The following is a 72,089-nucleotide window of genomic DNA, read 5'->3' as shown; positions in this document are numbered from 1 at the left end:
ACAAGGGAAAAATTAATTGGTCAACAATAGTACTCTCGTTAACATACATGGTGTAAAATGTTTTCATGTGACAATATTATAATTATCATATTTAAATTATATTTAGAACATTATTCAACATATGATAATTGTTTTCCTTATATTTCAAGTTCATTCATATATTCTTTATTTTTATTCTCGTATTTTTCTCCAGTCATGTATCAATAAATGGTAAGGAAATATTATAATTAAAAACGCTTACGACCTACCCTTTTTGATGTAAGGTGAAGCGGGGTAAGTTCTGGGGATACCTCAATAGAAAATTACAATCTCCTGTATTGATTAAAATTTGTACTAATATACTCCTATTTTCCCATGCGCTGTCGTTACTTATAAGAAGCTAACTAAGATAAATATAAAATTAATTTCTAATTGTATCAAATCCACATAAACTTCTCAAATAATTCCGATGCAGATAAATCGCAGTTACATTAGCGCCCCCTTCATAAAGCACAGTATTTACAATCACCCGTAAATTATCCTTACGAAAATAATAAAAAACTCTGCAATATCAGTATATATTTTCACAAGAATTCCCAGACTAATAATCGTTAAAATGCGCCGAAATTGTCCGTATTCCTGGAAATAAACTAATTGCACGGCACGTAACAATTTTCCTATTATTCGTCCCCGGAATTGGCATAATAGACGCGGTATGGCCATCATAAAAACAACGATTGCTCGTTAGCTTAATAAAACAGATAGCGAATGATTGTTGTCGTGCAATTGGGGCTGCAGAAGGAAATCGAGTTACAAGGTAAACGCAAAAAGGAATCGTCGTAAGTACTGAAAAAGCGAATCATCGTCGATGTCTCGTCGCGTTTATTGGGATTATAAAGCGTGCAGAGGAAGGAGGGCAGGAAGGAGAGATTTGTTTGAATTATTCAAATTAGATACGAAATTGAATGCGTGCTCTGCTCGTGTGCAGGTAATGACGGCACTTGCATATAAATGGTAATTATTGTGATTATTCTGCCCCGGTCGTTGTGTCCTCTCCTCTTTCCCCTGTGTCCTCCCCCTGTTTGTAAACCGCCTCTCTTTCTCCGTTGCTCCTCTCTCTTTCCGTTTCTGTACTCGTGCCCGCTATAATGTCGTGTGTTCCCATACACTAGTTGAGATAATTATCAAAATTGTTTTATTGTTGCTATAATTACGGGGGACATGCCATGCTCTCCCTTCCTTCGGCTATCCTCCCGTGTCCCCGAACTAGCGAACACACCCGTACACCGACCTCCTCGCCACTTGCCTATATTTTGGTCCTTCTGTTTACCTCTTACCCTTATTTCGCGTAAAACTACTACGCCGACAGCTGACGTTTCGCCTTTTCGAATCGTTTCCGAGAAAATCGTTCGTACCTCGCACCAGCACTATAATTACTGCGTTTTACAAAGTTGCAATCACGCGAATAAGCCCGACTCAGACAGTTTCGTGTGAATTTCTTCCGTTCGATGAATGTTTCGGGAATTCTTTCTTTTTATGTTTTTATATGCTGCTAGTCACTTCTAATCGAGTACTGGGGTTGATTAGTTGAGTATGGGATTTAGTTTTTACAATCTTGTAAAGGGATGCGTGATTTGGATCAAAAGAGTGCGCGTTGAACGCGGGGAGAATTCTAAGGAAAATGAAGAAGGATTACACTTTTTAACGATAAAAGTTTTAAATGTACAAATTTTTCAATTTCAAAATTTCTTGCTGTGTAGGTCTCAAATTTTTAAGATTGCTCTTTTCTTCTAAATTTTTAACTTAACAAATCTATAAATTTCAATGTTTCTAGTTCATAAATTTAAACATTTTTTAATTTTTGCATTTCTAAATTCCCTATTTTTTTAATTTCTTAATTTCTGAATTTTATCATCGCCAAACCTTCGAGTCCTTCGAATTCTTCAACTTCCATCTTTAATATGACATACTATATGTAGATTAGTGACACGACATTGAGTAAAACAGTCGATAAAACTGATTAATAAAATGTTATTTTACAATGCTCCAGTTGGTTGATCAAGATTATTATTGTTCAGAACAATTGTGGTAGTTCTATTTCTCAATTATTTCGTTAAATTCATAGTATAAATCAACGGCAGCCATTATGGCGGCCAACGCAGGGTAAACTATACACTAATTGGCATCTTAACCTAAAACTGAGCTTCAATCAGATTTATTCGTCAAGTTTATACCTTATGTTAACAGATCCTGCAAATTGAGTTATAATTGATTGATGATAATAATAATACATTTATAATAAAATAGAACAGTTATTTTAATTAAAGATTTTTAATTATGAAGTTTCTGTAGTGCGAGAGTAACAAAACATGGCAGCGAAGTTAATCATTGACACATTTGATAAAGTGATGGTAAGTGCATGTACCAATTAATGCAATTGTATAATGATGTAAACAATGGAACCTAAAATCTTTAACAAATGTTACAAAAAAATAGGTCTTATTACATTTATGTTGATCTTGACAATTAGAAAAATTAAATAATCTGAATTTGTATCTATACGTTAAATACATTGAAAAGAATAATAATAAACATGTAATTCTCATAAATTTTTTCTAAAATTAGAAGTGTTAATCATTGCAGCGCTAGAATTAGAATTCTAGAATTAATAGCACCATGATTAGTTGTACTTTACCTTGATTAGTTTATACTTGTCAAAAAAAAGAATTTGGAATTAGTAAAATTATTTTATCCTTGTTGTGTTAAAAAAAATTGTATTGCGTTTGTAACATAATTAGGCTAGAATAAATTACGTTGTGAAATTTTCTACAAATAAGATGCAATGTTATTTTACTCCTTTTTCATTCTAATACGAAATATTGCATAATTTTTTATCAAAATTTATATATAGAAGATAAAAAATTTTAAAAATATTGTTGCCTTTTGCACAGTTCTATTTTTCTTGAAAATTTGCAGGATGTTAAAGAAAACGTTTGCCCAGTTTATTTGAAAGAAACAAGTCTAACAATTGCCTTAAAATATCGATATAAAAATCGTTGTAGCCATTTTTTGAAACACATAATATCTGATTATATAAATATTAATTTTTCGCTCGATATATAAATCGTAAACAAAGTGTTGAAAGAATTGATTTAACCACTACCGAAATATTTTTGGCACGCGTTTTAAAAACACGATTTTAACAAAAACACAGTTTAAAAGAAATGTGTCTATTTTTACTGACGTGTTTAGCAAATGTTGGAACGTGAAACTTTATTTATACTAATGTCACCTTCAATTTACAATAAATCGTCGAAGAAACCAGGCATGTCATTTTCAAATTCTGTAAAAATCCGGTAATATCATTAAAGATCTTGAATACGTTAAATACTTTATGGTCAATACTAGTTTATTAAATATAAAATGCAATAAATTTATCTTTCTATTATGAAATTTTATTTTTGTGTATAAAAGTACTAATAATAAAAATAATAAAATTCCTTTGAAAATGAGGATTTTATGAGTGGCGTTATTACACAAAAGAATATTTTTATTTCATTATTTTTACCTACCAAATTCACTTTCAAACACGTCACATAATTTTCGTTCAAATCATTCTCAGCCATATTTTTTGTAATAAAATAGACCACTATTCGTAATTAATTTTTAATTAACAATAAGGGGTTACAATAACAATTTGTTAAGGGGTTGCACCGATACTAAAATAAGAACCGTGTCGACTATGTTGAGTATAGAAACTGAAGTAAAACTTACAATCTGTTAATGGAAACAATACCTACACAGCTACCTCGCGCATTTTGAGGTTATGCCACCTGTAATTTGTAGTTTTTTACAGCACTGATAATTTCAACTTGAGATTTACTTGCTCCACATTCAAAATAAGCATCTTCCAAACATTAAGAAATTTGAATTATTTTCATTTTAGATTTCTTCAAGATAAAAATAAATTAACTGTTTAACCTATAATATCGTGTACTCGACGCACACAACAGTTCGAATGTGATAAATCAGACTTTTATTTTTACTGCAACTAAATTTTGATTCCGATTATAATCTGTGTAATCAAGAATAGCTGTATGCATGAGATACCTCATTCTTTCTTCAGTTGTTTCCAAGGAGTACGAATAATTAGCTGTGTGTGACAACTGTCCAGAAAATTGTAGGTTAAGTTGTATCTATTGTAATCATTTTCAGTTTTTTCAGAAACGAACTTGCATCTGTCATTTATTACCCCTTACCCCTCTACACAGCTCAATTATTAAGTATTGAGCATAGTTACCATAATGCTAACATACATATTTTCCTCACATTAAAAACACAATTAACAAAATATCATGTGCACTCTTAACGATCACAATGAAACGGCAGCATCTAATGATCGAAATTCTTTTAGCGACTTCAATACCCTTTTCATTCGCTACCCTTCATATGTTTCTAAAGCACTATGGGAGGGTTAATCGGCACGCGTGACCTTGGCAGAGCAAAGCCAGAGTGTCGATGGTCGTTGTCGAGCCCCTCGAAATTAATAATGAAGTCGCTTGCTCGCTCAAAGTCCTTTCTCATCTTCGTTCTAATAAGCGTAAGAAGAAAAAAGAGAGAGAAGAACGAAGCGTATTGTCATCAAGACTGCACCTTTCTCTCGATTTTGCCTCTCCTCTTTTATCGTTCACTTTTCCTTCTCTATCTCATTCTATATTTTTCTCTAGCGACAGAGATGATGACTGCAGGAGCAAGCTTTCGGCGAGAAGGACAATATCATAATAATAATAAAGCCAATAATTAAGGTACAATATGTGTGTGTGTACGTCTGTATAGATATAGAAGGTGGAAAAAGAACAGAATGGCCGCTCTTCTTATTGTTCGGGTCGGTTGAAAAGAACGATGAAAGCAGGATACAAGGAGAGTCCTCGGTGCGAGTACGAAGCCCCGCAGGGAAACAATAACGTTGGTAATGATCGCACAATACTGGAATTATTAGCTTTCCACCGAATTAAAACCGTCTATCCCATTGCTGGATCTTTACTCTCTTCGACACAGAATCCTCTGTTCTTCCTTTTCTTCCACCTTTCAATGCCATTCTTACTCGAGTACCTCTTTGACGATATTTATTACTATAACTTTTCAGGAAGCTTACATTTACGGAACTATAGATTCTTGCTGATATTAACTTCAAATTTATGCGTTAGACATTTCAATTTCGCGAATCTGGAACTTTAGAATTTTTGGAGTGGCTTCAATACCTTAAAACTTGGGATTTTTAAGTTTTGGACGTTTGGACTTTTGGAATTTGAAAAATTTGGATAATTTGATACTTTAAAAAATTCGAATCGTAATTTTTCTACGTCTTGTGACCTCGGTTTTTTCTGGAGTATGGAATTTTGGAATTTTGTAACTTTAAGGCCTTAAAGCTGTTGAATTTTGGTACACTTAAATTTTTGACTTTTTGAATTTTTTAATTTCAAGGTTTTGAATTTGTAGAATTTTGAGGCACTTGAATTTTTCACTTTTTGTATTTTTTAATTTTAAGATTTTAAATTTGTAGAATTTTGGTACACTTGAATATAGGACTGAAATTTTTTTAACTCTAAGGCTTTTATAGAATTTTGACACAGAATTTGAAACTTTTAGGACTTTTAGGTCTTGAATTTTTAGAATTTTTGTACATGTGCGTGATAGTCCCATTCCGAATGAATTCATGTCATTTATTCGCACAATCATCTACCAGAATGGAGACCCGCAACCACACCGAGTATAATCTACCACTCCAACACGTTCATTCTAATTATGCAATCTTGTGGTTAACTGGGATATGATAATAGGTGTGGCGCGAAGAAGAAGAAACAGCAAAAGATATCGAAGCATTGACGCGTTAAAATGCGTCCTTCTTTCTTTTCCGGATAAATGCACCTCGCTTTCCTCTGAACGGGGAAGTATACTCGACAGTAAAGCTTCCTCTGAACAGCTTTAGCAACATTGACATTCTCGAAATTACAAAATCTATTTGGGACTGTGAAATTTGAAAATTTTGTAGTGTGGGTTTGCAAATGTGTTGGTCTGGTTTTGTTAGAATTTGTGAATACATGGTTTTGCGAATTTAGATTTTTAGGAATTTGAAAATCTGGAACGATGAGGATTTGCAAATGTAGAGGTCTGATATTAGAATCTGGGACTATAAAGATTTGTGATTGTAGAAAAGAAATGTGAAAATTTCGCAAAGTAAATATTTCGAACTATGGGCATTTATAAATGTAAATATCTGAGAAGTTAGATATTTGCAAATTTAAAAAATCAAATACCTTCAAACTTAGGAATATAGGTATTTGCAAATAAAAACATAGAAATGGTATCTGGAAATGTGAGATTTCATACGGTTTTGTAATCGAAGTTCAACTGCAAATTCAACTTGCAAATTAAAGAATAAGAAAATCAATCCAAGGAATCCGTTGCACGATGCGTTGAGAAAACGGAAGGCTTGTGCTAAATCGGAGCGGAGAGATGGCGATAAAAAGTGATCGTTTCTTGTCGAAAAGAAAACGAAAGGACAAGTTGGTCGCAATGTTCGGAAGAGAGCCGTATAGAAGACAAGACGGAGGTATGATTCAGCCTTCTGGTCCCTGAGACAAGGACACAAGGTGGACAGAGCAAAGTTGTTAGAAGGGTGAGAGGATCGTGGAGAAAAGGTGGCAAAAGGAGGAAACAAAAGGCGATCGCGTATGAGCGGCAATTAGCTCCTCTAATGGCGCGCGAAACAAAACAAAAGAGTGGAGCGTCGAGCTCAAACACAATAAAGCCACGGTACGCGAGAACAGAAGAAAAAGAAGAAGTGGCGGAGAAATAAAGAACCAAGGGAACAATAGCGTGCGAGTCACCGCGTCGTGCTGTTGCTGTTGTTGCCGTCTCTCTTTGGCTTACCTTCTTTATTTCCTTCGCTCTTCTTATTCTTCGGTGACAACGCATAGTGGTCGTTTCCGAGTATTCGAAGGAGACTCGCTTTGGAAAATTAAAAGTCACTAATGAGGCACGGCAATGCTCGTTCTGGCGGTTCGTTGCTGCTCGTTAGGTTCTTTCGACGCTTTGCTACAACTTTGAGTAACTTTGTCAAGCGATGAAGAGGACGTCCTTCTTTCTCCGCCTCCTTTCTGTTCAATATTCATTTTCCCTGCGCCTAAGCGAGAAACTGCATTATTTGCGATCCATTTAAATGTACCATGAAATTGAAGTTCTAATTGCGACACAACGCTCGTTAGGGTATCACGTTCGAGCATGTTCGAGAAAATCTACACATACCGCTGACGCGACGAGATTCAAAGAGATCGCAAAATGGTAATCGTATAGAAAAGGGCACACCTCACTGATTTCAATGGCCTTGAAATATGTTGCATGAAGCAACATTCTTAGACTCTTTTCTTTATAAGTATAACCAACGGCCTTAGATTCAGAGATAATTGCAAGAAACTTCAAAGAAATTTGCATTTTGATTTGCACGGTTTACTACTGAGATAAATTTGCTGGGCTTAAACGCGTCTTGGTGATTATAAATTCAGTTGGGATTTTGTTAATAATAATGTTCCTTAATTTGAACGCTGAAACGAATTACAATATATTAGCTTTATATAGATATAACCATAAGTTTCTATAATGCAATTTCTATTATTTTTCAATTTCTATTATGTTACATAAAAAAATATTATTTTACAGTATTCCAAAATTACAATGTTCCAATATTTGTTTCATAATGACTCAAACAAGGGATCTGTTAAAGTTGTAAGTAATTAATTTTATATAAGTTATTAGTAACGTTGTATTATGCCTGTTAAATAATAGAAGATGAATTAACCTTATTTTTTATTAATTTTGTCTAAATATTAGAATTATGTGTTTTCCAAAATGGTACCGATCAAACAACACCATCGACACAGACGTTTTTTCGCAGATCGAAATCAGCCTTAGTGAATTTATTACATTGTTAATATTGATTGTGTTAAAATAAGTATGCTTTTTCTGTAGATTTATATCAATACTAACCATACAAAAATATAATTCTGCTGCTTCTTCAACTCGCTGCAATACATAACCTAAGATAAGTACTCGTAATACGGACCCTGACATAACCTAAAATTTTATCATTTTTCTAAGATTATAAAGTTACATAAGATCAATGCGACGTAAAATCTGAATTAAAAAAAATTCTTCAGAAAAGCAAAGAAAAAAGGAAAGGATGTTTTAACAGCAGTAAAAGTCATCAAAGTAGACATTTCGTTTTAAGTTGTTAGTGAAAAGTTTCCTATACATAAATTAATTCTAAAGATAAAAATCTATTATAATTGATTAAGTAAATGTATTCATTAAAAATATAATATTTTCATTCCATAAAGTATTGCCATCTTAAGTTCTACTACATAATAGAAGTAATTAAAGTAATACGTATTTAACATTTAAATCCTCAGAGTAATAAAGAATTAGTAGGATATGTTTGTATGTGCTTTTAGTTAGATTTTTGACTAAATTAAATTTTTGAACTTGAGAATTAGAAACTTTGAAAATTTGAGAATTTGGGAAATTTAAAATTTGTGACTTTTGGAAATTGGAAATTTGGTAATTTAGGAATTTGTAAAATTAGAAAAAGAGTTTGGAAATTTAGAAATTTAGGAATTGAGAAATGTGTGGAATTTGTAGAATTTGGGAATTAAGAAAATTTGGAAGTTTAAGAATACCGAAACTTAAATGTTTATATATAAAGAATTTGAGGATTAAAAAACTTGAAAATTTGAATACAGAAATTTAACAATTTGAAAATTTTGTTATGGAGGAAATTAAGGATTTGCAAATTTAGTTGTCGATTTGGAAATTTAACAATGTACAAAAATCTATAAACTTGAGCATTTGAAAATTTGCGATGATAAACTTGAAAGTTTAAAAATGCAAGATTTTAAGATTTGATAATTTAGTAACTTCATAACTTACTTTGTAAATTTACACATTTGAAACTACTATTCATTAACAGTAGTTGATTTAAAATTTGATGTGAATACTGCATGTGTAACATAAACTCTATTACAAAATTCTGAAATATTAACAACGCATATTTAACTTCCATAATGTGAAATTATACAACGTGTAGTTATACAACGCGTAGTAATCAAACGCATGGCAATATAATCCGCAGTCATACAACGAATGACTATGCAACACATATGCCGCTCAACAACTGATTGCCATTACTCAGGTAAAAGTCAAAGTATGCTGTTTCCTAGTGGTTTAATTTACAATTTCGCTTTATTTCGGACAAGTTGCACCTGTTACCTCGGATCCGAACGTAATATGTATATGACTTTATAACATATTGCTGAATTGTAAATCACAATATTATATATTTCTACTCATCGAAATCGTTTTTAAGGCAAAAATGATGTAGTACTCTTATTTTTCCAGTGATTTTTAATAATGTAATAATTGTATAATTGTTTATGAATATAATTGAGTATTCATTTTTGTAACTGCTAAGTTAATAAATATGTAAATATGTGTATGTTAACTGATCTATTTAAAATGATATTAAATAGTAAGTCAACGATAAAGTGGTATTTGTAAAATGTTTTATTGCAAGGACAGAGGTTTCAAATTCAATTTGTACATTCTAAAATCGACGAATTTCTAAATTACAAAATTTCGAACTTTACAAATTTCTAAATCATTATGTTCTCAAATTTTCCGATTTCGAAAATTTATAAATTTTCACAATTTCAAAATTCAAAATCTTCGAATTTCCAAATTGCCATATTTTAAAAATTCCAAGTTTTTGAAATTCCTATATTTAAAAAAATCAAAATTTACAGAATTACAAATTTCATACATTTTTAAACTTCCAAATATCTAAATCATAAAATTGTTAAATCTTTAAATGTACTTAATTTATACATTTCCAAATTTTCAAATCTCTAATCCAAAAGTGCTATAATCCCTTAATATACTTAATTCTCAAATTCCCCAATTTCCAAATTTCCAAGTTCCCAAATATCCAAACTCCCAAACTCCCAAATTCCCAAATTACTAAATATCCAAATTGTTAAATTCCCCAAATCCTAAATTCCGCAAATCCCAAATACTCCAAATCCCAAATTCCCCAAATCCCAAATTCCCCAAGTGCCAAATTCCCCAAATCCCAAATTCCCCAAATCCTAAATTCCTCAAATCCCAAATACCCCAAATCCTAAATTCCCCAAATCTCAAATACCCCAAATCTCAAATTGCCCAAATCCCAAATTCCCCAAGTCCCAAATTCGTCAAATCCCAAATTCCCTAAATCCCAAATTCCCCAAATCCCAAATTCCCTAAATCCCAAATTCACCGAATTCCCCAAATCCCAAATTTCCAAATTCCCAAATTCCCAAACTCCCAAACTCCCAAATTCCCAACTTCCCAAATCCCCAAACTCTCACATTCCTAAAATTCCAAATTTCCAAATTTCTCAATTCCTAAATTCCCAAATTTTTAAATTTCGCAAATGTCAAAATACCAACTGTTAATCACTGTGTTGAATAATTAATCTTCTCGGAGTTCACGTTAATAGGGGCTCTAAAGTATCACTAGAACCTTGGTAACTCACTATATGCATATCGCCGTTTCTGAGATTCCATACCATGGCTAAATTTCCCAATTACGCTTTTTCCCATGTAATTTCATGTTTCAATTACTTTCTATCTTAAATTACATATTTTAATATACTGTGAATTATGTATAATTTCTTTACATAACTATTTATTTTATAAACTTGCGATGTAATTAATTTTGTTTGCCATGGTTTACATAAAAATTGTACAATTAAATAGTCCACTTGCAGAATTCATTATGCAATAGATGTTTCTTGTATATGAAAATTCATCAATGTCTTGTCTTGATGAAACTATAATACAATCCTTACACGTTCAACATTCACGAACCAAAATTATCATTTAGGAAATCTCAACCCATACTTCCCTTTTCATTCAATTACAATATACTTTTTTGCGAGTCACTATAGGGAACTTTCACTTGAATTTTTAATACACTTTCTCCTGCTATCAGCCAATAAAACAGTTCGGTATTTTCTGTAATCATAAACTGATTTTCCTTAAGCAGTTAAGTGTGTTTGACGATAATATCCGTCATGGAGATGTGGCAGAATTTTATCATGACGACTATATCCGTCATGTGTAAAATTTCATTACAATTTGATATTTAAATTGTAATTTTGGCGAAAACTAAATTATATTCCTAAATTGTAATATGTTTAAAATGTTTAAAGGTCAACACGAAATGAAATAAACAAATAAAAAGTGTAAATGATTTGAGATGGATTCATAAATTCTGGAGAACTAACTCGTCATCGCTTGATTATTGCGACACACACTGGTACGCGCTTTGCAAAAAGATCGCCACAGTTAACTGGTTAAATAATAAAGTTTAATGAATGTAAAATGTTAAAGTAATCCAAATCTAATTTTTAGCAACATCTTAAACGAGCGACCAGATTCCAAAGAACTGACATTTACGGGGTCTGGTGTATAAATGTGAAAATAATTATTTCTGTTCCTATAAGGTAGTTACACGGTGTATCCATCGTATTCAGCACGTATGTACCTACGTAGCCAGTGCTTAATAAAACTGTCCGTTTACCTCGTCATTACCAAGTCAATTATGTCTACTTTCCTTGCTAGTAGTCTACCATTATTTCGTCAAGTACGGTTCTTTATTGGATCCTATGATGTTTGGTTACTCAGTTACTTCGTGGCTTCGTGTTGTAGGGGATTATATTATCTCTGCAGGAGTCTTAAAGAATTCACCGTTCCTGCCTCATAAGGTCACTGGTACGACCCATAAAATGTTACGTCTATGATGTAGTACAAGCTTTCGTGGAGCACATTCGCTCAAATAATAAAAGCGACATCTTGGATGTACTCCCGATCGCGAACATATGTCCCATTGCAAATGCTTTTCGCATTAACTACAACTCCACGGTTCGCGTAAAACGATATTTCCAATTTTTTTTATTGCACGATTTCTTTGCTGTTAATTATTTCCGCGTAATAACTGTGATAAATTGTGATATTAGAAAATAGAAACGAGATAATTATGGGTATACTCTGACCAGTTATTAAAAGTGGTTATGCTTTTGTGTGTATTGATAATTCGTAACATTCATGTTCTTATGGAATTGTTTATTAAGAGTAATAATTATTTTAAGTAAGCAATAAGAATTTTTAAGGGAAATCAATATGAGTTTATAATTTTAGAAATTTCTGAAATTGCAAACTTCGAAATTCAGATTTTAACAGAATCAGAAATTTAGAAATTAAGAAATTTTCAAAAGTACTTATAAATTTTCATGTTTACAAATTTATATATTTACGATTTTATATCTTTCCAAATTTCTTTACGAAATTTATTAAAAAGTTTCAGAATTGGAAATTTTCAAACTTAAGAATGTAGAAACTTGTAAATGTAAATATTCCACAATTATTAAATTTTTGAATTTTTGCATTACAATTTCTCATATTTAAATTTTTAAACATTTTCAAGCTTTCAAATTTTTAAATTCTGTAATTGACAAGAAACACTTGTTGCCATATTTACAGAATTTGAGCATTTCTAGGTTCAGCAATTTAAATACTTAAAATTTCTAAAATCACATATTCTCAAGTTTTTATAAATTGTGATGCTTTGATAAAGTCACCAAGTTCATTAATGCCGATATTTTTGGAATAACAAATTCGTGAAATTACAAATTTGCACATTCAAATATACGAGTTTCAAATATACGAGAAAATCACAAATTTGGAAAGTCAAAAATTTTTAAATTTTAAATATTAAATATTGAAAATTGTCGAATTCCAAAGTATTCAAACTTGCAAATTTAGAAATGTTTTAATTTATGGATGTACAAAATATTAAATTTGAATGTCTTATTTAATCCCTCAGGAATTAAAGTTTTGAAGTTTACATGCTTTCCAATTCTTTAAATTTAGAAGTACTTCATAAAGCATTTCATGCTTGCAAATTATGAAAATCTGTAGTTTTCAAATTTTTAATTTTAAAGCTTATAATTGAATTTTAGAACTTTGTATGTTACAAATTTAGAAATTTTCAAATTTAGAACTTGAAAGGTTGCAAATTCATAAATTTTCACATTTGAAACGTCGAAACTAAGAAATTTAAAAATTTCCAAACATTTCTTTAATTTATAAATTTAAAAGTCGCCCAATTTATAAATTTAGAAGTTTCCTATTTTACAAATTTGCAAAATTTTGAATCCTCCTATTTTCAAATATTCAACATCACAAATTCTCAAATTAAGTAATACTTAAACTTGCAAATATTCAAGAGAAATATAAATAACCTCTTTCAACAAAGCTTCTTTCAACATCCTCATTAACAGTAATACCAAGAGTCTACTACATATGTATACGCAATAGTGTCTGGCACTAGACCAGCAGTATAAAAGCGCTCCACAAATTTTGGTGGAAACTCTGCAGAAAAGAAATATAACTTATAATAAAGGGTAATATGTAGGAAAGTATAAAAATGAATGAAATAGTTTTTCTAAAATGAAGTGACAAAAAAATTGTAAGGTGAAGTGGGATAAGTGCAGACTGGTTTTTGTAAAGTTGGTATTCAAACGTAAGTATTTTCAGTCTGCTATGTAAATACTTAACGCTGTCGATATCGAACGCTTTGCACAATTACTACTATTTAATTAATATTAACTAGGACCTTAATTTTCCTTGTACATTTTGATTTTGATTGGAAATTATTTAAAATGTCAACTACTCTGCACTTTCCCCGAAAATGGGGTAAGAGCGTAACTTGAAGTTAAATACTTTGGAACTTTATTTCAAAGTATTGATTAATGGGGCAAGAGCAGAATTAATAACAAATCTGCTATAAAATGCTTTTTACTGCATTATGCAAGTACTCTGTACTGCAAACAAGTACTCTTAGCTGAAATATAAAAGGGGATATAGTGAAACAAAACAAGGAAACAAACATACTAATTGGAGAAATTTCGCTCATATTGTAATAAAAATAGCCTGTTTATACAGTTACCCCGTTTACGAACTTACCCCATTTCACCTTATTCTATATTTTCACCTTACTTTTCATGTAAATTTCTTTTCGTTTGTACCATTCCCAAAATACCATTACAAATATTATTTGTGCCGACAACCGTAAGAAAATGAAATATTTAAATATTATTCTAGCACTAAAAAAAGGAGTTGCACTGTAGTTCCCGGATAAAGTTAATTTGTTTCTAAATACGTGCGTAACTTTGAGGAGTCATCGTTTCCTCGTGGTACCAATTTTTTCCCCATTGAAACCGTGAGTTTTACGACATACGTAGGCGATATCGGTCTCAATGCACGGATGGAGGAAAAAAGAAAAGAAGGGAAACCAGCGAGCCGTTGGCATGGAGCAGCTGACGCCCTGAGTTCTTTAATTAAAACTGACCGCCCGCTTTTCTTCCTCGACCAAGCAATAACGAGATTTATTTCATAATACCTCCAAACTCGTTCACCGCGTGGACGGACGTCTGCAATTTCTTAGAAGATAGTTCTTCCTTATTTGCGAAAATTTTATCCGGAATAATGTTTCCTTTACTAATTATATACTGCTAACGACGTTAAGATAAAGTTAATAGAAGTTTCGTAATAGCTTCAGTTTAATGTGTGTATTATGTGCATCATACACGTAATAGTTTTTCCTCATTAAATGACAAATATGTTCTGTATGCAAAAATAAGGAAAAAGTGTTATATAGGAATGTAAGGATTTGATGGTAAGAAATTAGGTAACCAGAATTTTGGGGATCTGAAAATGTAAGATCGTAGGAATACACTTACAATTTGGGAAATTTGGGATTAGGGAATTTACGGATTTGGAAATCTAGGGTTAATCTTAGAATTTGAAGAGCCAGAAATATGGAGACATAGGAATTTGTGAATGCAGGAATTTGAGATGCTTGGGATTCAGGATCATGATACCTACATTCCTAAATGTCCCTAACTGTCTCAGAAATTCGGGACATAGACATTTGTGGAGATTTGGGCATCTAACAGTTTCAGAGATGACAAATTTGGGATATTTAGAAACCGAGGAACATGAAAATTTAGGACATTTTAAAAATTGATAACTTCTAAAGGTATGTAAGTTTAATACGCTAAATATTTTAGACTCTGAAAAGTTAGCTGTTTAACAATTTGAAAAATTTAGGAATTTGGAGATTTGAACATTTGTAAATGTGAAAATTATAAAACTCAAAATTTTGAAACTGTAGATTCTGAATATACGAAAAATTAGAAGTTGAAAGATTTAACAACTAAAGATTTCATGGATATAAGTATTTAAAAATTGAAGATTCTAAGGATTTAAGTATTTAAGAATTGAAAATTCTGTGGATTTAAGTATTTAAGAATTGACAATTGAATAACTCGAAGACTTGAAAATACAAAAATTGGGAATTTAGAAATTTAGAAATTTTCATATGTGTTGTAATCCAGAAAAAATCACTGACTTTCATTTTATTTTATATAGGACTAATGACAGTTAAGGATAGTCGCTTTTATTTGAAGAACAAGGAATAACGTATCTACCAAATTCAATCAAGGTACGTTCCGAGCAAACAATCGTAAAAACAAGGCATGGACGTGTTGAATGCTGCGGGTTGTACAAGAGGCCAATTAGAGAAAACCCGTGAGATATGTAGAAAATATTGATTTGTATAGTCGCGCGTGCCCGTGGCTAGCTTCGCGTTACAACTTGAACTCGTCGCTAGTGTCCCGACGCGGTAATCATCGGCACTATTCTCAGCTGCACAAAGAAGCTCAACTACTTGCTGTTATAAGCATCTATTTCTGTATTTGAAATGGCGTGACAAGATAAAAAAATGATCTACCAATTTTACTTTACAGTTATCTTTGATTTCTTAATAAAATCGTGTTTGCAAAAAATGTTGAACAGATCACTATTATAAAACATTTGTACAGATCACTATTATGAAATATTTGAACAAATCACTATTATGAACAAGTGATCGTTAAAATTCGTTCGTAAATGAAAGCAAATTATTTATTTTTACAATTTGTTAAATTGATTTTAAGCAATCTGCTGTTGAACAAGGAAACGTATAAGAATCTGGATTAATGTAGTCACAATTAAAAACTGTATATGTTATGTGTATTATATTGTAACGGAATATGTAGTCTTATATTACATTATTATACAGTAGCGTTTAGCTGCATTTATATTAATCATTTTGCACGATATTTCTTTGTTTTCGTCGATGGATCTAAGGAATCAACTACCTATCGCGGTAACTGATCGCGCACTGCACCGAACGGCGATCAGTTAAGGCGACCTTACTGTACTGAAAAACGGAAAATGTTCGTTCAGATTTATAAAACAAGGTACAAGTAATTTATGGCAGCTTAAAATACAATTTCATATAATAATGAATATTCATTTTTAAACTTAACTCTATAAGATGTTTTAGTATTTCAATTACAATAATCTTTGAAACTCTAGTTTTATTTACGAAAAATGAATTAATTATGAATTCTACAGTCTCTTAAACTTTATTCGTTTACAAGAAAGTTTTTAGAGATAAAAACTAGTGGTAGTTATAAAAAGTTTGAGCTGCGGAAAGGAATTTTCAAATTCCTTACAAAATTCCTTACAAAACACATACAAAATTTCAAATTTACAACATTCAAATATTCTAAAATTTTTATTTTCAGATTTTTAATGTTCTACATTTTAAACAACTCAAATTTAAAATCTGATAAATTTCAAATACTTCAAATTTCAAATACCTCAAATTTCAAGTACCTCAAATTTCAAATACCTCAAATTTCAAATAGCTTCAATTTTAAATACCTCAAATTTCAAGTACCTCAAATTTGAAATACCTCAAATTTCAAATACCTCAAATTTCAAATACCTCAAATTTCAAATACCTCAAATTTCAAATACCTCAAATTTCAAGTACCTCAAATTTCAAATACCTCAAATTTCAAATATCTCAAATTTTAAATAACACAAACTTCAAATTCCTCAAATTTTAAATTATACAAACTTCAAAGATCGACAATTTTATATGCCCAAAATTTCAAATGCCCTAAAACTTCACAAGTCTTCAAACCCTCAAGATGTTAATTTTAAAAATTTGCAAAATCACATATCCTTAAGCTTCCCATATATTCGACTCTCAAAATTTCCAAATCTCCAAATTTCTAGAATCACAAATTCGCTTTCTACATTTCTATACCTTTAAATCTCTAAATAACACAAACTGAAACTATCCGTAAATCAGTATTGGTCTCTGTCGCACACCTGATCGCTGGCCTTAAACCCCCGGCGACTACGCGACCTACCAATCATCACTATAAACTGCTCTTTCAATTAATAAAACTACTCTACTATCCACACATTAATTCATCTACTAACACTTGATGCTCATTCCATACATTTCATTTTGAATTTTGAAATTATCTCTACAATATTTATCGAGTAAAATAATTAGAAACCTGTTTCAACAAAGTGATAGTTTTCATCGCAAATTGTTCACCTCATACATGATCTCACGTGCGAGAAAGAAAAAAGAAAGCGAACTATTGTGTACGAAGATGTAGAAGTAAAGAGATGAAAATAATGCAAGCAGCATCTGGCATCCGCTATTAAATTGTATAAAATACGAAAAAAAATATGATTGGTGGAATAACACCGACACCGAGTGGTTGTGAACGATGCCAGGATTTTTCCTCGATTCGTTTACCATCCGGAATTGCACAAAATCTGTTTACCGGTTCAGTTTACTTACAAGAAGACGTGGTGTTCGAGGCTGTTTCGAGGACGGCCAAGGAATCGATAGTAGTAAGGAGGAAGTACAATAAAACTTATTATACTTAAAGTGTATCTTGTAAAATAATGATAGCACTGCGTTCACGTTCACGCGAATGCGCCATTTATCGGCACTTGTACCACAGATTATCTCAACACCGAGGTACAAGGGTGATGGCGCTGGTCAATTATCGTTGCCGCGCAGGAAATTTAATTGATCGTGATAAACGATCAAATTGCTGAGGAGGTGGAACTCGTTGGCCCTGGTATATTGCTATACTTTTTTCACGTCGTGAAGTATAAAATTAATCTAAAGCGTTGCGCTTAGTGTATCAATATCGACACTTATCAGTATATACGCGAGAGTTGAAAATGGTAAATAATTAACTTAATGTGTACTCTTGGAAGACGCATTTTACACATTAAAATTTCCGTTATAATATCTGTGTTAAACTCTGTACAGACAGGAATTCGATCAGATTAACTTAGTGTTCAACTGATCGCTATTATTAGCACCAAAACAAACCTGTGAAAAGATATTTCATTTTAATATTTATTATACATATATTTTACTGAATTAATAATAGACGGCCATTTATTTCGTTTCAACTTTTGCAGTTTACGCTTAATGGAGATTGTTATAGCGTTAAAAGAAGTGGAAGTGTTAGCATAATGTATTCTGAACTTGGCTGTACAGCAGTCGGCCCACGCAGAACAATTACAATGTTTTTTCTAAGGTGTCTAGAAAAGCAGAAATGAAAGGGGAAACCGAGATGTGATATATCGCAGTTAATTAATCTTGAAAATCATACGATGTCGACGTAACGAATGTGCATGTTGATCAGTGTAAGCGTGACCCCCATATTGGCTTAGGTCCCTCGGCTATCCGAAACGAAAATCGTCACCGGGAACCGTTACGTCAACAAGACACGATTGAACTGATGTGTATCTACTAATAATACATTGGTCATCACATCCGTTATCCTACTTCGCTAGTTTGCATATTTATAATGGCACCTTACGATATGCCGTAAGAATGCTGAACAATTAACGCCGTTGATTGGAGTTTTCTAATTTAAACAGTTTCTTCAAGAAATTTTTGAAATGTTCTTTTAGAATGTAATTTATTTTATTGGTATTATTGAAAACTGTGTTTGCGTATGGGGCTAATAATATCAAATTTTATTATTAAATAAAAGATTTTGTGGTTTATGGAAGTATTATTTATGGTATCTGATTGTATATCATTGCGGTTTTCAGTTTCACTGTCAAGGTTATTTCAAGATTAGTTTCATGTAAATGAAGAAAATAATTTCAAACATTGAGCATGCGCAGTAAATAACTGTAAATAAATATGCGCACGCAAGTTATACTTCAAGTTAATTAACTCTTGCGTATAATTACTACGCACAGATAATAACTGAGCATACGTTCTTCATTGAAGGTTATGTTAAAAATATTTCCATGAAAGGTACTGAAATTTAAGATATGTTTTATCACTTTTTTACCCCTGATGGCGTTGGAATTAACAAGTTAAAATATTAACAAGCTAATAGTAAGTTAAGATAGTTAACCTATAGTGTTAACATGACAAACAAAATTCGCCATTATTTTTTTTATATTGCATTAAATATTTATTTTCGCACTTATTTCGTATTACTTTATCACATTTTATTTTATACCTTTTTATATTTATCTACTTTAGTGCAATTGTATTAACGTATAATTGAAACCACTCAAAAAATGCTAACAAGAGAACTTAATGACTTCGCAAATAACAATTTTATTCAAACTTCCTATAATTATAAATTATATCAAAATTAGCAATTTTGTGGCAACATGGTGCGCAATTGTTCAAAACAAGACAGAAATTTACATTTGAAATTCATATATTCTATAATTAACTGTTTCAAGAAGGTACAATTTGAAAACTATCTTTTGGTTAAATGGAAAAAAACTGGGTTTATTAAACTGAAGATCGTGAGTTCGAGACCCAACGGAATTTATATAATTTTTTTTATAAGTTTTTTACTTTAGTAGAAAATCAAATGTAATAAAAATTTGAAATTCAAAAAAAAATTTGTGACGCTTTGTTAAGTAAATTTCAGGTTTCTTCATCAATTTACAATATATTTTTGATATCATGCTATTCGCACACAGTTCAATATAAATTTAAAGAACTATGAACATAAGTTTCTCCTTTATTTTATGATTATACACAATTTAACAGAAATTAGCGTTTCCAAGGTCACAAGCTGACCTAATAAGCTTCTAGTTCCATTAGACCTAATTAACATTTTGACGACTGCATTATATCGCATCTTCATTCAAACTTGCATGCAATTATTCTCATCCAACACATAGTAATTGCAATTTAGAAATGAATAATTTTGCAATATGTATTAAATCAATCTCTGACATGTCATTCTACTAACATTATGTCGACAAATACAAAAGGAGTTTAACATTTCAGGAAGTCGTATATTCCCTAGAATATGTGGCTGTCAAAATTGAAATGCGCACTATAAACGTGCATTCCGCAAACAAGAAATTTTGCATCGGTCGCTGTAACAAACAAGATCTACAATCTACATCGCAAGAAATTTTCACTCGACAGCGGAAGTAACGTAGCGGGACAAAGTTACGACGAGGGCGTAACTTCGCGATCGGCGGTATTGTCATACTCCATAAAAGAATGAGCGGCAACTTTCCAAGCCGGCGCAATCAAACTTTCTCTGTGCAACGATCAGTTGAACTCCATGAAATGTATCGACCATGAGCAAACGTGGAATTCCTTATGTATCTCTCCGTGCAACTCTCAAGACCCGAACGATCGATCATTAAGTACGAATACGAGAAAGCAATTAAATTTTCTTAGCACCGAGATCAGTAGGCACCTGCAACATACGGGAAGTAAAGCTAACCACACCACAGGTGTTAAAACATCGAAAGTTTTTACGCGAGCGTTTATCCAACGGAATGTAACGATTGATCAGTTTCTATCAGGAAGAGTAAGGAGGATCGGAAACCGCGAAAGGCGAAGAAATTAGCGAAAGCCAAAAACAAGCTGTTTCCTTTACGCTCAGCTGTTCTGCGCGCAGACACGTGCGCGCGTGTTTGGCGGGGGCGACGTTGACTCACGTGTGCGTGCGTGCACACATGTGTGCCTCGTATACGAGCCACCGTTCTATATACGTGTCGGTCACGCGTGTGTGGCTGTGTACATGCGCGTGTGCGCCCCCGACGTACGTGTGTTCGCACACACGCGTGGCCGCGCGCGCATCTGTCCGTGTGAAGACCCAAACGAAGGGAGGCAAGCCAGTAAGCTCAGGCGCGCCGCAGCGGCGAGAGCAGCCATTTTACTCGAATCCGAGTGGAAAACGTCGCGGTTGACGCGGCCAAAGTAACGCGGCTCGTTCGTGGATTGTTTTTTTATCGCGGTGGTCTGTGAGGTCACGCTTTTCTGGATAACGCAGAGTCCCAGTGGCAGGTTCAGCTGGATACGGTCCTCGAGGACACACGGCAGCATCGGGAGTTCTGGTGACAGGAGAACGTAGTTCCGCTGCGTGCACGTGTGCTACGGGGAGACAAGTGAGAGAACCGGTGAGGAAACGTGAGAGGGAGCCAGAGAGCCAGTTACTCTTTCCGTCTTCGTCATCGCTTCGCCCCCAGCTCGTGTCGATTTCCCTCTCTCTTTCTCGCTCTCTATTTGTGTCTCTCTCTCGCTCCCTCTCTCTGCCTTCCCACGCCTCTCTTACCTGTGTAGGTACACGGAATTGCATCCAGAAGCGTGGCCACGCGAGTGTGGGCGATCGCTACGGCGATAGAAAGAGAGAGAGAGGAAACGAGGGAGCGTAGCACGAGGTGAGGCCATTCGTTCTGCGCAGGACCGTTTAAATTCGCCGCCTGCTTTGCATACCGCGTTTTCGCCAGCCCTACTCCACCACCATGTCCCTCCCCCCCGCTAACCCCTACCCACTGATACATACCACCCCTTTCGTTCCTCGATTCCCGCCGATGTCTGCCCGTTTCGCGACCCGCCCTTCGCGATTTTCCGCGACCAACCCCTTCGGGCCTTTCCACGGATTTTGATTTCCCGACTTTGCTTATCGCACGATCGTTACTTTCTCCATTTTTACCATAAATTCGGTAGTTTTAACAATTTTTAGCAGAATTAACTTTCGCTATTTTTAGCAGAAATTCCATGATTTTCGCAAGTTTTATCGAAAATTACTTTGAGAATTTTTAGCGGAATCTTTATTAGAAATTTCGGTCAACTACCGTAACAAAATCAAGTTACTTTGCGGTGCGATGGTTTTCAAAATTCGCGCATAAGTTAGGACATTAAGGAAAAGTAAGACAGTTTACTTTTGAACTAGCGTAATGACACTATTATTACTCAAATATTTAGTGTGAATGTGTAGTCAAACTTGATGTACGATGATCAAAGGACGTTCAAACTAATTTCATCTTTATCAAAATAATATACTTTTATAGATTTCACAGCTATTGACAATACTCTAGATTTATGTTTTGATTGTTCGTACGTAGCAACAATAATAAATAACATCGATCCGAAATTATTCGACAGTAAAGTTTATGAGTTCTTTAAAGGCGAATTTACACCTTTTTGCTATGATGATTTGAATAATTGTGGATGTGGATTCATTCAGTGAATATGAATGATGAGCTCACTATTAATTCTGAAATATTCGTAGACGTTTAACATCACTTACGGCACATGTGCTCCTAGAAAATAAATACTGTCACCAAAGTGATCTACACAATCTTTATTTTGTTCACTATAGATGGAAGATTTCATTTTATTTAGTAAACGTTTTACCTTGCGTTGTGAACATTTGAACTTGTATAAATACTTCACTTTATTTAGTGAACGCCTTGCGTGGTGAACATTTTGCCTTGAATAGTCATTTCACCTTGTATGAACACTTCAACCTGTATAATGTACATTTCATCTTGTATGAACACTTCAATCTGCATAATGCACATTTCACATTGTATGGTGCACACTTCATCTTGTAAACATTTCTTCTATGAGTATTTCACCTTGCATAGTGAACATTTCACCTTATACGATAAACACTATACCATATATGATGAATCTTGCACCTTAAATATTTCGCCTTATACAGAGAACATTAAACCTTGTACAGTGATTTTCTAATCACAAACAATTAACAAACGAAAACAATATTTAATTAACCACGATGATCAAAGTGAAAAGATGTAAATTCCTAAAACGTTAAAATCATGCGAACATTAGAGAAGGCATAGTAAATAGCTCAGGACAATCGTCTCTAGTGAAGTATATAAAATTACGAATTCTCCGGTGATCTCACAAATTTACTGCGTAGACTGCTAATTATACGTGTATAGTTGTATATGTACAAGATGCTCAAAACTCGCTGGCTGTACTGCAGCGTTAATGCTGTCTCACGTAATGAGCGACTTGGCTCCAACGGACGCATATTTTCTTTTATGATGCCTAAATATAATCTTAACGATGTTCTTATGGCCTAGAACAGTCGTTGCTTCGAGAAATCCGAAATTCTGCGAGGCCTCGATCCACGTTCATCACTTTGATCTAATCCAGTTGCGTCCTAACAAAAATTCCTTAATTTATGTCCTCTATTACGCACATGTCCCGTATGTAAATGTGTTTGTACGTTTGCTTGTGTCTATTGTTATGTGTGTCTTAGCTTCTCCGGACGAACAAAGTTTTCCGATAACAGGACTTTAGCGTTCCGCGTTTTCGTGAGTGGATTATACGAACAATAATTTGCGGTTTTTGAAAAAGCATGTTCTCAAACGATGTATGTTGTTTTTTTAGTTTGATTCACTAATTTATCTGGCCATTAGAACATCTTAACATTGTGTCACTTTTTGTTGTTGTACCTTTTTATTTGCGAATAAAATTTATTTCAATTGCCTGACCCGTACAGTGTGTTTATCAGTTTATTTAACCTATCCTCATCTTTGTTTCCTGTTTATGGACAGTACGTTTTGGTAATATTTTTCCTCTACGGAAGCAAATGGAAGTTTTTAGCGTGACGCACAATTATACGAGATCACGTTTGAATATTTAATGCGTGTACAATGAAGCAAAATAAGATTTGCTATTCTCGTCGTGGCCACATGAAAACGTATCACGTACAAGAAACCGGATTCCGTATTAATAATAATCTGAAGAGAAATTAAGTTCACTTTCTGTTTTTCTTCGAACCCGGGGCCTAGACCGAATTATCGTTTTATCCGCGTTTCGCCGGCATTTTCTAGTCATTCCTCTTTTTCCTGCTCCCGTCACGATTAAGGATCGAAGTCACGTACAGCCGAGCCGTCTGTCGATCGCTCAACGATCGTCACGTGTCAGCCGATTTTCCCATAAAACCTGTGGAACGACTTTCGATCGATATCAGCCAACGATTATTATCCGCGTGCTCGGCGATCTTCTGCGGCATCGAGTCTCGATCTTTTCACGATCGCGTTAGATCGTGCTACCTTGCGAACCTGCGATTATTTTCACTGCCTTAGATCGCGTTACGAAAAACTCTTCGTTCGATCGCTGCCTAAGTCTTTACCTTTTTTCTAATTTATTGTTAACGCGATTGAGCTGTGAAAACTTCTGAAAATAAATGCAGTTTTTCAGTAATCTCGATAAACGACGAAAAAAATTGTTGCAATTTTCGTTATATTTGCAGGATGATCATTAAAACGGGATACCATTATTATTGGAGCGGGATAATTATTACAGAGATAGTAACCCTTGAATGGCGGAAGGGGGTTGATGACTCGGAGCATGCAGGACTCTAAAAATTAAACAGCCAAACTTTTATTACGAAAGACTCTAAGTAGATTTCTGAAACAGTAGAAAATATAGAAAATAAATTTTAAAATATCTGAAGTTTAAATTACTTAAATTGCTTAAATTTAAATTTACTTAAACAGTAAAAGGTTGTAGTATGGCGAAACATTTCAATGTCAGAAATTTATAGCAACGAAGTTATGAGGTGGAAGTCAAGAGAAGTTTCAGGTCGACCTAATACGAGTGCGATCGAAGTTAACGATGTGAATTATTTGACCATCAACCAAGGGAACATTAGCTCATGGTTTTAACATCAATTAGCGCGGCGATTGTGTTTCTTTATCGTCCGTCCATTACAGTTCTCCGAACTGTCGCAATTTCGCTGACGAAACAGCTCGTCCACTTTTCTCTTTAATTGTCGTAGGAGCTCCACGAGGAACTTTCCTTTTTTTCTCTACTCGTGCCTCGCAGTGACATTTGCGTGTGGACGAACGGGGATACGTTCGCATCGACACGCTAGACGACAATTAACTCGACAAACCGTGCAACCGCCGTCCTCTCACCCTTCCATCATTGTATCGGGTCCCTTTCTTGCAACCAAAGAGGGTGTAAACCCATCATTATTCTGATTATTTTCCATGCTGGCTAATCACAAGCTGTCACTTCTATCATTGTTTCACTGCGTATCATTACTTCTCTTTTCTCTTTTCACCCCGTGAATCTTTCGATAACGTTTTGCTAGCTAACGGTCTTTTTTTAGACACCTATGTCGATGTGCCGATCATTTGTCGCGAGTCATTTAATCCCACGCCCGCTGCTCTTCGGCGTTGGAGAAAGAAACAATTAAAGGGTCGAGAGTTAAAATGGTAGCAATACACGCATTCCAGAGAAGCATTTTCAAGCTTTTGTTATATTTTATCTTATACTTATTATACTTAGCCTGCATTCTTATGAATGCATTCTTATTTTACAATTGATATATTTGCAAAATCATTAAATTTTTTAATTATGAAAGACTGAAGGAAACTATCAAAGGGGTGGAAATTGAAATCGTAGTGCAGCGTATTCCATTGAGAAACTTTCAAGGTTTTATTGTACTTACTCTGAATTTAAAAATTCACAAACTTAACAATTATTATATTTCTAAATTGTTTCAATATTAAAAGGTGAGGGAGACTATCCAAGGGGTTGCAGGTTAGGTTAGGTTAGGTTAGGTTATTATAATATGTGTATCTTCCATCGGGATGTTTTCAAAGTTTTATTATATTTATTATTGTATTTAGACTCATTTTGAGTTGACAAATTTTATAAATATATAAATCTACAAATTTATAAATTATTAAAAGGCAAAGTCCATTAAGGATTGAAAGTGGAAGTGGTAACGTCCTCCTTGAAATATTGTCAATTATGTACTGTATTTATTGGTATACTTATAGATATGGTGGATTTACAAATGTAAAATGTACAAATTTCCAAATTATCACATTTTCAAATTTTCAAATTATCAAATTTGTACACTAATAAATTATTAAATTGTGAGATATCATTAGAGATATCACTTCGATTTAGCGTTGTACGAAGTTGGAATAATGATAAGTAGCTATAATTTTCTCAAACTACCTATGTAGTTAGATAACTAAAACGTATTTATCCTCAATTACTCATTACTATCTGAAGCTGAAAGATTTTCTATTCTAGTTATTTAACTTCAAAAACAACAGGTTAAATCTATATATAAAGCTGTTATTTATAAATTTGTTTACAAATTTATGTTCGATGCAACGTATACGTGAATTTTTATGAAGTTTCAGTTTATTTTCTTAGTTTGTTTATGAGTATTTAAAGCTGAAATGCCTGACACGTTTATTTTCCGATTTGCAAGAACTTTACTTAATTTTGTGAAGAACATGCTGGGTAATAGGAACATTATCAATATTAGGAAAATTTACTTTTTATTGTTGAGTTCTAATAAAACAAATTAGTTATGTTTCTTTATGATTGTTAGTAGATTATGTTATGAAATATGTACACTAGAAAACAAAATAATTTTCCAAAGTAATTCGTTTATAATAATAATAATTATAAATAAAATGTTTTGCAAGATACATGATTTTCTTGTATGTAACGTATGTATCGTCATCAAATTTCAGAAGTACAAAATTGCGATTTTTAAATTCTTAAATAATTTAAACCATTTACAAAATTAATGTTATATTTTAATAAATACTTTAATGTAACAAAAATCAAATAAACAGAAAATAAGCATAACTATTTATTTATCTCTGTTGTAGCAGAAATTTTAATAAATTAATGTTCATTAGTATTCAATGATCTTCAACTTTCATTTCTTTTTAGAATTTTAAAATATTTAAGGCGAATTTGTGTAATAGTGAATTAATTAGGTATAATTACAAGTTTATTGTATCATTGACCTTCCAATTATATACAATCGAAATAATTAAATATTACAATAAAATTCTATTAAAATTTGTTTATAATGTAAACCAACATAGCATATTGGGTATACCAAAAAATCATTACTATAATTAAAAGAAAATAATATATTTTCAATGTATTTATTAATATTTATTGAAAAGTAGAATTTCCATTGTTACTAATGACCTCTTGCCAGCATGATGGCGATTTATGGATTCCATTTCTGTGGAATGAGTCATCTTTGAAAACGAAAAAGCAGTAAAATTATCAGTCGAAACTTTCTGGTAGATTCAATAAATTTAAAAAAAACTTAATTTCTTTGCTTTCATGAATTAACACTAAAACTACCAAACCCATTTAACAGCTTCATAAATTTCCTATTTTAAATCACAAAATTAGTTAAGACACTTTAGCTGAAATCCATGTTAATTTTTATCGGGATTGTTAATATTTATTAAGTTACATATAATCTCTTTTTTATTTATTTTTCTATTTCATTTTTAATAACTAAAGCGCTACTTCACTTTCATAAACACCTTAAAATTCATGTCACTTTCAATTCTTGACCACTTAGTACATTTTGTTTACTTTTCTAAATTAGTTTCTTTGCTAAAAATTTTTTATAAGGAATAAGGAAGGAATGCAGCAAACAAAAGAATCGATGAGAACACAATGTGAGTTTATCGCCCCGTACAATGCGAGTTTATCGCACTTGGATCGATAACTTTCGTTTTCGGCAACCTCAGAAAAGTTTCTAATAAGAGTCGGTTTGCATTTCGAGACATTAGGAGATATCGGTTGGAAGGAAGGAAAGCGATAAAACCGGTGCCAAGATGAGCGATAAGTCTCGGCGCGTAATAAAGGAAAAAGGGAAGCGAACGGTTGCGGGAGAAAGACGAGTATATCGGGCGCGAAGGAGATAGTAAAATATAAAATAGCGAGCGACGTGTACTGGTTAGACTATATGTTCTAATTTTAGGCGATTGCCTTGCTCCCTCACCCGAGGATTATAATTAGATACAAAAATACCCGACCGCCACCCACCCACAGAACCGACAAGTCGGCATGTCGAGCGAAAGCGCGGGTGTGTTCACAGATTTCGGATCCGAAAGCTGCTGAAGCGCCATTCGCGTTGTCGTATTCCTGTTCATCGTTTTATCTTTTGATCGTTGCAAGCGACCTCGCCTCGAGAATCATCAGGGAAGCGTTTTGCTCTACTTCGTCTTGTCTGATTTATTATTGAAGCTGCAAAGCCCACTGACTAATTGTTAATCAGGGATATTAGATAAGAGGAGACACGTGAATAATTTACCTACAGTTACTTTACAGTTTATTGGTACTTTCGTGGTTAAATGTAAAACTTACTGTATAGCAAATTAACTTATGATAAAATAGTTAATAAAGCTATGAAATTATTGCAAAAATTGTTTACTTTTTTACTTTCTCAAGATACAAATTTGCTGCATGTGATTCTGACATATTATATCGTTTATACCAGATTTAAAATTATAAGAAAAATTTTGCATACCTATTTCTTTCACTAAGATTTGAACAAAATTAAAAAAAATGAAAAATCTATTGCAGAATCGCCTGATGTTAAATTATATAGTTATTTATTACAAACAGAAAATAAAAATGGGATCTATAATAATGTTTATTTACAGAAGATATAAAAGTAAGTTCTATAATAATATTTATTTGCAGAAGATATAAACGTGTGATTAATAATATTTAATGTGAAGAATTCATATCAATTCATTTAATGTAATCGAATTTATATAAAAATTCCATAATTTTGAAGACTTGCCAAGATTACAGTAATAAACTTCTAATGTAGGAAACGTTACAATCAGTTTCGCAGAAACTATCGATTGATTGGTGGAACCTAGTCTAGTTCTTAAGAAGCAACTATGTATCGAGCGGAATGGTGGCTACAAATGTCCGATAGTTATTCACAAGTTGTGTAAATAATTAATTAACATGACTGGAAAGGATTCAAAGCTGCAGCTGCTATAGGTGTACGGTACACTCACCCCTCGTAGAGTCTAGTTTAATATGAAACAGCGAGGCTCGTTTAGGAAAGCAGAGGGGGTAGCCACCCCTAATGCAGGGGAGGTAATTATTTTTACGAACCAATCGATACTTCGATGAACGAGTCAGTTCTTCGTCGAAGGAAAAAAGCACGTTAAGCTCCTTTCATCGAGTCGATTACGTTCCAAAGCGAAAATACTATTTTATTCTTCCGGAAAATTAAATTTTTATCGAATTAATGCGATTAAATTATTGATATTAATACAAAATGATTTTCTTCTTTATATCGATACTAAACTTTTCTTTCTTACATCAAAATGAAATTGTCGGTACAAAATGAATATCTTCGGGTTTATGCAATTTCGTACTATGCAATTACAACTTTTAGATGATAGGATGTTTATTTTAAGTTTTGTTCATACGAATTATCAAAGACATTTAAATGTAAACTTATGTACCATCGTTACTTAAAATACGCTGTCTATTAAGCTTTTACGACAACAGATATTTTTGCCGCGATTTAGTGTACTATTGTCTTTATTCGCATGAAGTTAAAATTAGTATAAGAGTATTGTAATGTCAAATGATTCATGTAATTTCGAAAGTAGTACTGAATATACACCTTTATGATTGCGACAATTCGAACAAGCGGAATTATTAGTAACACCAATAATTATCAATTATTTTTAAATGCCAAGAAACCACAGTTAATTTCGGTACGTGAGCTCATGCTCTCCCACGCTGACGATTCGGATGCATGCACAATGGTTAAATACGTGCCGGTCGGCTGATCTTGCAGATACCATTTAGATAATGCTTTATAATTTACGAAAATCGTGTTCTTTTTTAGCAAAATGTAGTCATTCTCACATCATACTTTATTTCATACGGATCAGTGTCATACTTCAACCTTCAAATTTAATGTATTGCAAATTTTTGGTAAATGCTGTAATGAAACAGACTAAGTTGGCGGACAAATCAATAAGGATCTGGCAAGTTGACATACAAATCAATAAGTCTTTGGCAAATTGACATACATATTGATAGACTTGCTTCCTGTTGCCAACTTGACGTGCATAGTATAAACTGTAAACACTTATTAAAATTTAAGAAACTCATTGTATTTTTTTTGTAAACGTTATATCTTACTCTGCATCTTTCGTATGTTACATGAATAGAAACCATGAATTAAACTCTAAGAACAGAAGATTCTGATTTGAATCTAAATTACAGTAACGATCTCCACATCTGACAACTGTCAGATTTGATATTGTTAATATTACTGAATTTACTCAATAATCAGATCTGAATATTGTACTTATATTTAGTATTTTTAATATTACCTAACTTATTCAGAATACCAATTCCAATCTAATATTCTCCACATTACTGAATTCAGTACCTACTCACATCTGAATTTAGCAACGTCAAAAATGTTAAATTACATATAAGCTCGAATTTAAATTTGTAGCTAATGTTTTAAAATTTCACTAACCCTCCACTATTTTACTATGAACAGAGAATGTGCACAGGGGAGATAAACATTTCTTCAAGAAATGTTACACCAGTTTCCTTGAACTTATAACAAAATGAGGGTAAAATTTCTGTAAGATTCGTGGATAACTCAAAAACTGTCGTAGATACGCACTTTAAGTTTGCTACAATACGGACGGTCCCACAGAGTTGGCTGATTGTCGGTTAAAAGATCAGCGAACTGTGACAGGGACGTTTCTCTCTGGCGGGCGCACACGCGTACCGGTGACACACGAGGACGAAGAAACAGAAGTAGATACACGAGGAGGTCAGAGGGGTAGGAGGTGTACCCTGAGGAATCATGGTCTCTAATTTTTACGGTGTAGCCACATACGCACGTTCTTGTGTCCCCGTATTTACAAGTACAAGTAGCCGGTCATTAAATCCGATAATTAATCACAATCGTCTCTATTAACGGGAAAGGCTTAATTGCTGTTATCCACGCCGTACTCCGCAAAGGGGTGGTGTAAGAGAAGGAGAAGGCGGAGGTGGGACCAGCCCAGGATGTGACTGAAGAATGGGTCCGTCGATCGTTCACCCGTCTTTCCTTCTCCTCGTGACAGATAGCTGTCTTTCGTTAACTTCTGTGCGAACGGCACAATTTTATGGTTTAGGACATAACGCCCCAAGTAAAATGCAGATATATTTTTCCCACGAGGCGTTTTTTAATTTCCTAGATTAGGGTAATCTTACAACCTTAGGTTAATCTTTCAAGTTTAGCTAGACCTCTCAGATTATAATCTTCTAGTTAAGTTAACCTTACAAAAGCTTAGCTGATCTTCTGTAACGTCTGATCGAAATTGATTTTTCAGTATAAAGTGCTTACATATTTTCAATTCACCAAACATAACCTAGTAATTCCGAATAATGATTAGTCACATCACTTACTACAAAAATTCCACTTTGAAAGAAGATAAGTGACAGAAAGAAATTCTTTAATTCCGAAAGAAAAATTAAAAAATAAATAACATACAATCTACGTAGTCCAGAAACTCCAAGTGAACAGTCTAAGAATCTTAGAAGTTCCGAAACAAATAGAGGTAGAAAGTTCACGCAGCATATGGTCGGACGTTTCGTGCGTTAACGCAGAAAATATAATGGCACGATACAAAAGCCGTTGCGATACAGTTTCACGCGTGGAAGCTACTTTCTATGTTTACGTCCGCGTAACGTTGACGAGGTAACGTCGAAGTTGCACGTTTCCAAAGGAATATGGCTACCACGGGCAGAGCATATAGCCACATACACGTACGTATTTCCAGACGTTGGTGGAAGCAGCACAAATACTTGGCAAACTCGTACACCGACAGCAATGCCTCGTACCCGGCCATCTACTTACTTTAGTGGTCAGCGCGGAAGAAAAGAATTAGCTAGACGGGGGCGCGTCTCATCTAGGTCACCCACACCATTTTACCCAGCACGGCCGACACTTACGTATCACACATACGCTGTACACATACTCGAGGAGCCTCATTACGGTGCCACGGTGGCGAGGGGGTGTGCAGCAAAAGAGGCGAGCGTTAATTAAGAACAGACTCGCCACCCTCTAAGTAAGGAGCACTGACCAACCCTCTCCCTTCTTCCTCGCCAGCTTACTTCCTTCGGTACCTTGCACTTCTCCGTTGCTTCATGGACGTTCGTACTGTGCTCTCACACCCTTTCCAGCTTCATTCTGAAAGAGGAAAAGCCGAGGATTGTATAAGAAGACGGAAAATGAGAGAAATACAGGAAGCGTGTAAAGAAGAAATCGAAGGTGGGCGGGGTATGCTAGGATTAAAAATGTCATATAGCAAGGAGCGTGAAAGGAATTAGTAAGATAGTGCAATATACTTGTCCATTCTAAAATTGTAATTCTCCATGCTAGTACGCCCCAAAATACATTGTTTAAAATTTTTTTATTTATTTTAACATTCTGAAGATTTTAATCCTTGTCCATAACAGAACTCTCTACTAAATAAATTCCTTTAACAAGTATTTGTTAAAAATATTCCTTAACAGGTACTTGTTAGAAATATCCTCGCATCTCTTAAAAATAATAGTAGTTCATCCTTGAGTCAACATACTCTTTACACGAAAATTAATGAAGCTTGCTATTCTATTGATTCTTGTCTTATGATGTAACGATTATTTTCTCGACATAATTGTTTAAGTGATCACTCAAATATTAACAGATTCCTGAACGTCAATATGAAAGTGTGACTATTAATAGGTCTTAAGTACTATATTAATAATGTCAGGATACTTTATCGCCATTTTGCGAATATCATTTGTCATAGACTCATTTGTTCTGCGACGAGAAAAGATTCGAATGTCGCACCTTCGTCAATTTTCGAATCACGATGGAACATAGTGGAATGATCAGTCGATCTCATCGTGACGACACAGAGGCACACATGTTGCGAATGTCGCACAATAACAGCTCCTCTTAAGCCAAAAAAAAAGTCACCCAACTGTTCATCCCCTTCTGAGCGTTATAAGCTCTCGCGACCAGGGGTGAGCCTGATTGTTTCCAACAGGTTTGCCATCTTTTGTTTCAGTCCGTTCTCATGCGCGGCAGAACTGGTCATTGCTCGAACCCTAAAAACGGTTGAACAATGACCTTCGTGGCCGTTACATTGCATTGCAATAACGACCCCTATTTCCCAGAGTACCGAGAGAGTAATTTCGATAGGATGGGAATTCATTTCAAGCTGTCAACGGCGTTTAATCGTCGATTCCGAACGTTTCATGGGTTCTTGTGTCATTGTTTAAACTTACGCGGGAAGCATACGAATGGGGATACATTAAGCGTGTAATGCTGCATTATAGGCTTTTCAGCCGTAAATTGATTTTTCTTTTTTCGTACAATTTTTTATTATTTAACATTTAATAATACACTGTTCTCAAAGCTTTTATTTTCTAAATTTTTATGAAATTTCTGAAATTGCAATAAAAATTTAGTTCGTAAAATATTACATTAATCTTATCTGCTGTTTGAAATGTAGTCAGGTTAAAAAAACATGTTTTTTTTTCTTATAAAATAGGGTATTAGATATTGTTATCAGCAACTGAATTTTTTGTTTTTGAAAGACAAGAATGCAAATTTCTTTTAAAGCAACAATCTTTTATAACAACTTTCTTTTACAATAACAATTATAAGTATAGTAGCTTAACATTTAGTTATTGCGAACAAAATTTGAGAAAACTAAAAATTGAATTTTAAATACCATATTGCTATATATAATAATTAATACTAACATATGTAGCAAAAAATAAACCATATGTGTATATGTTGCTTTAATAACTCTTTGAAAGATAAATAAATAATTTCATTGCGATGTTAATAATTTCTGAAATAATGTCATTAAATAAATATACGTTTGGAATAAGATTTTTTATTCCAAAATGTTTGAAGTGATATATGAAGTTCCTAATACGAATTACAAATTATTTATTAGCATAAGTGAACACATGTAAATTAATTAATTTTTTGTTACATGAAGGTTCACACAGGGAACAAAAAGTGAAAAAAGTAGTGAAGGCTTACAGTGAATGCTTATATAATTGTTCATGAATGAAACTTATACATTGTGACGGACAGCTAGTTCTCCTGTATTTATTTACATAGAAATCAATAGAAATGATGTTCACTGCTGTCTGATAATCGAGTTGACTTAAACGATGTACTTACATCATAAAGATTGATTCATATGTATGACATAAAATTATGCAGAATAAGAAATAAGTGATTTGTTAGCGCATTTACTGTGGCAATCTTTTTGGATTTCCTTATTTAACGACGCAGGACAAGTACAGAATAATGTTTAGCTAAATGTGTTCGAGGGAAAATTGAAGTACTTATTTATTCAGCTGATAAATATTATAACTTCATAAATAAATGAACTGTATAGAATGTTTCAATGTATTATAGTGGTACCATACACTCGATTGGATACTTGATTAGTTCCTTTCTGAAGAAAAACTGTAGAAGAGTAGTGTAAATAGTGATGTAGTGTATGGACTCATATATAGTAATTATGTATTAGGTGCAAAAGGGATTATACGTGTGTCAAGATAATATTGGTATTTATAATAGGAGAATTTGGAAATTTAGGGCCTCGAAATTTGGCGATTTGTAAATTTGGCAATTTGATAACTTGGAAATTGAGAAATTTAGGAATTTGGGAATTTGAGAATTTAAGAATTTGAGAATTTGGGAATTTGAGAATTTGGGAATTTGGGAATTTGGGAATTTAGAAATTTGGGAATTTGGGAATTTGGGTATTTGGGTATTTGGGTATTTGGGTATTTGGGAATTTGGAAATTTGGGAATTTGGGAATTTGAGTATTTGGGTATTTGGGTATTTGGATATTTGGGTATTTGAGAATTTGGGAATTTGGGAATTAGGAAATTTAGGAATTTGAGAAATATGGAATACTTGAGGAATTTAAGGAATTTGGGAAGTTTAAGAAATTTAGGGAATATGAGGATTTTGGGATTCTGGAATTCGAGAATTTGAGAATTTGGAAAGTTGGAAATTTAGGAATTTGAAAAATTGGAATTTAAGGAATTTGGGGAGTTTAGGGAATTTAGGGAATATGAGGACTTTTGATGTTTGGAATTTTGAGAATTCGGTACTCGGGAATTATGAATTTTGATAATTTGGAAGTTTAAAAAATTAAAAAATTAGAGAATGTAGGAAGTTCAAAATTTGATAATTTTGCAATTTGAAAATTTGAGAACTTGTGAATTTGAGGATTCGTGAATTTGAAAATTTGAGAATTTGAAAGTTTGAGAATTTGAGAATTTGAAGGTTTGAATGTTTGAGAATTTGAGAATTTGAAAGTTTGAAAGTTTGAGAATTTGAGAATTTGAAAATTTTAGGACTTATTCGAAATTGCATAAACATGAGAATTTTAAAAGTTAAGAATTATATGTTCAAAAATTGGTGAATTGATGTATTTGAAAATATGGGACTATGATAATTAATAAATTTATAAATCAGCCTATTTGGTAAATTGGGAAATTAGAAAGTTGGGAATTTAAACATTTGAGTATTTGGAAATTTATGTATTGTGTAATTCTATAATTTATGAATTTAGGATTATACAAATATAAAAATTTAAGATTTTATGAAATTCTAGATCATGAAAATTTGGAAATCGTGACATGTAAAACCTCACTGACTTATGAATTTGAAAGTTTATAAATTTGTTAATTTGCTGATTTACTAACTTATGAATTTAAAAATATAGTAGTTTGGGAATTTAGAAATTAGAATTTGAATATCTTTGATGTGTGAAAATTATCAATTCTTACTGTACTCTCAACCACGTATGTCAATCTTGAGAACATTGAAAAACCAATAACGTATGCACGTATACTGATGTATCCATCTCGATGTATCTACACAAATAGTAGCTAACCATAAGTCATTCAATAAAGAAAACCATTATAAAAATTAATAACACAACTTAATAAACAATACAAATAAGCTACCAACCAACTACATATTTACCTCAATAAAACTACTTAAATTCGTTGAACTGAAATACAAATAAAACGGTACTCTACTTTGTGACCAACCTATCTTTACAAAAGTAGAACCAATGTTGCAGCAGAGGCACAGGTACATGTTGGTAACAATCTGATTTGAAATATTCACTTTCATTAAGGTTGATTGATGAGCCTGTATCAAGTACTTCTTACTTATTGCACCTTTTGATCTCTTTAGCTGAAATTACTCGTTACGTAGCTCCCAAACGTTTTAGACGAGTTAACCGCGAATGGGCATAAAAACCGTGATATTGAATCAGCAAGCGAGCAGAATTACCTCGAATACGAAATTCAGGGTAGCAAATTAACGTGCACGTTAAATTAACTTGAGCAACCTTGGAATCGATCAGTGAACCTCGGTAACGCGTTTCAGGGAAGGGACAAAAGAAAGTTCGATGGCGGGATGAGAAGCGTCGTATAGGGGGCTTCTGGATATCGACGGCAATATTCGTTAAGTCCTGCTAAGACCCTGTATGCGGTGTAGTTCGTTCATTCGGATTGCCAAGTCTCATCCCATCCCTTTTACTCTTTGATTTCCTCCCTGTGGCCTTTCTTATCTGCCTGAACGTGGCCTTGTAAGAAGGGAGTTGCCTTCGTTTCTTCGTTCTATTCTCCTTGTCTTCAGCGACAGGGTTGAAAGATGCCTCTCTATGCCCAAAGATCAGCATGTCAGTATGGTGGCTGTTTAATTTCTGCATTTGTTACGGACGGGTTTCTAGTAATGTTGGAACATTAGAATCCGTTGAAGTGCAAAATAGAGGTAGATTTTCAAGTTTTTAATGTAGAGATATCGAATTTCAATTTCTGGATTTATTAGGGGTAGGTTTTCAATAACGTCCAAATGACGAAATCCATCGAGACATCGGAAAGTTGGGATTTTCAAATCTGAAAATTTAGGGATATGAAATTTTAAATCTAAAAGTTTAGAAATATCAAATTTCAAATGTTGAAATTAAGGGATGCCAAATTTTAAATTAAAAAATTTAGAAATATCAAATATCAAACCTTGAAATTTAGGGATATGAAATTTTAAATTAAAAAATTTAGAAAAATCAAATATCAAACCTTGAAATTTAGGGATATGAAGTTTTAAAGCTAAAAATTTAGAAATATCAAATTTCAAATTTTGAAATTAAGGGATGCCAAATTTTAAATTTCAAAATTAAGAAATATCAAATGTCAAACCTTGAAATTTAGGGATATGAAATTTTAGAAATATGAAATTGTAGAATATTTAGAAATATCAAATTTCAAATTTGAAAATTTAAATATTAATTTTAAACATTTTTTTATTTGCAGATTTTTAAATTTTCTACTTTCGAAAATTGCAAAGTTGAAAAGTTGAAAATTTAAACACGAACATATAGAAATATAAATATTTTTAATTATTTCAGTTTTAAATTTCAAATCTACCAAAACAATGTTCGGAAATTGAAAGTTTGAGAATTTAAAAGTGTAGAAATCTTTCATTTTCAAGTTAATAAAAGTATTTTAATATACTAATAAAAGTTTAATAAAAACTCGTTAACAAGATTTTATGGAGGGGTTAATTCAAACGCAATTCAAGAATAATACGGTACTTACTAAGTATCCAACTTCATGATATTCAAGCATCCACTACTGAATTAAAATATTTCCTAGTCTTTAAAACACCAAATTCAAAAGTGTAGAATTTTTACATTTTTTACTCTAAAACTCTAAAGCTCTAAAACTCTAAAACTCTAAAACTCTAAAACTCTAAAACTCTAAAACTCTAAAACTCTAAAACTCTAAAACTCTAAAACTCTAAAACTCTAAGACTCTAAAACTCTAAAACTCTAAAACTCTAAAACTCTAAAACTCTAAAACTCTAAAACTCTGAAACTTCAAAACTCCAAAATTGTAAAACTATGAAAGTAAAAAGTTCCAGATCTCCAAACTTTCATCACAAGAATTGAAAAGTCCAGAATTCCCAAATTCCCAAATTTCCAAAATCCCATAATCCCAACATCCTAAAAATTTAAAATTCCAAAACTCCAAGACTTCGAAATTCAAATATTCCAAATTCCAAAACTCTCAAACAACCAAATTTCCAAATCTCCTAATACTTATATTTCCATATTCCGAAATCCTCTGGTACATGTCATGTTCTCCAAATCTCAAGATCTCACGATTACAAGTTCGCTAATTCTAAAGATCTCAAGATCTCAAACTCCCAAAATCTCAAATTCCCAAATTTTAAATTTCATAAATTTCTAACTTGCCCATCATCGCATATTATCGCCACAATATTATCAGTACTTCGCTACCCGTCAAGCGTCCCGAATTATTGGTAATCAATATCGATCATACGAGTACCCGTTACAATCTTCAAAGAACCGACGAAAGTGAAGTCAAGAATTACGATTTTGTCTATGCTTCACGTCGAATAATGTTGATATAAATTCCTGAATACCTGAAATTGAACTTTTGATTACTTTCTGCATTCTCTGGTTATTCGAATTGGTCATGCCCGATGATTAATGTCCTAAGATTACAAATAAATTGCTGAAATGTATGAGGCTTAAACAAAAGGAAGTAAAAAATTCATAAAAAAAGGCGGGGAACGCAGACTCGAGGAGGATTACATCGAATTACTGGGAATGAGGACAATAAAACATTTCAGTTTCGTGTTGAACAGAAACGAAGGCTATCAGTTACTTCGTTACGCCACTGTTTTCTCCTGCATACGGCAGACGAAGACATTCCAAGTGAGAAAGTTGAAAGGAGTTGGACGACAAGGCAGATAAATTAGTGCTAGTAATGAAGACTGAGTCCGATGTCTGATTAAACAAACACAGGGAAACACAAATAAGTAAGAGAGACGGGAGCGGGAAACGAGAAACGTTAAAAAGAGAAAAACGGAAATAAGGAAAAGAGTGAGGTAACTAAATAGAAAGGGAAGAAAGATAGAAAACGAGCGGAGGAAGAAGAATCTGTAAGCCTTTAGACGTTAAACTTTTATTTTGCCTCTAATTAACTAAAGTAGCTTATTAATTTAGTATACTCGATCGCTACGAACATTTCTTTCCGATACGGATATATAAGTAAGCTTTATAATTTTTTCATTCTGAAATTTTCATATTTTGGACTTCCAAATGTACGAGTTTAAATTTTCGAATTCTCGAATTCTCGAATTCTCGAATTCTCGAATTTTCTAATTTTCTAATTTTTGAACTGTCGAACTGTCGAATTTTCAAGTTTCGAAATTGCCAAATTTAAAAAAATTATAAATCTCCCATTTTCATAATCTCTACATTATCGAATTTTCAAGTTTCTAAATTCCAAAATTACCAAATTTGCAAATTTTTAAATTGCTAAGTTTCCATCAGTCCATTACTTTTCTTAAATTTGCAAGTATTCAAAGCCTCAAATTCAAAAATTTTCCAAGTTTTTAATCTTCTGACTACCAGAATCCTTAAATGTCTGGAGTAGCTAACTTCTATATTCCTTCTTCTGGTTACCAAATTTTCGAATCTACAAATTGTTGAGCCCTTAATCTCATAGTCCCCAAGTACCCTAATGTCAAAGTCTCCAAATCCCAATATTCCTAAATATTGCAATTCCTAAGTTCTAAAGTTTCCATATCCCAGTGTTTATAAATCTTGTAATTTTCAAATTTCAAAATTTCTGAATACCAATGTCCCTAAACTCTAAAGTTTCAAAATTCCATTTGCTATCAGTCACAAAATCTTCAAAATCCAAAGTTCTTAAGTCTCCAAATCCCATAGCCCTCAAATTCCAAAGTCTCCAAATCCAGAAACCCTCAACTCTATGTCCCCAAATTCTCTATTACTCAAATCTCGAAATCTTCAAATTCCAAATTTCTTAAATATCAATGTTTCCAAATCTCATCCTCAATTCCACAAACTTTCAAATCCCAATATTCCCAAATCTCAATCTCCCCAAATCCCACAATCTCTAAGCTACACGGTCTTTAAATTTCAATGTCTCCAAATCCCATAGCCCTCAAATTCCAAAGTTTGCAAATTCAAAAACTCACAAATCTCAATATTTCCAAATCCCATACTCCCCAATTTCACATACTTTCAAATCTCAACATTCCCAAAACTCAATCTCCCCAAATCCCACAATCTCTAAACCAGAAGGTGTTTAATTTTCAATGTCTCCAAATCCCATAGCCCTCAAATTCCAAAGTTTACAAATTCAAAAACTCACAAATCTCAATATTTCCAAAACCCATACTCCCCAATTTCACATACTTTCAAATCTCAACATTCCCAAAACTCAATCTCCCCAAATCCCACAATCTCTAAACCAGAAGGTGTTTAATTTTCAATGTCTCCAAATCCCATAGCCCTCAAATCCCAAAGTTTGCAAATCCAGAAACTCTCAAATTTCAATATTTCCAAATTCTATACTCCCCAATTCCACAAACTTTCAAATCTCAATCTCCCCAAATCCCACAATCTCTAAGCTACAAGGTCCTTAAATTTCAATGTCTCCAAATCCCATAGCCCTCAAATTCCAAAGTCTCCAAATCCAGAAACCCTCAACTCTATGTCCCCAAATTCTCTATTACTCAAATCTCGAAATCTTCAAATTCCAAATTTCTTAAATATTAATGTTTCCAAATCTCATCCTCAATTCCACAAACTTTCAAATCCCAATATTCCCAAATCTCAATCTCCCCAAATCCCACAATCTCTAAGCTACAAGGTCCTTAAATGTCAATGTCTCCAAATCCCATAGCCCTCACATTCGAAAGTTTGCAAATCCAAAAACTCTCAAATCTCAATATTTCCAAATCCGATACTCCCCAATTCCACAAACTTTCAAATCTCAAGTTTCCCAAATCTCAATCTCCCCAAATCTCACAATTTGTAAGCTACAAGATCTGTAAATTTCAATGTCTCCAAATCCCATAGCCCTCAAATTCCAAAGATTCCAAATCCAAAGTCTCTCAAATCTCGATGTTCCCAAATCCCTTACTCTCCAAATCCCATACTCCTCAATTCCACAAACCTTCAAATCTCAATGTTCCCAAATTCCATATCCCTCAAATCCCACCATCTATAATTCACAAAGTTAAATTTTAATGTACCCAAATTCCAATCTGAAACCCCAAAATCTTCAAATTGCAAGGTCTCCATATTCCAGTACCTCCAAAACATGATCCACATCCTTCAAATGGTGAAATGTCCCCAAAGATGAACGATCAGAGACCTATCGTTCGTTGATCAACATACTGTCCATATGAATATCAGATTTGCTCTCGACTGTACGTTTAAAGACATTGCTGTTTATTCTCCTCTTTTTTTATCCATCTCTCGCACCTTTTCTCATTTATCTTGTTTTTTAGCCTATTCTCGTATCCACGTACCGGTGTTCATTCCCGGAGACGAGCCCATCGTGGCTTCGTAGAATGTTCGTTGTTTCATTTTCGTCGCACGTCCTCAAAATGAAAATGTATGAGCGCGTATAATACATAGAGAATAGTTTTGACCGGGCCGGTTAGCGGAGCATGAATCTCATCGAGTCACTCAAGGCTGAAGCTCTCGAAATTACGCGGGATGAATTAAAAATAGCGGTCACTAAATCGTGAAAACAAAATTCACCTGGATTTATGGCCGCTTTTTGAGATTTCCAGTCACGAGCTATTAGTCGTAGCCGTTTGCGAAAAATACCGAAAATAATCAGCGGACGTATAGCTCGTTCGCTGACTGCTAACAGGTTTAGCTGTACAATTTTTGTTCTTTTCGAAAAACTGAAATTTGATCAAACGGAAATATCGCGAATTTGAACTATTAAAAGATCGCTACGGGTTTCTTGCTGGGATCTTCGAGGTACGCTGATACCATTGTCGATGCAAAAATAATGATATATGCAACATTTGGTTGATGAAAAATTTTTGTTCTAAAATAGCGGAAATGTTATCGAAATAGATTATATTATTAAAACAGTTAACCTGTCTAATGGATAGCTAATTATCTGCAACAATAGAATGTATTTTAAATAACTATTTATAACAGACTTTAGTAACTAATTTAAAATGGATAATGTGTTAATTCTTAAATTTCTGAATATCGTATCCCACTCCCTAAAAAATAATCTCGACTCTTCAACTGTCTATCTAGGTTACAAAACTTTAGGGGTTAAATAAGGATCGTTTAAAAAGAGTTACAGTTCGTTTAAAAGTAGCAGCATTTAAATATATTTCATTTAATCAACATGGCCGTTATAACCTTGCAAACATATCTAACAATTTCAATAAAAAACAAATGACATTAATGAAAAGTATAGGAGATGCAAAAACTTAGGAATCAATTCAAGAAAACTAACAAACTATGTAATTTAAAATAACTTGTAAGCGGCCATTTTGAACGCTTTGATACATTCAGTGTTACAACCTAACCTAACCGATTATTCTTAAAATTTCGTAGAAGCAGGAAAAAGTGTAGTAAAAAAGGAGAGAGCACCAGGTGGTCATTGGAGGATGTTTGCCGTTAAACAATACCGCAGTGACCGCGAGTCAATTTATTTATAATCCTTGTTTTTTTTAACTGCCCGGCTGAGAAAAATTAGCGTCTGCGGATACTGCGCAGTGAAGTCGATTCAGGACGATGAGAACGGCGTTAGGTGAAAAAATAAGCGGACGATAATAATTATTATCAAGCCAAGCCAGATCATGGCTGCGCCGGAGGTGGAGAAAAAAGATACGAATCCATGACGCTGGGCTGCCAGGCAAGGACGTTCAAGTTTAAACGAAAATAAAAATTCCTTCACCGATACTAATTATAGAATACGCTCATCGAGTAACTGCCGCTTGAATTATATCGATACATGTACGCCAACGAATTATACCGGGTGTTAAATTCTTTGGACTTTTCAAAAAAATTTATTTGATCAAGTTTAAATATGGCGGGGGGTGGAAATTATACTATATGGAATAATATACATAAAATGATCAAATTTAGAAGCTTCATAAATTTAGATATTTTCAACGTCAGAGTTTGCGGATTTATAAAATTGTGAACTTGAAAGTTTAAAGCTTTGAAATTCAGAAATATTCAAATTTATAAATTTGAAGCTTGTAAATATAGAAACTTTAATACAAGTTCAGAAATTTTTTAATTTAGAACTTCAGAGTTTGCAAATGCAGAAATTCGTTAATTTGGAACTTTAAAACTTATAAGTTCAGAAATTTTCAAATTCAAAACTTTCGAATTTACAAATACAGAAATGTTTTAATTTGAAACTTTAAAGCTAGACAGTTCAAAAACTTTTAAATTTAAGGTAAAATGATGTCACTTTAAATTAAGTGCACACACGATAAAACACGTAATCAAATTCATAATTCAGTACATAAGAATCTAGTGTTCCTATCCCAGTTGCGAAACGCCATTTTCTTATAGAGCGTGATACGAAGAATTACAAGATTTAAGGTCTTGAAGAAATAATAATGATAAATGAAGGTATGATGGATGATTGGTCAGCATTTATATTCTATTTGATCAGAATGGGGCCGGTCGTACCTACATGTACGGCTATACTGTTGAAAGGGTTAATAATGATGATACGTTGTACTTTTTCGAAGCTCCACAGGTTATTTACGATTTACTCGATTTACATCGATAGGTGACGTCATAGGTTACAAATAATTTGTTACGTGTTCTGAATTCATGAAGTTTTTGCATAATTGTTATATTTGTTCAAAATAATAATAAATTAGTTAAATTGAATTACTTGATGTTTACTGATGTAAACAATACAAGAGTAATTTAATATTAATTTCTATATACTTCGTACAGAAATGTACGAAATAATATGATTCTTATAACTTCCAAAATAATATGATTTTTGTGAAATTCACAAAATAATGAGTTTTTTATAGAAATCACGAAATAATATAATTTTGGTAAGAATCACGAAGTAATGTAATTTTAATAAATTTTACGAAATAATATAATTGTAATAAAATTCATGAAATAATGTAATTTTGATAAAATTCATAAAATAATATGATTATAACAAAATTCATGAAATAAGGTAATTTTGCTAAAATTCACGAAATAACATAATTGTTACGAAATTCACGAAATAACGTAATTTTGATAAAATTTATAGCGTTGTGATTTCTATCTGTTTTAGACCTCTGTCGAAAATGTGACATCGATAGAAATACGAAGAATGAAGACCGTTGTACAAATTCCAGAACGGTGAGTCAGTGATTAATTAATGGTACCGTTCTTTGTTCAAGCCAGCAATTATTTAACTTGACAATCGAAGTAATTATCCATCGTAGCGACACACCTTTTCAGGTATGTACATAGGTTGACTTATCTTTCCCCGAGAATAGGTGTAGGCCGTGTTGTGCTACTAAAGCGTTCACGTACATGTTGTACGGTAATCGATGCAATTTTGCATCGTTGACAACCAATTAATGTTGCAAGTTTAAGCTTCGTACAAAGGATTAATCTGGTATAAAGATGATGTTAATACTGACAAGATAAAACATTTCTCGAATACAAAAGCATCACTTTCTATTGGACAGGTCGGTGCAGATTTTAATAAAGATTAAGAGATTAAAATAATGACTTTAATTAGAAACGTTAGACAAAATTGTAACTTCGCGTCATCAAATGTATTGCAAAATGTTACTATTTTTCCAAATGCTACTCCAATTGTACCTTCAAATGTATCTCCAAACATATCTTCAAATACTATTCTCAAATCCTATCGCGAATGTATCTCTAAATGTTAAAACAAATGTACTTTTCAATGCTGCTTTAAATGTATCTCCAAATGTACCTTCAAAGTAGGTGTACCTCCAGATGTACCTTCTAATGCTACTTCAAGTGCACAATGCTACGCTAAGTATACATCCAAATGTATCTCTAAATGTATCTCCAAACGTGCATTCAAATGCTACTCCAAGTATACCTTCAAATACCTACTGTAAATGTACCTTTAAGTGTATATCCAAAAAGATCTTCAAATGCTACTCCAAATGTATATCTAAGTCTTGCTTGAAATTCAAATATATCTCCAAACATATTTTCAAATGCTATTCGAAATGTATCTCTAAATACTAAATACTACTCCATACTACTCCTACTAAATGCTACTCCAAATGTATACCATTTGGATATATATACCATGTACCATTAGCTGAAAAGCATACCACCAAATGTACATCCAAATGCAAACACTGCTCCTATTACATGTCAAATATAATTTTGAACACAATTATCTTATTAAATTAATTTTTTCAAAATTCCGGCTGTGTTCAGACATTTAAATTGCATCGTGAGGTGTGTTAGCGACAGTCGCCCAAAGTGGTCGGCACGAAAGAATTCGCAAACAAGAAGGACGCAACGTTGAAACGATCTCAGGGAATAATCGATAGAATTCGTAATAGCGATCGAAGGAGGGTCGGTGAGAATAAAAAAAGGCTAGTCCTCGACGAAAAGGAAGGCGCATATCGAAGGAGGGCCCTTCAGCGCGTTGTAGCCCGGAGCGACGCGGAATCACTCAGAGCAGCGCCGGCCGTTACTTCATTTTTGCGGAGCGTTTACAACGTCCTGTCCACTCGCGTGGCATCGTTGCTGGCATTTCGATGCATAATAAACGAGCGGTTTAGCCCTGCACCGTGGCTCACACCTCTGGCCCCTTCTTTCTACGAGTTAAAGGGGGATGTGCACCCCCTCCAGCCTCTCAGTCGGCCACAACTGTCTCTTTCGTTTTGTTACGGTAAACACGCTACGCTGTCTCGCTTTTGTAGACTTTCTTCTATGAGACGCGCATAACGAGATGAGAGAGCGAGAAGAAGCTATCGTTGAACGAACTGTGAAGAGCAAGCGACTCTAACGAAAGGAAATCCGATTTGCACGCCGTGCCGGGTCTCTTCCGCTCTTTTTCAAACGCATGCCCGGCCCGCTGCTCTATACATGCCCGGGACGATGCGATAGATACGCGGTAGTTTTTATGGGAATTCGTTTGCTGTTACGTGATGCTGCCGCTTCCTTTGCTGGATTTTTGTTTGACGTTTTACGATTATCTCTTAACACTTCACCGCGAATTGCCACAGATTGCGATTTTGACGATGTGCGTAAAATAGAACTTTAGATGTACAAGTCGAATAAGAAATTATGTTAATTTAATTCACTATAATATTAATATATGACATTCTTCTTGATTATGGTAATATGTGACATGTTTTATATATTATATTACATTACTTCTTCTTCCAAAAATTGTAGTTTCTTCTCTTCATCGTTGCCTATTTAAATTTTAGTGTGTGTTTTATTTACGCTAAGTGATTAATTGTGAAACGTTTCAAATCTTCTTTCTGTACATTACATTTTTTTGTATAAAGGCAGATCACGTAAATAAATAAAATATTACTAGAGCAAAGTTGCTCAATATGAAGACACCTCTTAATGTGAGATCCCAGCTTATCTCTAGAGAGCTTTTAAAACTCGTAGGGATGGTATTTTATTTCGCAACTATTCGTCCATATTTAGTTTCGTACATTGGTTTCGAAATTAATTAAATGTCTTGTACAATCATATATTTGTGAAACACATTGCAGAAAATTCTTGAATAATTACAAATAATTAATGCTGAATGTATATTCATTTACATGTATAATGCATACAATGAAGTGTAAGACTTATTAGTATAATTTAACAATAATTTAGCAATTCACATAATTTAACAATAGTACGTTATTATTATGTGTGTAAGTAATATTCTGGTAAATTTAATTTAAACATTAAAAATTTCAATTTGAATTTAAACGATCTGATATGTAAGCTTCTATTCCGCCATTTTGTAACTTACTTTACATCTATCAGTTCTCAATTATAGAGGAAAGTTAATATAGATATATAAAAACACTTTTCCTATCATTTTGCGACAGTCATATTGTCATAACCTCTTAAGGTTCGCAAAATTGACGTGATCGTTCGAAACGTGAACATTTTGAACAAAATTACCATTATTAATTATCTGAATTTATATTTTCTTATCTTTCTCTCTCAGTTCAACTTGTTCTGTACTTAATGCAAAAATATTTAAAAAATAATAGTCTTCATTCTCTATTATTATTAATATTGAACTAAAACTTCTTTATTATTTTATGTTTCAAAGTTATAAGTTTAAAACTGCAAATTGCTTAGTGAAATTTGCAAATTGAAGCAACTAAATTTTATAGTTCAATATGTGCTTATAAACTGCATATCTTTATAATTATCAGCGCTTAAGTTAAAGAGGCTTTGTATACTTAAATGTAACAATAATAAATTTTACGATAATGATTATGATTATAGTTATGATTATAGCAACGATTATGGTAATTCTTAACAACACCTATCGTTCCAGAATTAGAAAATGTCAGTTACCTTAACGGATATAACAATATGCATTTTTATTTCACTAGTACTTTATTCGATGTGTGTTAATAGAGTTGATATAATACAAAAATATTAAAAATTTTCTTAACAACGTTCGATCAACATCAATTATTTTCTTTTCTCTTATATGTTCTCTATTAACTATCATATTCTGTCTGGTTCAAAATTCGTCTATTTTATATTCCTGATCATATGATCATATGACCATTTTATATTTGATCTAACGTAGCTTAATGTTTGTTTAAAATGTAATACTGTAAATTACGAAATTAACTTAATTTTTTTCAGAATTTAGCTATGAATTTAATCGTAAATTTCAAAATTAATCCATAAATTTAATTGCATACATTAAAATAGAATATTGAAAATTATATCATTACTAAGAGAAAAAATATTATTTCAATTAAATTTCTCTACATTCTAATTGTACTGTAATTCAATATCATTTGAAATTTAATATCACAAATTAAATTAGAAATTTTTAAATTAACTTAAAAATTATATTGTGAATTTTAAAATAAAATTATAAAATTCCACATATTTTAAATACAAAGTAAGGTTGAGATTTCAGAATTAAATTATAAATTACATTGCAAATTTAAAAATGTAATGTATAACAGAAAATTATAATACTGATAAGGCAAACTACATTTTTTTCTGCACATTTCTAAAAATTCATTATAATTTCATTTGTCAAAAAAGTTTGTCGTTTACATTTGTCATACAAAGTTGCATGTCAGAGACAGAAAGCACTACAAGTATTCTGATTTTTTTCTTTTTATGTATGTTCGCCGATTACGCCTAACTGGGTGGACCGATCGGAACGAAACCTTTTGCATCTGGTAGGTTCTGACTCCCCATTGGTACCATTATCAAAAAATTTTTCATTTTTTAATTGCAAAGTATTATTGTTGCAAAAAAAATTGAAAAACGAATATTCATGTTGTCTTTTATTTAATTATGCTCATGGCATTTACGCAGACAAAAAAAGCCCGGAAGAACTATCTCGCAGTATCCTATACAATTCTCCCCATTCCACTAAAAAGTGTGAAATAAAATAATTTTAAGAAAAAAAATACGCCGACTTCGAAATGCACTAAAAAGTATAAAATAATTTCTATTTCCTAATGAAGTAATTTCTATTTCACTCAATCATACAATTACGTAACAGATATGAATGAAACCTATTTACTCGTTAGGTAGTATATTAAATACATTTCAACTTTTTCGGAGGCGGCGCAAAATTAAAAATACCTCAGTAAACGTTGCTGCCAATAACCAGTTGATTGTGGTATGGCGTATTGGAAATTAATAAATCCTGAGAAAGAATACGTACCATTATAGATATATCTGGTAATACACGTAAATGTAACGACTGCATCTTCATTTCGCAACGTTTCTGATATAAATGAAATTGAATTGACTTCGTTCGCATGTGGAAGCCATGGATCTAAGAACCTATAAACGGAGCCCACGACGCGGGAATGACCAAATTTGCGGCAGATGGGCTCTATCTTTATAGTATATGCGGCGATCGAGTCTTTCCATCGCATACTCTATGAATCTAGCCCTTTGCGGACTACCGCCGCATATATGCGTTCTGCGTAAATCATCAAATTGGCCGAAGAACTCATATATGCGTTTGGCAAAAACAGTTAATTGAGCCGAGAAACGCATATATGTGTCCCATGTAAATGCGTGGCTATGGCCGAGAAACTTAACTATGCGTTCCGCTAAAACAACTGATAGAGCCGAGAAACGCGTACATGTGTGCATGCACGTAAATCTGTGCATGTACATATAATATATCCAGAATTTGACTTGGAATGCTATGAACGAAAACCACGTTTAAGCAGAAATACATATACGCTGGCAATTTTTAATGACTATCGCGGTAGGAGCTCGGCCCCACGGTACGGTTCATTTCGAACCGTCCCGTTCGCAAAGGGCTAGATAGACCACAGTTACATTCTATACGCACTAACACCTACTTCGCGACGTGCTGTCGAGTTATATGTATAAAAAAAAAATAACTATACAAGCTTTGCCTATGTTCGGCTGTCCAAAGGTTGACATGTTCAAGAAAATCTTTTAATTTTGCACCGCCTCCGAAAAGGTTGAAATGTATTTAATATACTACCTAACGAGTAAATAGGTTTCATTCATATCTGTTACGTAATTGTATGATTGAATGAAATAGAAATTACTTCATTAGGAAATAGAAATTATTTTATACTTTTTAGTGCATTTCGAAGTCGGTGTATTTTTTTTCTTAAAATTATTTTATTAATTGCTTCAGTCAACGCGGTAAAGAATCTCTATCACTTCACCGTAACATTCATATATTCCGTAATAAATTTTGTAGGTATTATACGATTCAGTTATAGTTTACGAAATGAAACATAAGTTAAAACTATCGATCAAAAATCGATGCCACCTGCATTTGAAAAAACTAGAACCGGCGCGCATCGGAGCGATTATTTGCGCCGCGCGACGATAATGGATACGGAAAGGCGGTTTGAATCCGGCCGAATGGGCGTATGAATGGTCGCCGTTTAGCGTAATTATTGGCACATTGTCTACGGCACAATACCGGGTGCGAAATTGGCATGCAAAAATCGGATGCGATCCTATTGTCCACCATTGTCCGATTCATGGCTGCGTGGCAGCTTCCCCGAGCTCTCTAGTTTTCGAATATCTCGTCGCCAATACTACCGATTCGTTCGCCAATCGAATTTAGTTCAAACGGCGTCCGAAGGAATTTGTTTTATGTATTACGTGCTTTTCGAACATTTTTTCTGTCACTACAAAACTTTGTGACAATACTGATGAATCATTTACTTTTTCAACCCTTGAATTGAAAATTTCGCAAAAAGGTTACTTAAACAATACAATTCGAGAGAAATTAATTTTATTACGTACTTTACATGTGTTCGTATGTAGCATTTAACCTAAAAATTTTGATATAATGGCGAATCTTATAACCTACAAATTTTGATACAATGACGAATTATAGAATCTACTAATATTTGTACAATATCGTGACTTTTATATTTTATATATGTACTAAGTACAAAAGCAGTGGTCATTGTTATAAAAAAAGAAAGCTTGGAATATTTATTTGTATCAAATTCGAATTTATTGTTCTAACACAAATTTTAGGATATTTGTTCTCATAGAATTCGGAATTTATATTATTAATAAATCATCACGTACATTATTAAGAACCAATTATTTTGAGTGTTTCTGACTTACGGAAGAGCATCTGTAATTTTCCTTTAAATGTTATTTGTTCTGCTTAAAACATGTCATTTTCTACAACTGAAATATTTAATTTACTTGTATTCTACTACAGTTTACTTGTAATTGTTTTCTATTTTACTTGTGTAAATTAGTTATTCTTATCGTATTTTTTGTATAGAAAAAATGACACCACTTGAAAAATTTATTTCCATCAAGAACATTTATTTTGATTAACTCTAATCTCCATAAAAATACCTATGCAGTTTGACACAAAATGTCATCCATTTTTCCTACATTTTCTTTGATCTAACCGCCATCTAAAGAAATCAGGTGATATACATATATATTGCTACATTTAGGGCAATTCCACAAAGCAATGAGATCCATTGTACCCCAAACAAATAAAGGTAGTGTGTTGTTTGAAATGTTTAAGTAGGCAACATGATACGGCGTCTTAAGCAGGTGGCACAATATGACAAATGTCAAACGTCCCACACGCGCTGTTCAACCTGCTTAAGCATTTCAAATGATGTACCGTCTTTGTTTGATGACATTGGTTGCTTTGATGTTTATTCCTGTTCTAGAGAAACAAGCAACAAAAATATAGCAAAGTTTGCTGATGCAAAAAAGTAACAAAGATGATGAATTTTACTACCCCTTTTTCTGTTATATGCGGTAAATTATAAAATTATCAACTTACCTAAAACTTGATGTTACAATTCGTAATCAAGATTTATTGCTGCAATAAATAAATGAAAGAATTTTATGTATATTTTATATATATTTTATGTATGTTATAGAAGTACAATATAAAATGTAATAATTATTTACAATATATTTTGAATAATCGTATCATGCACTCGTTGCAGTATTATAATAATAGTATTGCATATAATGTTCAAATTAGATTATTGTACACTGATACAGACAAGGACCGTAATATTTAATAACATAAAATTCTAACAGGAAATTGCATTTTACACATATCATGAAAAACAATTTCGCTATTGCGTGCGACTATCGCGCCATCTAAGCGCATCAACCATAATGCGAAAATAAACGTGGAGCATCATTTTAGTGATTAAGTGTATCTCGTAAATTAACAGCGACTCATTCGTTTTACCTTGTTCTCTACAGTTTTATGTAGCGTGTGCCGATCTTTGGTAATGATGCCATCGACGCCATTGTTTCGAGACGAAAGTTCGTGGACGGCCGTTAGTAATTGCGTCGCGGACACAATTCCACCAAAGGTGATTCTAACCCAAGCAAATCGAAAACTAAATTTGTAGAGACTAGAAAGGCTGACCGAAGAATTTGGTTGGTTATTAAGTAAAGGACGCCTGCACGATTCTAACTCCTCCGAACGGAAGAACCGCGGGCTTTTTGTGCGGTCAGATTGGCGGCCATTATGTCCCGAAATTGGGCCTTAATTGTGCCAGCGGTAATGAGTCGGGTTGCTCTAATGCAACGGCACCAATCACCACCACATGTAGTATTTTAAAACATAGCTTCGGTGTGTTCTAACGGGTGCTCTGTTGATAAAACTTTTGATGTTTAAGACACTTAGATAATATCTTACATGTCTCGAATTTTCTTTCTGTTTCTATTCTTTGTATCTTCTGTTCTTATATTCTATATAATTCTTATATTCTAATGCCATAATTAAACACGAGGAATGAAATGCCTAGAACAACTAAAATAAATTTAATATATAAAATACATTAAAATATATATGTTATGTATTGGGAAACAATAAAATAAGTTTAATACATAAAATAAATAAATGTGTTAAATACATTGATATAATAACAGATTAATTCTTCAAAATGTGCTAACGTTATTTACTGCTCACATTTTTATATTGAATACTGAATTGATAATAGTGATAGTGTTAATTTCTACTTTATAAAATTTGTCGCTAATGCAAGGTTCAGCCTTGAAACATAATAGTAATTGTTTTTGTAAAGACATATATTGTCATGAATGTATTAATTCAGATGCATACAGTTTCCAGCAGTATCTAGTCAGTGTATGCACTATTATTAAACATTTTCTAGAAATAGTATTTTTGTATTTGTATTTCACTCCATGCCGTTACTCTGACATATAAAATCATAATAACTTACTTTTACTCTTGTAGTAAAATATCTAAGTACAAAAGAATACAAGGTTACCAATTTTTCCACTTGTGATCAGGTATTGACGCCATTTCTTATTACACAATTTTCTGACCTGGACCTCATGAATTCCAATAACATGTAGTGTGATACTGATTGTATGTATGAGATTAGCATATGTGTAATTTAAGGCTCACATGACCAGTCAATTATCAGAAAAATGTATTTAAATTGCGCAAAAATCGCACAAATATTAGAAGTATTTAATATTAAATATTAGAAGTATTTAGTATTTAAATTATTTAAGATTTCTATTAAGTTGGGGAAAATTTTCTTTCGAACAATTTTGAAATATTACAATTATGGAAATTTGAATTCCTTGTTAATAATATAACTTCGTTAAAAATATGCTGTCTTTTATACATTGTTAATGAAACCTCCTATAAGAAGTAATGTAAACATTTATTTTAAAGTAAGCTATTTAATCAATAATGAATAAAAATATACAAAAGACAAAAATAATAAATAGACAGTTACACGTAAATACAAATGTATATTTATGACAAAATATAAATGTATGTTTATGTCAAAATACGCATAGTATAATCAAATCTATACAGCTGCAACATATTTGCAATGAAAACAAAAATTTGACTGCAACTCTGGGACAAAAGTTTGAAGCTTCATGTATTTACCACTGTGCTATTATAATACTGTTATACCTGGATGTGTAATCGTTTTCGTGCTTTAAATAAATTTTTCTACAAATTTTGATATACTTATTTTGCATGTAAAAGTATAATTACAAATTTCATTGAAATCTATGAAGAACAAATCGGTAAATTCTCTTCTTATTTTCAGTAATTAAGGTAAATATACCATTGTTGGTTAATTAACAAAGTTAAAACCTAATCTAACCTAGGGCCAATGATCATACCAGTCGAGGCCCGTATAAAATCAATGAATCAATCAATCTAACCTAACCTAACCTAACGAAAGTTAAAATACTGAAGATTAATAAAACAGTAGATCAGTAAAATACAGTAAATAAAGTGCCTTCAATTTAAACATTTTGACCAGCAGATCAATAGATCATTTCAATGAAATAGTCAGTCGGTTGATTCACCTTCAATGTTCCTTTGAAGGCTTCCAAACAAACGAAGACAAACACTGGACCATTTCATTAGAGACACCCAGTATAGAATAGAGAATGGTAGAGAATACTACTATGTGGCGACGTAGCATTATTTAATTGCTCTTCCGTTGTTTCGTCGTCGCCAGATAATTTGTGTACCTGGCGGCGATTTCAGTTCCTCCTCTATTTCCCCTACTCCTCTGGCCGTGACCAGATTCTATCCTCGTCTCTTTACAACCTTCTCTGTCCCTCCGAAGGTCTTGACCGCTTCGGATATCTTTCTTCCTCCAATCTGTCGTTTGAACGTGTAGGTTTTCTTGTAGCGAGTAGTCGGCACGAGGGGAAAGCAAAAGAGCAAGCTAGCGAGAGAAAGGACGAGAAGGATGGGATGACCGGTCGGCCTACTCCTAATTGCGCGTAATTACCTATGGAGGCCAATTAGCTCGGATTGGTTGGACGGATGATCCGCGACTAGCCTAAGGACTCAAACTCCGTCAGAACCTCTTTTACCTTCTTTCCTTGGATAAACTCACGCGAAAGTGACTAGGAATCGTCCTCGCTTCCAGAATCCTTACTTTTGCCTTTCATTTTTCCTGTATGCAAAATGAGAGAAGCAATTACCATAATCAATCATGCGAGGTTTTGTGAGGAAATTACCTGAAATTGAAGCGTACCATCGGTACCAGTAATTAGAAAGGCACCATTTTAAATTGCTGGATATGCTTTCAGTATTGAATTAACATTAAAATAGGGCTAATTTACTTCTAAGAAAAATTAATGAATATTTAGAGAAAAGGGTGAATTCAGCAATTTTAAACCTTTTTTAGCATATTAAAACAGCTAAACTTACTCGACAAAATTAGATTTAATTTTAATATCAGTCACACCACAAAGAAAAATAATTTGTAACAAATAATGAACTATTTTCTGATTTAAAAACTATGTCTGTTGATCATCAAATATACCTTAGAAAAAGTGCCCAAATATTTTTGACCAACTATGAATATTTGTAGCTTAAACTGCTAACAGTAATCTGTAATCATTAAAATTAGCTTCGTAGAAATAATTAAGTAGATATAACTTGTTAAACGGACGTAAATACCAAAGAACCAGATCACAAGTTTCTTAATCTTCTGTTCTCGAGATTGTAATATTAACAGGATCTCTGATCGTAATGTTCCCACGTTCTGGTTGCCTTTTTCTCTTCATATCACAGAACAACTTAATGGCGGTATCGATGTTTTGTGCGTTTCAATGTTACGAACCGTTTACCGCGATGATGCACTGTAATTACGTGCCTCTAATTACGCGAGCAACACTGTCCTCTCTAGTTTATTTGTTGTGCCGTTTCCCAGAGCATCACGACTTATACACCTCGGGCGTTTGCAACTCCAAGTGACCATAAATAATCGCACGCACATATTCGAACTCGTATAACCGTATACCTAATGAGCAATTAACAGTTGAGTTTAACTTTCGAGCTACACTATTGATCATCTTATTTCTTAGATTTTAAACGATTCACAGTTTACTTGTATTACTTGTCATACATTTAATTAATTGATATCATTTTTCACCGTCGAACATCTAAACAAGTTATTGTGAGCGAATTTAGTCCCAATCGGTTTAGCTAATGAGTTGCGTGATCGGGTAATTTACCAACCAATTTACCATTGCGATATAAAAATGGCTTCGTGTTTTATTATTTACAATCCATATCAATGATTGTCTAAGTAAGGATTCAATTAACATTTTTTCTAATATATTTAATATTAAAATTTTTATATACGTAGATTTATGAGATAAAAATTAGTTATTTTATGTGTTACAATGATTAACAGAATTATAAGGTAACTAAGATTTTTGGGAAATTATACTGAAGGGACTTTTCAAAATTTCAAGTCTTAAAAATTACATAATTTGAAAATTTTTTAAATAAAATCCCTTTTAGATGAAATTGTAACTAAAAATTTGTTTTGATTAAAATTTTAACTTAATACTTACAAATGAAGTTACACCTAAAGTTCAGATACAGATGATAAAATTTTATCTAAACCTTGAAAATAAAATTTTGACTAAAATATCACCTTATCTATAATAAAATTTTATCTGAAATTAAATGAAATACCAATTTTATCAAATACAATACAGTTCCAGATTACAGTAATTTCCAGAAGAATTTTTCCCGAGAATTTCTTGTCCAACGAACGTATGTACCTAAAGTCCACTTGACCCGCAAGAAAATGCTTCAAATATTCATGTCAAGCGCTGCACGAGAAATAATACGTTTCTCTCCAAACTAGGGAAAGCATATATTTATCTGGTCTTTTCATAAGCCGATTCAACTGTTGTTCCGTATCCACTTTTCAAGATTCGAATCCTTAGGGACCCAAGACGCAAAGCCGAAACGGATGCGAAGCAACGAGGGCGGCGAGGAGGTGGAACAGAGAATATGCGAAAACAGAAAATTGTCGAGGCGAGGGTGAGAAGAGGAGAGGCTTCCATCGAAGGACCTCAGAACAGGACAATTCGTCATTAGTAAACAAATAGTTTAGTGACCGGTCAGGTCAGACCTACATAAACTAAACAACAATGAGTCCCACAGAAAGAAATACCGACTCGCTACCCTTCGAGGTTCGCACACCTGGCTTCACCTTCGTAGGAGTTTACCTGCACGAGTGGGTGCAGAAGAGGTCAGGGCCGTACGTACTCCCGCATCGCCACCAGTCACATTTCTCTAACCATTTATTTCGCAAACTTAACCATTCATTCACCTCTTCATTTTCATCAACATATCAGATTTAAAGAGTTATCAGATACGAGTTATTATTTTGGTGTACTAATTTTCTGACAATATTTGCATGTCCTTGATAAGTTCACATTGCGTTACAAGTTAATAGTACAAAGAGTGTTTGGTTCATGCATTTTAGATGAATGAAATGAAATATGGAATAGAAGTTGTGACCGGGATACATTGAAGCAAATACGTTCCTGACCCGACGCCGGGGTCCCAGCTCGAAGATCTCACCTGACCGAAACTGATCGGTGTTAAAAAGAATTTCTCGCATTCATTCGTCACCTCAAATTTCAGAATACGAATCACGCCACATCTTCGGAGGAAAAGGGCGTAACGTTAATCGTTGCAGCGGCGATGGTCTTAAGTTTCCATTTTGTCTGATTCGTCTTCGATTCCGAAATAAAGTTCCGAGAACGTATTCGTGTATCGGAGATTTTTAACACGAAACCAAGACACGTCCCTGCTTTTGTTTGGCCCGAACAAGGCGAAGCCTGGTTCTCGCCGGTACTCGGCCAATGGAGTGTATTTGTTCAGAAGATTTCTATCGACCCCATGTAACCACACATTTCACGAAAGCTATACTGAATTACCGATCACCGTTTCCTTCGTCTAATCGCACACACACTCTGTTTTCAATTCTCGAAGCAATTACACCGTTTGTGGTACCGGATTTGATACTTAATGTGTTAAGAAACTTTGCATACGTTTATCATAAATTAGATTTTTAATTACGCATTTAACATAATTCTTTCGTTTACGTCAAAGTTAATTACTAGTGAAATATCGAGACGAAGAAGCTGAGATATTCTGTGTAATTAGCATTTAATGATCATTGAAGGTGTAAATTGTAATTAGAATCAAACTTGAAATTCAACCTTTGATGTACATATGAAACGTAATCGTTGTCGGAAATAATTTATAAGAAATTACTTTTAGTGGAAGTAATTCATTATTAAAAATTGTTGTCGTTAAAAGAAATTTGTTATTAAAAATTTGTATGATTAAATGTAATTTTTATTACTAAATAGTATGAAAAATATACAAGTTAGGCCTCATTTGATTTGTTGAGGCCGTTGAGGGTATTAATAAAATACCCTCCTGATTATATAGGGTATTAAAAATAATTTTTAATAAGGTGCATAAAAGATTAGATTACTTAACAGCAATAAGATAAAAATATTAATAAAATGTACGTGCAATGAAAAATAAACATAAATAAAAATACCATTATTTACAACAGAATATATAAAACAAATGTATAAAATATAAATATGATAAAGTAACTAATGATGAAGTATGACATGTATTCTACATAATACTAAAAAAACTAAGTCCATATGTAGCACTTCCCTAATTTTTAAAATGATGTGACACATTTGAAATGATACATAATACATTTAAAACGATGCATGATGCATGTACCAAAACTTTTCTAGTTCTTGAAACGTTACATTAAGAATAAAACTAAAGGAACAAGTTTTCTATCGATACCAACAATTCATCACAAATCCAATCATCTTCAATCTTTCAATCGTATGCACGATAACATTAATATCCACTTTCACTAAAGTTTCCTTTCAAATTACAGCTTTCTCATTTAGCTTGTGTACAATATGAAATATAAAAATCAGTCTTTAACCAAAGGCATTCGTATCCAAGGAAGACTGGTCTCTTTGTCCATCGAAGATCCTTGGTCCTTTATTCTCCGTGAACTATAGGGAGAGGAGCATCTCGATGATCCCCATGGCGAGATTAGTATGACAATACGTTCACCGGTCACTCATTATGCTTGTCCGTGATCCAACGTTCCGTTGTAACGTAAAACAAAATTCCAACCCATGAAAATCTTGGTGGTTGGGGGGTTGACACCTTCCTCGATTCAACTGTTCTTCGAAACGTGTCCTCTGTTCTCCTTCCGTTTCATTTTTACCCCACCTTTCCCTCTTTCTCTTTCTATATCTCTGTTCTTTATTACTGCCGACATCATCCCTTGTCCACCCTCTTCCAGGACAGCCTAACCTTCTCCCACGGCTCATTCTTTTGCTGAATGAATACCAAAGATGGATTGCTTTCCTCTTTACACAGCCAAAGCTGTCCCGCTTTGTTGTCCAGAAATCGTGCGATTTCCAATGAATTCACGCGTTTTAAAGACTGGATACGTGTACACAACGACTTTGCCTCGATCGCGTCTTTGACAGTTCTTAACGGAGATTATTATCGTCATTCAGGGATTCGATATTCCCTGAACAGCGGTCCTTGCAAAATTTCAACGATCCAACATCATGACACAGTAACTTTGATAAATGAACTTTGCCTTCTTTCAAATGTGCTGATTGCAGTGGAGGTTTACGTGTCTAATATGTATCAAAATATACAAACATAAAACACTAGATTTCTTAGAGGACGTCTTCAATCAATTTTTAAAATAATAAAAACTTTATATTGCTTTTCAAAAATTCTTAAGGAAAAATATGGGAAAAGTGGAAATAAGTAATTTTAAGTTTAACAATTTCAGTGTTACAAAGAAATTAAGAGTTAAGTATTTAAAAGTTTGTGAATATTAAATACAATTTAAAACGTTAAATAAGGGATAAAACTATTTTCTCTTTGGGAGTCAATACCAAAGTGCCTCGTTTTTCTAAATACGTAAAGCCGTTTTCTATTGCTACGATTTTCATTCCGTATTTTCGTGTATTTTTACATGGTCCGGAAAAAGGAAAAAAATTGGGAAAAACAGAATTTTCTATTTGTAGAGGCAAATATCTATGGTCTGGTTCCATTACATTTGCATTCGTGTCGGATTCGAGCGTCACAAAGTTCACTCTCGGGAACATGAACAGTGAAAATGCAGCGGAATCTCAAATTACGATGATTCGACGAGCACTGAAGCTCACCGCAGGTGTCTAGCAAAAGTGCATAAAGGGGATGTAGATAAAACGATACAAAAGGGAAGCTCGATATTCACGAGAGCGAAGGAAGCATAATACAGATCCCAAATTTTCGGAAAACTCCCAAGCTAATCGACAAGAACGACACAATCGGTTCTACCTGATGGACGTTCCCTTTTTGGCCACCGTGAGAAACAGTATTCGAACTGTTCTGAAAGCGCCGAAAGGGAATAAGAGAACCGTTCTAGAATGAGAGAAAACATCTCGGTAGGATTCTGTCCCCCGGAAGAATTAATTGATGAGAAGGGACAATGTTAGAATACATATTCACCCGAAGGAAATTTATTTTCCTACATTTTTTCCGGGGAGTTTTTGCTTAGTTCTGTCGAACCTTGTCAAACTTCGCGTTAATTTTATTTATTGCTACGATTATACTACCCTGTAACGATAAATTATTCTTTCTAGTTTTTTTGGAATATTTATAGATACGATGAGGTAGTAACATAAATATTTTGTATGACATAACATGAAAAATATTTATAAATAATTTGAATGGTATTAACAGACTTTATAGCATTAAAAATATTTAATCGTGACAAAGTCATTTTTTTAAAGGTTTTATTGCTCGAACAGTAAGCAATTGTTGTATTTAATTTCGGAAGTCAGAGGCCATTTTAAGGTCATGTCAGTGTTGTGTTTTAATGAATTTTAATGTAGATATTTTTTTATTACACTAAAAAATCAGAGATTATGAAAATTTGTGGAGAATGACCTTGACACAGAAATATTGTTTTAATTTACATAAACTTGTAGGCACGAAATTGCATCTAACTATATGGACATCATTCAAATTGTTTTAAAATATTATTTCAATCATCACAACTGAAGGAGATGTTTAGGTGACTATCTTAACAATGCAATAAATATTATAATTTATCGACCTAGCTTTGTTACTAGGTAAATATTGAATAACGCTGTCGTCAGATAAAAGATACATAAGTTTAGTATATTTAGTACGATAGTAATAACTTATTCCTTCTATTTGTATTTAAAGAATGTTAATACACATTTAACATTAAAATATATTTTATATATTTAATTTTTCGTTGTTAGAAGAATTTTATGTTGTTAGCAGAATTTAGAAGATAAAAAGTAAATTTCAGTAAATTTCTTAAGTGATGTTTCAATCAATAAAATAATGAATTTCTCTGTCTGAAGAAATCTGAAGACAGTTTTCCCATAACTTACGTATATATTATGGTAATCATAATTTAAATTGCTAATAAACGAAGATTTTTCAAGGATTTCATAAGGATACTTATTACAAAGAAGAATCTTTAATATAGTTGCATCTTTAACGAGCCATTTGCTTCAACCCGCAATCTAGAATCAAGAGTTTCTCCTACAGTGTCCAAGAAGATTCTTGAAATTACCTTTAAGAAGTTACTAATCCTCGATTTATCGAAGGGTAATGTAAAGCTCTCACTTTTTGCGTTCATAAATATACATTTATCGAAATAATATTGAATTATGACGTTATCACAAAAACGATAGAATATTCTTCGTCAGAGTAAGAACTTGAAATCACCCTTAAGAACTTACTTGCTTTATTCAAAGATGACGTAAAAATTGTCCTTTTCGCATTTATTTATATTTATATAAAACTGAGTAGTAAAGTAAAACGATTTATTTGAAATTTTTGTAAATTATTGTAAAATAATTTATTAAAAATATAAAAATATTTTATTACTCTTTCATTAAATACTTGAAAAATTTTATTTTTTGAATTTATATCAAGAAAAGTGTATGCGAAAAAATGATTTGTTATGAACATAATATTCTAATGTAATATAAATTTTTCAGTTTCTGTATACTTTAAGTGATATTCGGTATTATAAATAATTGGAATTAGATCATTTATGAACACAAGGTTATAGTTTATAGTTTATAAACACAAGTATATAGTTTAGTGTTAGTAGGATTGTTTTAAATAAAGTAGTCAGTAAAATCTTGAAAGTTATATTAGTTTTCACATCCTTCTTTGTATTTAAATTTATGAAGGGACACGTGCATAAATGTATAATTGTATACATATAAAACCTTAATAAATTTAATTCTATTATACTGTTAAGTTCACAATAATATAACTAATATAATTAATATTATTGAGAACTTGCTTACTTATTCAATTAAAAATACTCGTATTAACTATTTGAAACTACAACTAATAAATACAACAGATTATTGTCAGTATATCTGATTTGGTTTAAAATAAAAAGACTGTTTACTAAAATTTTCAGCTACTTCCATGTGACGTCAACTTAATTTATTTATCATCTAAGCTATGTGTATGTAAACTAGTTATCTATCATATCTAAACTATTTAGAAACAAAAATCAAAATCTAATGGCTAACATTGCTAACGATTTTCACTTTATTTTTAAAATTGCTAGGGAGCGTCAATATTGGACCAGTTTGTATATCTCACAGTATCTCCATCCTGTCTTCTTGAATTGGCATTTCCATAACAATAGAACACTCGTAAGAAGAATAATTAAGCTGGTCGTAATCGCTTGGAACGGACTATGGTCAACGTGATGCATCAGTGCCCGGTCCCATTGATGCGACACCATAGGAACTCCCATCAGCTGCCACGGTTTCTTCTTAAGTCTTTCAGTGCCGAGGGGACATTAAAAGAAGGGTCTCAGGAGGGTGGCGAATTAATTTATGCAATAATGTACCGACATCGTACCGAGTCCCATTCTTTTGACCAGGTGATGACCAGTCGTGTAATGGTGGACCGAGTTTAACGCCAATCTGTCTTTTCATCTTCCTTCTCTCCGCTCCTGGAGCGTGTGAAAATTCACGTAGCCCTTTGTTTTCGTGCTTTTCGTTCCCCAGATAATTTTACTTAACCTTCCCCGTGTATTGTTTACCCGAGGTCGCCGTATTTCGTAAATATCACTGTTATATCTACAGCGTACGAGGATGAGGTAGGAATAGGGGAAATAATAAAGAAATCGAGATAAACAAGAATCTTTCGGAAAAGGTAAACAGTCATATTATCGAGTCCCTTTAACCAATTAACCGTGAAACTGGATTGTTCTGATGTTAAAAACGTTTGATGTGCACTTAGTTAGTTTAACTGATAGACTTTTTGTTCTGCTTCCTTATTTCAATTTATTTAAATAAATTGTTCACGTAGATGTTTATACATTCTGTTATTTCGTTACTTTATGTGTGGCTTGTAATTATTAGCTGAATGAATTTAATTAATCCAAATAAGAATTATAAAATATATGTATTCTCCAACAGTTTATTCCTAATGTTTAGGAATTAACAACTAATTAGGCATATAACTGAAAATATTATAATCCCCGCTCAAATATAAACAAGAATACGTTACAGAACACTACTGTTATATTTATAAGGCAAGTTTTTCAAGAAATAACTAATTTTAAAGACACACAGTACGTAGTTTTTAAGAAAATATTGTCCCTTATTTTTTTATTGGAAATCATCCATACCTAAAGAGTGAAAGCAGTTCTCAAAATTGGATATAGAAATCATGTTTTTCTGAATATCTTGAAAAGTTTATATAATACAAACGAATGTATATGAAAACTTTTTGTTATAGTAGTAGACTTGACTGTGCAAACTGTTTTGCAAAATATTTATTTATTTAAAGATTATAAGGCGAAGTGGGGTAAGTTCATAAACGGGGCAAGTGCGTATACAGGCTATTTTTATTACAATATGAGCGAAATTTCTCCATTTAGTATATTTGTTTCCCTGTTTGTTTCACTATATCGCCTTTTATATTTCAGCTAAGAGTACTTGTTTGCAGTATAGAGTACTTGCATAATGTAGTAAAAAGCATTTTATAGCAGATTTGTTAATAATTCTGCTCTTGCCCCATTGCACATGAAATAAAGTTTTAAAGTATTTAACTTCAAGTTACGCCCTTACCCCATTTTCGGGGAAAGTGCAGAGTAGTTGACATTTTAAACGATTTCCTATAAAAATCAAAATGTGCAAGGAAAATTAAGGTCTTAGTTAATATTAATTAAATAGTAGTAATTGTGCAAAGCGTTCGATATCGACAGCGTTAAGTATTTATATAGCTGACTGAATATACTTACGTTTAAATACTAACTTTACAAAAATCCGTCTGCACTTACCCCACTTCACCTTACAACATTCTCTGATATTACAGAAAGATTTTAAGACATTGAGAAAAATACGTGTTTCGCCCTCAATTTCGAGGACTATTTTCAGCATCTAATATAATACCATATCTAATAAAATATGGGTCAAATATTTTTTCAAAAACCTAAGTTTGCTGTGTAAATTTTATTGAAATCGATTATTAACATTTAGGAAACTTCTATTATTAACACTGAACAATTTTTATTTCTTTACATTCCAAATTGAAACTGCAGCAATAAAATTACACAAACTTATTAAAAATTAATATGAAGCTTATAAAAATAAATAAAAAAGATGAACCATTGATATAAATTAGTGAATCAAATTTAGTGTTTAAAGCAATACAAGTCACTGTAATCTTTAGTTGAAATTTAAAATAATAAAAGTAGCATTACAATTATTTTTCGAGCAATTTAATGTAATAATTCAATTTTGGTTTATGGTATTTAGTTTCAGATGTCTTAGAAATTATGGTTCACATGTGACACAAATAAATATTATCTATGGAAATATATTTTAGTTCAAAAAGCAATTACAATTAATAATATTATGGATGTTTAAAATAATTTATTTAAATCATATTGCTCTTTTTCTATTTAATGAATATTTTTCACTACTAAAATGATCTTTTACTGATTATTTTAAATCAATGACAGGAAAAATGTGCCCGGGCAAGTGGCGTGCTCTTGCGAGCAATAACCGCACCAAATTCGGAAATTTGAAAATTTTTGTATACTTCTTTTCTGAAATTTCTAAGTTCCCAAATTCTAAAATTTCCAGATTTCAAAACTTCATAAACTTTCCTGATTTTCATATTTCAATATTTTCCAAATTTTTCAATTCACCAAATATCAGAACTTTAAAATTTTCAAATTCGTAAATTTCTAATTTCTCAAATTTTCAAGTTTCTTAACTCTCAAATTTACAAACTCCATAAGTTTTCACCTTCTCAAGTTTCGAAATTGCCAAATTTGTAAATTATCAAATTTTCAATTTTTCAAATCACACAATTTTCAAATCACCAGTTTCCAAATTTCTAATTCCCATTTTCTCAAGTGTCCAATTCCCAAATTGTTCCAAATTCTCTAATTCCCCAAATTTATAAATCCTCCTATTAAATTCTTAAATTTTGAATAGTCCGAGTACCCAAATTCTCAAATTTCACAAATCTCGCGAATTTTCAGATCTCTGAGTTTCCAAACTACATATTTCCTGTTTTCCAATTTCCATCTTCACAATTTTCTAAGTTTTCTAAGTTTATCAAATTTCTAAATTTTAAGTCCCTAGTATCTTTCAAATTTAATCACTGCAAGTACTATACGTTCAATGAGTCCTTCATGTATACTACTGAATTACAGTAGTCATAATCTTAATTTTACATTTTCAAATCTAAATACTTTATTATTATATATACTTTATATATTTTATATATTATACTTATATATATTATATATTATGCTTTATATATTTATTATTTATATATACTTTATTATGTATACATATTCACTCTTGTCCATTTCGCCATAATTGCAGTAAATATGTAAAATTACACAGATTATCTCCAACAAGCGTGCAGTAAAAGTTGCGTAGCAAATCACCGAAAACCTTAAAGAATTTTCTTGAACCTTTTCTAAGAACAAGAATTATTTTACTAATTGTTCTTGTCAGTACATAGTTGTTCCTGTCATATCTGCTGCAACTTTTAAAGTAAACGTCTCATTTATCAGCATGCTGTTTCAACAGGCGGGAAATGTAATTACAGGACCAAAACATCTTTCAAATTCGTATGACCGTAGAAAAGAAAAGCTTATCTCGGGTCCCAATCTGTTGTCTTCTTTACTCGTGTTCGTTTTTTGGCCGAGGGCGAACGACGAGACAAAAGCGATTGTAATCGACCGTAAAAATACCAAGGTGCCCCCGAATTCGTTAATCTCTTTTCCTTCACTTTCGCGGCCGTTGTTTAGGGTGCTGTTGGTTCCCTTACCCGGAGAGAAGATCCACCACAATGCCCTTTTGTCTAGCCCTCTTGCCCTAGTTTCTTGGTGCGTGGCCAGTTTGGGTTTTCTCCCTGACACGCTATAATTGAATTGTCCTGTGGAGAATTTCTTAATATTTCATTGACAATTGTTGCGTCGGAAATATTACCAGGTGCTTATCGTCTTTTATAACAAAAGGAATATCTTGAGAAAGTGATCTTTATGAATATTAACCCATTTTGCCCCAGTGTACCCATTTGAGTACACTGCATTCATTGATTAAACATGAAATGTACACATGTATACCAGTGTGCTCATATGAGTACCCTGCATTCATTGACTTACATTAAACATGAAATGTACATATGTGTTCTAGTGTACTCATATAAATACAACACTAAAAATTATAATATCAAGAAATGTATTATTATTTTTATTATAACAAAAGGTTTTATTTGTTCAATAAAGTTTTATTGAATATCTATGCAAGCATCATTGTCCCTTTTTAAAAAAAATGATCGTGGAAACAAATTGGTTAACTTACCTAGTTACTTTGAACTTTCACACTTATGAAATTATGACTCACATTTTATCGAATAAATGAATTAAATATTTCAATATTTAATTATAGTTAATTAAAGTTATTTTAATATTTAATTATACAAATAAAGAGAGTTTTGTTGCTTTAATATTTTATTGAACAATTTTCAGTGTTTCATAACTTTCATTCGAAGATACAAAATTTGCAAAATTTTATATAAAAGTGTGGTGCTTTTCTACTCCTTTTTTAATAGTAATAAAACTGAACTGGGGTTGATTTATATGATTACTACGTGCTATTAAGATTAATTTATACAGCGAATTAAAATAATAATTCCGTTTCGTGTTCAAACATATTCCAGTTTATATTATAATTCTTAATCTAACTTAAACATCTGAAATATAATTACTTGCATTTGGTAATGTACAATTATGCGGAAGAAAATATTGTGAATTTAATAATAATAGGAATGGTGTATAAATCAAATTATTTCTATTTTTCATTACTTTTCTATAGTTGCATATCATATTTATAATTACTTTTACCTTCTTCTTAAAAGAATTATTTAATTCAAAATATTTATGTTAATTTTTAAAAACAAGATTTGTATTAACACTAGATTGCCTAAGACAGTCATTTTGACTGTTTTTCAATTTCAATTAGAAAAACAATTGTGTATAAAATGACATAGCTTCTTAGAATTTTGTGACTTTTTGTACAACATATAAATGCGTTTATTAATAATTGTAGTTACCTCCCCCCTCCTTCATTTCCGGTATATATATATATGTGTTATACCTATATTGCCCCAAAGCAGTCAAAATGAATCAAAGTTTCAGTCTTTCTAGTGTTAAATATAATTCGTTGCATAATAAATAAATAGTGGATAATAGAATGGAGAAGGCAATTTGAGTTCTTCAAGAATTTTTACTCATACTTACACTATTAGTCTACAAAATACTGTTTTTGAATTTTGGAAATTAAAGCTATTATCAGCTTTTTAATTTTGAAAGAAATATATATTTTCGAACTGTCATAAGCAGTACTAGCAATAAAATAGTAATAAATATTCTTTTTTGAAAGGAATATTTTCAGGAAACAGTTTAAATAAGAAATCAAAATCAAGGAAAGTATTTATTGAATATAAAGATATATCAAACGTGTGTATTACTTTGCATTTTGCACTTTACAAAATTTTATAACATGTATTACTTCACATTTGTTTATTCATATTTTCCCGTATTGATTTTTACTATTAATCTCAAATTATTGACCATAACACAGTGATAAGTTAAATAGTTCTGAATTTTCTGAGAACATTCCATTCAGAACGACTCAACGTCTTCCAAATTCCTTAAAAGCATCCGTCGCAAATTCTAATCCCGAAAGCTATCCCATTCATTTATTCGACGACAGATTCAAACACAAACTTGAAGCTCGAAACTTGAGAAACAAATAATAGCATCCGGATGGGTGTTTTGGTGCGGTTCACGTAGCGCTTCGAAAAGACAGCGATGTGTGGAATCCTTGAGCTCTCAGTGGCATTGAACCAAGCCGGGAAAAAGAGAGAGAGACACGTGGTCCCCATTCATGGTTGCTGCTGGTATACTACTACGATTCGAGCATGCTGGCTGGAGGTCGGCTAGGAGAAGGTGGAGGTCAAAGGAAGCAACGGTGGGAGGGAGTAGTAAGGGGTACGAACTATTATATAGGTGGGGTGAAACGAAGAGTCAGTGACGTTGCTATCGCAAGAATAGTATAGTTCGACCAACTACTAGCCATGTTATCCCTCTAGTTTGAGGGTAGCTGGTGATCCTACCTTGATGCCCGTAGCGTTGCGATTCAACAACGTACTCGTAGAGGGCTATAACCCTGGGCTGTAAAACTTACTAGAATCCAGTTCAGTCGATCTAACGGCCACCCCTTTCGCATCGGTTCCCCTTTGCTTTCGATGGGTCGGCTTTAGTGGGTCACGACCTCGCCACAGATTCTTTCGGCTTCGATTTCCCGCTGGCCTTTCGAAAACATGCCCGCGATTGCATTCCACGACGAATACGGAAGGCCGAGGTTATTGATACCGTAACTTGACCTGCGATATCAACTGTGCGTTAGGCGTTTTTATCATTTGTGCATTGTGTATTCAATTATAGTGAAAAAGTTTTTCTTTCTGACTTAAACGTTTAATTGCATTTGACTGACGTGTCTACAACTTTATTTCAGGACGGTTGAAGTTAAAGTATTAATTTTTATTGAATGAAAATATAACCCTTATTTTGTTCTACTTTTCGTATAATTTAGGAAAGGTCATTCATTTTTATAATTTTCGATGTATACGTGAAATTGTTAATGTACAATTAAGACACGATTTTATTAATATCGAATCGATTAAAGTACAAATTAATAAGACACAATAAATTAAGATATAAATTTATTAAAATTGAACAAACCAGTTATAACTATACTTCCATACATTAAATAAAATTGTGATTTATTTAATGAAATAGTGAACGATAGGAAGTCGTGATTTAAACAGTTGTAGTTGCAGAAACGGTCGCGGTACAATATAATAAATAATCTATAAGAATAGTTGGAGAAGGTGTATTGTATGGGAATCGCATAAATATAATACAAAGAACGTGCATACTTGCACGCACTTAATCTCCGCTGCTTCTTCCCATCGTTTGTCTTTTTTCTACGCTTCCCTCAGCGAGCGCCCTCCTGTACGCAGGTCAGCCTTCTTTCTGTTTCTTGATCTACGCTGGCCTGTCCTCTCCTGTTTCTCCTCCCGGTGTACTCCCTTTTAGATTCTCGCAGGAGAATTTTGAACGATAAATGCGCCGCACGTATAACTCAATATCGGGCTACGAAAAAGAAGGCAGCAGGCAAAAATGCTCGTGGATCGACCTCGAGGGCAGACCGAGCGAAGCATTAAAAGGGAGAGGACATTAAGAACCACCACAGATCTTGTGTATAAGGATCCTCAGCACAGAGGGAGAGGAGGAGAAAGAAAGGAAAAGGGAGAGAACGATAAAAGGGAGAATAGTGGGAGGATAGAGTGTGGCGAGGGAGACGGAGGCAAGGATGCTCACGTATGAAGCAGGACCTCATAACTCCTTATAATGTCCTCCTCTGCGGATGCCTAGCATACACCCCCGTTCCCGTATGCCGTCTCAGGAACACCGTGAACACACCATTGACCCTCTTCTTCCTCCACCTCACCCTCCTCCTTTTCTTCTCCTTCTTCTTCCTCTTCTTACTCCTCCTTCTTCTCCTTCCTTCGCTTCCACTTCTTCGTCCTCGTGGTTGTTGTCGTTGTTGTTCTCGTATTCCATGTTAAAGTGTAGGTGGTTTGTGTGTACGCGCCATAAGGCCTGCCTGCAGCCTCCTTTCGTTCTCCCTCTTCTTTCTTGCCCTCCGCTTCTTCCCTCGGGAGTCTGTGTACTTTTATATGCCCTTCTATACCTTCTCCAAGGGAATAAGAGAGTTAATCTTGATATAATGGCCGCGACTGTCGCGGCCCACAAGACAATAGTCCAAGATATATCGTTAGCTTCGCCCTTTCGCATCTCAGCGCCATTATACTGGCACGCTCGATTCTCCTTCTTCTTCGTTTTCTTTCACTTCTTATTTCGGCTTCACGGGGTGTTACAACGCGCGCTTGCTTTCGAGGCAATGATAATGCGACGACTTGCAGCCGATGCGCCGCCGATGCTTTCGATTATATGCCGACTTCGAATGGATATCCGGCTACCTTTTAGCGAGACTCCAATCTCCCTTGTGTTTTCGCGTCTAAGCGAATTCGCGATATTTTCTACCGGCGAGCGAGAAAGTTACATAACTTTTTAATAGTTTCTATTTAAAACCGTCAAACTTTTTTTAAGATGCCTTCTCACCTAATAAGTTCTGATAACACAAGAAAAAGTTTTTATTTAAATTGGACTTGTAAAATATAAAATATAAAATTTGATTTAACCAGATATATATTTTATTGATATTAGAAATTTTTGCAATGTAGTACTTCAAATTAGCGAATTTTGCTATAGTCACTTTTTTAAAATTTTCTTTATTATTTTCTTATACATTTAAACACTTTTTCGAATTTCTAACAATTGACTCAATTTTTAAAATTAAGTTAATAAAATTTATGAATTAATCGATTTAAATTTAATGAATTATAGTGAAATTTTAAAATTATTTTTTAAATGTCAATATTTCTTAAAAATGTAATACCAATAATAACTCAAAAATAATTTTAACAAAAATGCAAACAGTGGATGCATTCTAACTATTAAACATTTCATTATTTACATAGTATTAATAGGCCAAATATTAATATTAATCATCCAAATTGAAGATATTTAATAAATTTAGCACATAGTTATTTAAATGTCATGTCTAAGAAATAATTTAAAAACTCTTATTCATAAAAACAAACCGTTTATCGCTGAGTTAAATCGTAATTTAAAAATTATTTTTACTACAATATATTATACGAAACTTTCAAAATTGCCTAAGAAACGCATTCCTTTGATTCTAAAATAAATTCTTTACTAAACAATCGTTTATTAGAAACCGTAGATCAAAACAGAAGTATTCATGTCTAACATGTTAAATTTTCTACCTGACCATGAATGGTCAACAATAAACCTCGTTCAACAAATTTTCTGCCAAAGCTAGCGTTTCGAAGTAATCAACGTTATAAGAAATAAATTTCCGCGATTTATAGTCGAGTCCCGCGAGATTCCAATACCGGCACGAAATCTAATTATAAACCATAATCCTGATCATTTCCTATCCAGCTGGCATTCATCGCGAGAACAGGATAGCGAGAGAATAAGCGGTTGAGTTGAAAAACTTTTTTCCACCTGATTATCTTAAGATCAGCGTATTACCGCGAACCATTAACGAAGACGAAGCTGAGAAGAGATAAAGAAACAAAACGCGGATCCGTGATCCACGCTGGTAGAACTCTTAAAGGCCTTCGCTACTTTCTCTCCGTCTCTTCTTGCCAGCAAACTCCCCCGCAAAATCATAATCTGATCTCGTATTAAGGATCTTCTCTTCCCTTCCCGGTCTGCCTCGTCTTCCTCTCCTCCGACCGTGTTCCCCTATTTTTATGCAGATCAGAAGCGAACGCCCCGAGGTGGGAAGCTGCGCTATAAATGCTTTATAATCTCGGTTTCGCTGGCTCGTACGTGCCGTTCATTTCGAAGGGCAGCTGGTGTTCTTGTAGATCCACGTATACAATGCTCGTGACTGAAATCGATTAATCCGGCAGAAAATAAGGGGCCACGCGAAAGCAGATCTCTGATCGCGAAGATTGACGAACGAGATTTTGTGTTGCAAACTGGCAGAGTTTCGTCGAAATCTGCCAGAAAGCTTCTGGATGCTGCGATAATGCTTAGACGCTATTACAATGTGAACAAGTGCAATTAATTTGCATATGTAGTTAGGTGGTAACTAGGTGATGGCTGATAGAACTTGATTAACACCTTGAACGGCTGCCGTGCTTCAAAATTTGATCAACTAGTATTTTTGTAGGTAATATATTCAATGGG

The 72,089-nt window shown here is 33.0% G+C and overlaps 2 long non-coding RNA genes across 3 annotated transcripts; one reads left to right on the top strand and one right to left on the bottom strand.

Moving 5' to 3' along the window:
- The first annotated feature begins 21,071 nt into the window (after positions 1–21,071).
- LOC143265439 (uncharacterized) lies at positions 21,072–46,539 on the top strand. The gene is made up of 3 exons (XR_013039997.1): positions 21,072–21,734; positions 44,360–44,529; positions 45,031–46,539. It is a non-coding gene; the product is annotated as an uncharacterized LOC143265439 (long non-coding RNA).
- LOC143265440 (uncharacterized) lies at positions 31,612–52,437 on the bottom strand. Of its 2 annotated transcripts, none has more exons than XR_013039998.1 (3): positions 51,992–52,437; positions 51,569–51,607; positions 31,612–32,365 (listed from the first exon to the last, which is right to left on the bottom strand). It is a non-coding gene; the product is annotated as an uncharacterized LOC143265440 (long non-coding RNA). The 2 variants fall into 2 exon arrangements; XR_013039999.1 differs by lacking the exon at positions 31,612–32,365 and adding an exon at positions 51,087–51,448.
- Positions 52,438–72,089: the final 19,652 nt, after the last annotated feature.

Source organism: Megachile rotundata, chromosome 11, assembly GCF_050947335.1.
Source record: "Megachile rotundata isolate GNS110a chromosome 11, iyMegRotu1, whole genome shotgun sequence".
NCBI classification, from domain to species: Eukaryota; Metazoa; Arthropoda; class Insecta; order Hymenoptera; family Megachilidae; genus Megachile; species Megachile rotundata.
Note: the sequence above shows the minus strand (reverse complement) of the source record. Positions and strands in the feature narration are given on the sequence as shown.